The sequence below is a fragment of the Hypanus sabinus genome, chromosome 9 (genome assembly GCF_030144855.1).
Source record: "Hypanus sabinus isolate sHypSab1 chromosome 9, sHypSab1.hap1, whole genome shotgun sequence".
Classification (NCBI taxonomy): Eukaryota; Metazoa; Chordata; class Chondrichthyes; order Myliobatiformes; family Dasyatidae; genus Hypanus; species Hypanus sabinus.
The window spans coordinates 108,334,702-108,388,939 of NC_082714.1; the positions used below are offsets into that span (position 1 = coordinate 108,334,702).

The 54,238-nt window shown below is 42.2% G+C and overlaps 1 protein-coding gene across 1 annotated transcript; it reads right to left on the reverse strand.

The window, feature by feature from the left end:
- Positions 1-11,860: 11,860 nt before the first annotated feature.
- On the reverse strand, positions 11,861-47,231 carry rae1 (ribonucleic acid export 1). Its single transcript, XM_059980390.1, has 13 exons — positions 47,072-47,231; positions 45,563-45,654; positions 43,026-43,130; positions 38,025-38,117; positions 34,926-35,012; positions 33,761-33,847; positions 32,685-32,756; positions 30,504-30,611; positions 29,497-29,603; positions 29,334-29,412; positions 23,418-23,612; positions 16,753-16,838; positions 11,861-12,037 (listed from the first exon to the last, which is right to left on the reverse strand). The coding sequence occupies exons 2-13, from the start codon at positions 45,644-45,646 to the stop codon at positions 12,031-12,033; spliced, it is 1,110 nt and encodes a 369-aa protein (XP_059836373.1). The 5' UTR covers positions 45,647-45,654; positions 47,072-47,231; the 3' UTR covers positions 11,861-12,030.
- Positions 47,232-54,238: the final 7,007 nt, after the last annotated feature.

The window sequence follows — 54,238 nt, forward strand, 5'->3', positions numbered from 1 at the left end:
AATAATATTTGCCTTGGTCTACACAACCGCTCATTCATTTAGAAGAATTCAGGAGATCTCGCTGAAACCTACTGAATGTTGGAGGGTCTAGGAAAGGTTGATATGGAGAGGATGTTTCCTATGGTGGGGGTATCCAGAACTAGAGGGCAGTGAAGCCTCAAGGTTGAGGGATGACCTTTTAGAACAGAGGTAAGGAGTATTTCTTTTAGCCAAGGAGTAGTGAATCTGTGAAATGCTCTGTCACAGACTGCGGTGGAGGCCAAGTCCATGGGCATATTTAAGGCAGGAGTTGATAGTTTCCTGATCAGTCAGGGCATCAAAGGATATGACGAGGTGTATGGGGTTGAGTGGGGTCCAGGATCAGCCATGATGGAATAGCAGAGCAGGCTCAATAGGCTGAATGGCCTAATTCTGCTGGTATGTCTTATGGTCTTCATTTAATTTATGTCACAACTTTTCAGAAGCCGGGTGTATCAGGTTAACCTTTCCCACTGGGAGCCACTTTACCATGGATGATATCTACAATCTTATTTATCATGTCTCTACTTTCTGTGAAAGTCCATCTTCCCCCCCCCCCCCCATCCTCATCACATTCTACAGGGGTTGTATTGAGAGCATCCTGAGCAGCTGCATCACTGCCTGGTTTGGAAATTGTACCATCTCGGATCGCAAGACCCTGAAATCTTATTCTTAATAATAGACTCCAATAGCTTTCTGAAGTCAGGCTAACTGGTCCATAATTTCCTTTCTTCTACCTTTCTCCTTTCTTGAGAAGTGGAGTGATGTTTGCAATTTTCCAGTCCCCTGGAACCTTTCCAGAATCCAGTGATTCTTGAAAGATCATTACTAATGCCTCCACAATCTCCTCAGCCAGCTCTTTCAGAATCCTGGGGTGAAGTCCGTCTGGTCCAGGTGGCTTATCTACCTTCAGCTTTCCAAGCAGCTTCTCTTTAGTGATAGCAACAACATTCACTTCTGCCCCTTGACCCGCTCATATTTCAGGCATTCTGCTAGTGTCTTTCACAGTGAAAACTGATTCAAACTACTTGCTAACTTTGTCAGCCGTTTCTTTGTCCTCCATTACTATTTCTCTAGCATCATTGTCCAGTGGTCTGATATCCACTCGTCTCTCATTTAGCCTTTATATATTTTGTATCCTCTTTTATATTATTGGCTTCATATTTCATCTTTTCTCTCTACGGTTTTTTAGTTGTCTTCTATTGGTTTTTAAAAGCTTCTCAATCCCAATAATTTTTGCTCTATGATATGCTCTCTTTTTGTTTTTATGCTGCCTTTGACTCCCCTTGTCAGCCATGGCTGCCTCATCCTCCCTTTAGAATGCTTCTCCATCATAGGGATGAATCTGTCCTGTGTCTTCCAAATTGTTGCCAGAAATTCGGAACGTGGGCTTTGCCGGCCGAGCCACCATTTCATTGCCAATCCCTAGATAGCCAAGAAAAGGTGGTGATGACCTGCCTTCTTGAACTGTTGCACAGTGTTATTAGGAAGGAAGTTCCAGGACTTTGACCCAGTGACGGTGAAGGAATAGTACTATTTTTTCAGATTTTTTAAAATTTGGAGACACAGCATGGTAACAAGCTCTTGCAACCCAACAAACCCAACAAGGGGGTGGGGTTGAGCCAACAGAGGAAAGTCACAGTGGTCAGATCTCTGGCACGGAGTCTGCCTCTGTGACTCAGAAAGGAAGGGGGAAGAACAGGCACACTGTGGTGATAGGGGATTTGTTATGGGAATGGACAGCAGGTTCAGTGGGAGAGAATGAGATTCCCAGATGATATGTTGCATCCTGGGTGCCAGGGTCTGGGATTTCTGAGATCCAGTCCTTAGCAAGTGGGAGGGTGCACAACCAGGAGTTGTAGTCCTTGTAGGTACCAATGGCATAGGTAGGACAAGTGATGAGGTTCTGCATAGGGAGTTCAGGGAGTTAGGTGCCAAATCGAAGGGTTGGACCTTCAGGGTTGTGATCAGGATTGCAACCCGTGCCATGTGCTAGTGAGGCCAGAAATAGCAAGTTATATAGTTTAATATGTGGCTAAGGGGATGGTTAGGAGGGAAGGCATAAGATTTTTAGATCATTTGGCTCTCCTTCAGGAAAGGTGGGACCTGTACAGGCGGGGTGGTTTGAACCTGAATTGGAGGGGAAGTAATATGCTAGTGGGAAGGTTTGTTGATGCTGCACAGTGGGGGTTAAACTCGAGCTGCAGGAGAATGGGAACCAGAGTGCCAGAACAGTTAGTGGAGAGGTTGTGGAGGCAGATGTTGGTGAGGCCTCGAAGTCAGGAATCAGAACGTTGAGCATGGTGGGACCAGTGTCCTAAGCAGCAGAAGTATCGTAGTAAAGGCAGATAATGATGAGATAGCTGTGTAGTGAGGAGAGGCAAAATTGCAGTCAACAGGATGAGTTGCAATGTAAAAGGTGTATAAAATCAAAAAGGGTGAATACAGGACTGAAGGTGTTATATTTGAATGCGCACAGTATACAGAATAAGGTAGATGAACTTGTAGCACAGTTGCAGATCGGCAGGTATGATGTTGTAGGCATCAGTGAATCATGGCAAGATTACAGCTGGAAACTTAATGTCCAAGGACGCACATTGCGTCAAAAGGATAGGCTGAAGGCAGAGGGGGCGGAGTTGCTCTGTTGGTAAGAACTGAAATCAAATCATTAGAAAGTGGTGACACAGGGTCAAAAGGTGTTGAAACATTGTGGATAGAGCTAAGGAACTGCGAAGGTAAAAAGACCCTGATGGGAGTTGTATACAGACCCTCACCATCCCCCCACCCCCCACCAAACAGTAGCAAGGATGTGGTCTACAAATTACAATGGGAGATAGAAAATGCATGCCAAAAGGGGAATGTTACAAAAGTCCTGGGGGATTTCAATATGCAGGTAGATTGGGAAATTCAGGTTGGTAGTGGATTCCAGGAAGGGGAATTTCTAGAGAGTCTATGAGAAGGCTTTGTTGAGCCCATTAGGGGATCAGCTATTCTGGATTGGGTGTTGTGCAAAGAACCAGAATTGATTAGAAAGCTTAAGTAAAATAACCCTGAGGGACAAGTTATCATAATATGATCGAATTCACCCCGTAATTTAAGAAGGAGAAGCTAAAGTCAGATGTATTAGTATTACAGTGAAGTAAATGGAATTACAGAATTGATTGTGAAAGAACACTGGCAGGGATGACGGCAGAGCAGCAATGGCTGGAATTTCTGGAAACAATTCGGAAGGCATAGGATATATACATCCCAAAGAAGAAGAAGTATTCTAAAGAAAGGATGACACAACCATGACTAATAAGAGAAGGCAAGACAAGCATAAAAGCCAAAGAGAAGGAATATAATAGAGCAAAAATTAGTGGAAAATTAGAGGATTAGGAAGCTTTTAAAAACCAACAGAAGACAGCTTCTACAAGGAAATCTGCAGACGCTGGAAATTCAAGCAATACACACAAAAAGCTGATGGAACACAGCGGGCCAGGCAGCATCTATAAGGAGAAGCACTGTGGACGTTTCAGGCCGAGACCCTTCATCAGGTCTAACTGAAAGGAAAGATAGTAAGAGATTTGAAAGATGGATGGGGAGGGGGAAATGCGAAATGATAGGAGAAGACCGGAGGGGGTGGAGTGAAGCTGAGAGCCAGAAAGGTGATTGGCAAAAGGGATACAGAGCTGAAGAAGGGAAAGGATCTTGGGACAAGAGGCCTAGAGAGAAAGGAAGGGAGAGGGGAGCACCAGAGGGAGACGGAGAACAGGCAGAGAGAAAAAAAGAGGAGGGGGAAAAACTAAATATATCAGGGATGGGGTAAGAAGGGGAGGAGGGGCATTAATGGAAGTTAGAGAAGTCAATGTTCATGCCATCAGGTTGGAGGCTACCCGTTCCATATCCCGTTCCCACTCTGGTATGTCCTCCTCTACTGTCAAGATGAAGCCACACTCAGGTTGGAGGAACAACACCTTATATACCGGCTGGGTAGCCTCCAATCTGCTGGTGACTAGTGGATCTGTGTTGGGACTGATTCTTTTTACATTATACGTCAATAATTTGGATGACGGAATTGAAGGCTCTGTTGCAAAGTTTGCAGATGATGTGAAGATAGGTGGAGGAGCAGGTGGTTTTTAGGAGGCAGAGAGACTACAGAAGGATTTAGACAGATCAGGAGAATGGGCAAAGAAGTGGCAGATGAATACAGTGTCAGGAAGTGTATGGTCATGCACTGGGTAGAGGAATTGAAAGGGTTGACTGTTTTCTAAATGGAGAGAAAATACAAAAAATTGAGGTGCAAAGGGGTTTGGGAGTCCTTGCACAGGATTCCCTAAAGGGTAATTCACAGGTTGAGTTTGTGGTGAGGAAGGCAAATGCAATGTTAGTATTCACTTCAAGAGGACTAGAATATAAAAACAAGATGTCGAGATTTTATAGCACACTGGTGAGACTTCAATTGGAGTACTGTGAGCAGTTCTGGGCCCCTTATCTTAGAAAAGACTTGTTGAAACTAGAGAGGGTTCAAAGGAGATTCATGAAAATGATTCCAGGATTGAATGGCTTGTCATATGAAGAGTGTTTGATGGTTCTCGTCCTGTATTCACCAAAATTCAAAAGAATGAGGGGTGACTTCAGTGAAAGCTATCGGATCATGAAAGGCCTTGATAGAGTGGGTGCAGAGAGGATATTTCCTATGGTGGGAGAGTCTAAGACCAGAGGACGCAGTCTCAGAATAGAGGGGTGTCCTTTTGAAATGGAGATGAGGAGGAATTTCTTTAGACAGAGAGTGGTGAATCTGTGAAATTCTTTGCCATAAGCAGCTATAGAGGCAAGTCAATGTACATTTAGGGCAGAGGTTGATAGATCCTTGATTGTTTGGGGCATGAAAGGATACAGGGAGAAGGCAGGAGATTGGGGCTGAGAAGAAATTTGGAACAGCCATGATGAAATGGCTGAGCAGACTATATGACCCCTTATGGCTGAATTCTGCTCCTACATCTTATAGTCTTATGGTGCTGTCCAAGGATCCTTGGTGAGTTTTTGCAGTGCATCACGTAGGTGCATCAAATTGTGCACCAGTGGTGGAGGGAGTGAATTATTGGGGATGCGGTATCTATTCATTGAACTGCTAAAGTGCTGGGCTTCTTGAATGTTGTTGAAGCTGCACTCATCCAGGCATGTAGAGTGTTCCTTGAGCCTTGTAGATGGTGGACAGTGTTTGGGGTGTTAGGAGGTGAGTTACTCGCCACAGGACTCTGAGCCTCTGAGCCTGCACTTGTAGCCACATTGTACACACAGCCGCTCCAGGTCAGTGTCTGGTCAATGGAATCTCCATCAGCTCTGTGTTAATTATTCACATACAACCTCATCAGTCCCCATTCTTTGTAGCCCTGCAAGTTATTACAGCTCCCTTTCGAAGGTCCTGATTGACTCAGTTTCCATCACTCCTCCATACAGTGAGTCCTAGACAACTACAACTTCCTGGGGAGTTTTCCCTCACTCTGCCCTTCTAACCCCACCACCCCCCATTCAAATTTACTGGCCCAGACCTACAGAAAGATAAAACCCACCTGTCCAAACCCCTGCCACTCCAACTTCCCCTTCTCCACACGGACTTGCCCTCTTCCTGAACTTTGCCAAACTCTTTAGCTCAGATGGCTTTGGGGAAGTTGGGAAGAGAGTGTATGAGCAGGGGAGTGGGCACTGACGGGATTTCTCTGAAAAGAATTGGCATAAAGTTGATGGGAAGAAGGGTCTCCAGTGCCAGAAATGATAACTTACTTAACAACACAGAAGATTTACACATATCTGTCTTCCTGTTCAGCCTTCCCTGTACAGATGCCCTTACCTTGCCCAGACAGTCTCCTGCCATTTAGACAACTGCTCAGTAAAATCCCAGCAGGACAGACAGCCTCATAGAAGGATCAGAAGTGGAGAGTGTGAGCAGTTTCAAGTTCCTGAGTGTCAAAGTCTTTGAGGACCTAACCTAATCCCAACATATTGATACAGTTTATAAAGAAGGCAAGACTGTGACTATATTTCTTTAGGAATTTGAAGAGATTTGGTATGCCAACAAATACACTCAAAAACTTCTATAGATATACCATGCAGAGCATTCTGACAGGCTGCATCACTGTCTGGTATGGAGGGATAGAAAGGACCGAAAGAAGCTGCAGAGGGTTGTAGGTTTAGTCACCTCCATCTTGGGTACTAGCCTACAAAGTACCCAGGACATCTTCGAGGAGCAATGTCTCAGAAAGGCAGCGTCCATTATTAAGGACCTCCAGCACCCAGGGCATGCCCTTTTCTCACTGTTACCATCAGGTAGGAGGTACAGAAGCCTGAAGGCACACACTCAGCTATTCAGTAACAGCTTCTTCCCCTCTGCAATCCAATTCCTAAATAGGCATAGAACCCTTGAATACAACTTTGCTTTTTAAATATATATTATTTCTGTTTTTTGCATGATTTTTAATCTATTCAATATACATATACTGTAATTGATTTACTTATTTTTTTTCTTCTATGTTATGTATTGCATTGAACTGCTGCTGCTGACTTAACAAATTTCACGACACATGCTGGTGATAATAACCAACACACACACAAAATGCTGGTGGAACACAGCAGGCCAGGCAGCATCTATAGGAGGAGTACTGTCGACGTTTCGGGCCGAGACCCTTCGTCAGGACTAACCGAAAGGAAAGATAGTAAGAGATTTGAAAGTAGTGGGGGGAGGGGGAAATGCGAAATGATAGGAGAAGACTGGAGGGGGTGGGATGAAGCTGAGAGCTGGAAAGGTGATTGGCGAAAGTGATACAGAGCTGGAGAAGGGAAAGGATCATGGGACAGGAGGCCTCGGGAGAAAGAAAGGGGGAGGCGGTGAGCACCAGAGGGTGATGGGCAGAGAGAGAGAAAAAAACAATTAAAATGTCAGGGATGGGGTAAGAAGGGGAGGAGGGGCATTAACGGAAGTTTGAGAAGTCAATGTTCATGCCATCAGGTTGGGGGCTACCCAGCCAGTATATAAGGTGTTGTTCCTCCAACCTGAGTGTGGCTTCATCTTGACAGTAGAGGAGGCCATGGATAGACATATCAGAATGGGAATGGGACATGGAATTAAAATGTGTGGCCACTGGGAGATCCTGCTTTCTCTGGTGGATCGAGCATACGTGTTCAGCAAAACGGTCTCCCAGTCTGCATCGGGTCTCACCAATATATAAAAGGCCACACCTGGAGCACCGGACACAGTATACCACACGAGCCGGCTCACAGGTGAAGTGTCGCCTCACCTGGAAGGACTTTCTGGGGCCCTGAATGGTGGTGAGGGAGGAAGTGTAAGGGCAGGTGTAGCACTTGTTCCGCTTACAAGGATAAGTGCCAGGAGGGAGATCGGTGGGAAGGGATGGGGGGGACGAGTGGACAAGGGAGTCACGTAGGGAGCGATCCCTGCGGAAAGTGGAAAGAGTGGGGGGAGGGAAAGATGTGCTTGGTAGTGGGATCCCGTTGGAGGTGGCGGAAGTTACGGAGAATTATACGTTGGACCTGGAGGCTGGTGGGGTGGTAGGTAAGGACAAGGGGAACCCTATCCCGAGTGGGGTGGCAGGTGGATGGGGTGAGGGCAGATGTGCGGGAAATGGGAGAGATGCGTTTGAGAGCAGAGTTGATGGTGGATGAAGGGAAGCCCCTTTGTTTAAAAAAGGAAGACATTCCCTTTTTCCCTTTTCTCAGTCTCTTTGCTTCCGCCATACCTGTTCCTAGGATGTGACTTTCTGTTGCAGGACATCTGAAACGTCCTCCTTCATTAAAGAAAGGGGTTTCCCTCCTTCTACTATTAATGCTGTCCTCAGCTGCATCTGCTCCATTTCCTGTGCATCCGCACTCACCCCATCTTCCTGCCACTGTAGTGGTTCCTCTTATCCTGACCCAACACTCCATCAGCCTCCGCAACTTCTTCAAAGGGATTCTACCATTAAACATGTCTTTACCTCCCTCTCCCATTCACTTTCATCAGGGATCGCTCCCTTCGTGATTCCCTTGTCCATTCGTCCCTCCCCACTTATCTCCCTCCAGGCACTTACCCCTGCAAACTAAGTGCAACTCCTTCCTCTATTCACTACCTTTCTCTATTCCCCACTCTCGCCTTTCTCTTCTCACCATCCCCTCCTCTCCTATCAGATTCTCACTTCTCCCACCCACCAATCACTGTCCAGCTAATCTCTTTCCCCTTTCCCACTTTTTCATTCTGGCATCTTCCCCCTGATGAAGGGTCTCGGCCTGAAACGTCGACTGTTTACTCTTTTCCATTGATGCTGCCTGACCTGGTAAGTTCCTGCAGCATTTTGTGGGAGGTGCTTTGGATTTACAGCATCTGCAAACTTTTTCATGTTTGTGTTTGACCCCTTTGGACAGATTCTCTCCACCAAGGTACCTCCTGACCCATGTCTAGACAATCACTTCCCCCGCCCAGACTCTTCCTGCCCAGCCTCTGAATAAACAAAGGTCCTCCTACTCAGAGGTTGAACCAGACGTATGTACACCCTGAAGCTGTTACTACACTCATTGCTGGTAAGAATATTTTAACCATCTCCAGCACTTACAATAGCTAACTGGTGGAGCTAAGCTGTGCCCAGCAATCCCTTTGGATCTGCTTCCAAACCAGCAGTAAATTTCGGTAATCATCAGCCAGTTTCAGCAAGGTTCACAACCGTCTGCTGAGAGAGGCTTTTTGTATCTTGGCATCAGCCTATTTCATTCAGGGGGAGTAGAAGATGCTCAGGTCTACAATACTCCACCACAGACACATTCGGACCGATACAGAAATCTACATGGTGGATAACTTGAATGTCAATTTCCAGTATGATCTGATTTAGTTATTTAACTTTTGTTTAGTTTTCAACAACGTGCAGAGGGACAGGTTAGAAAATAGAACCGTACAGCACAATTCAGGCTTTTTGGCCTGCAATATTGTGTAGACCTTTTAACCTATTCCAAGATCAATCTCACACATAGCCCCCCCATTTCCCCTTCATCAATTTGCTCGCCTCTTAAATGTCCTGAATGCACCTGCCTGGACGCGTCACCCCCTTCAGTATGTTTCATCTACTTACCCCTGTCTGTAAAAAGCCTGCATCTGACACACCCCCTATACCTTCCTCTGATCACCTGAAAATTATGTCCTCTCCTATTGTCACCCTGGGGAAAAAGCACTGTCTGTGCCCACTATCAAATCACTCCTCATCCTCCTTTGCTCCAAAGAAGACGAGCCCTAGTTCATTGTCCAGAAAACCAGGATCTTAGCTGCTCTAACTGAAGGATCAGGGAATGCAGGGGTTTGGTTAGGGGGCAGGAGTGATTGTAGGAGTTTTGCTTAACCAGAAGCAGTGAAAGAGTGGTAGCAATTGGCTGACTTCTTACAGTCCTACAAAGAAATGTACTCCTAATGATCAGAGGGCTAACGATGGAAAGGGATGGAATCATATCCCTCTCCATTACATTCACGAGAAAGCTTTAGACCGAGGATTCTGGAACTATTCTGGGATGGGACACAAATGATGGTTGGTTGGCCAGAAAAGTGAGAAGAGTAAACATGCCTGGACCTCAGTAGTCTTTGCAAAGGTTGGCCTTCCTCTGAGCCGATAACCAACATCAATACTTGCACAACCTCGTCTTTGACTGATTTGCAGTCCGTTTCCAATTCAATGGTGTTACTTTGCCACCTAGTGTTTATGTCTGCAAATGGCATCACACTGTTATTGGAGTTGTCCATGATGAAAGCCACATTGGCCTATTGAGTACTTACCTAGAGAGCAATCTAATTCGTTCCCTTCAACTCTTTTTCCAATTATCATGCTTTGTATTTTTTCCAAAGTATCCACCTCAATTCCTTTTGAAGGCTGCCATTGAGTTGCATCCACCACCCAGTACGGTTGCGGATCCCAAATCCAGCATTCATTGAAAGCCAACCCCAGCCAGAGGAGGAAGCTGACACTCAGGCTCTGACAAGTGTGGCTTGGATTGGGATGCAGTGCCATTATTGGAGCAAATTCGATGCTGTTCCTTGCAAGTGGAGACAGAAATGGAAAGGGAATGAAGATGAGAGCAACTGGCAGCAAAAGGGAGACACCAGGAGGGACAATACTTCCTACAGGCTGACACATTTCTGAGCAATTACAGCTCCGAAAACCCCAAACCCAAGAACCGTACACTGGAAAGGCCCAAGTAGCACGCTGTACTCCTGAAGGTCACCTGAATCCCAATCTGAAGAGTAGACAGCAGCATCATTATTGAAACCCCATTGACTGAGCAATGCACTGGCTGAAGGCTGTAGACCATAAACACTCCAGCACCCTCCAAGGCCTTTTGGCTCATGAGTGTTTTCCCAAATTAAATTAATAATCCAATTCATTATCTCGTCTGCCACACAATGTCTACATCCTTTCATTTTATGTGCAGTCATACAACAATCTAAGTGCCTCTTGTGTTTGTCTCCATCATCCTAGGCAGCAGGTTCCAGACACCCCTCTTCATGTGAAAATAAACTTGCCCCCTCTCACCGTAGATGCTTGCCCTCTGGTATTGGTATTAGACCAAGGGTGGTGAATCTGTGGAGGCCAAGTCATTGGGTTTTATTTAAATTGGTTGATAGGTTCTCAATCAATAAGAATGTGATATGTAATGGGGAGAAGGGATTGAGAATAAATTAGCCATGATGGAATAGCAGAGCAGATAATGGGACAAATGACTTAATTTTACTCCCATGTCTTATGGTCTTCTGATCTCATGTTGAATCTAAATTCGGGACTAACAATTTCATCTAGAAATGGATCTCTAATGCACCAACGTAGATTATATGGGCGCTCCAATTTCAAGGGCACAGTGTGCACTCAAGCAACATTTAAAAGGTCAATTTGCAAAGACAAGGAGCTGGCAACTGTTGAAATTACCCACAGTGGCCGTGCGCAACAGCACAGGAGACTCTCAGTGCACACAGATCTGCCAAACACAACCACCACGGCTGGCCAGCTGTGCATGCATGTTTATTCAGACACACCTCCAAGTGGGAGCTGTAAACTAGCACACTTTGTTCAAATGCAGCGAATGTTTCAATCTGAAACAAAAAGGTACTGCAGAAACCAGTAGCCTGTAGAATACATACCTTGCTAATAGCATTTTGTTTAAATAGACTTTGCCATAGGTAAATCAGTGGTGATTAGTTAAGCTGATGGTCAATAACAACTGCAGAAAACATTTCAGCTGGTTAGTAGTTTTGCACTCTTTCTGTAAGAAAGGACGTGCTGACATTGGACAGGGTCAAAAGCAGGTTCATGAGAATGAAATGGTTAATGTATGAGGAGTGTTTGATGAATCTGGAGTACTCACTGGAGTTTAAAAGAATGAGGGTGATCTCATTGAAATAGTTTCCAATAGTGGGAGAGTCTAGGACTAGTTGGCACAACCTAACAATATAAGAATGTCACTTTAGAACAAAGATGAGGAGGAATTTCTTTAGCCAGAGGGTGGTGAATCTGCGGAGGCCAAATCATTGGGTATATTTAAATCCGAGGTTGACAGGTTCTTGATTAGTAAGGGTTCAAAGGTTACAGGGAGAAGGCAGGAGAATGGGGTTGAGAGGGCCAATAAGTCAGGCACAACAGATCAAATGGCCCAATTCTGCTCCCATGTCTAATGGACAAAATCTACAAAGAGTAGCATTGTTAATGTAGCAATGCCTGACTGCCTCTCCCAACAGAGTATCACACCCAAGAATACCAGGTAATGCATGTCATGGTACACAATCAAGTGTGCAAAGCCACTAAATTCTTTCCTTTTCCATCTTTATATTTTAAATGCAAAACAAAGAAATGAAAACTTTATTCAGGGAAAATATACGAAACATGAAAATCTAGAAGACAAGCTATGGAATCCAGTAGGAGTGACGGAAATCATATAGCAGCTGTAGCTATGGATCTGCATGTTAAAATATCCTCCTCTGATCCTTTGCCTTCAAACCACCAGAAGCTGGCCTCAGATCCTAAACAGAGAAAGAAAATTGAGCATTACATAAAGCTGCCGGCCTGATTCATTGTGGACAAATTCTTCCTGGGAAAGAAACGTTCATTATCTGAATACCAAGCTCTCCTGCATTCCTTACATATATGTTTAACTTTGGGGGAGGGAGACAAATGGGATTGGCCATACTGATTAGGCAGCAGGCTGATGCACACTGCCCACTGTCATCCTGATATGTCCATTCCCCTTTTTTGCCCATATGAACATTTGAAATTCCTTGGCATTATCACATCAGTGGATCTCTTCATCAAGAAGGTGCCACAGCACTTCTACGTTCTTAGAAGTTTGTGTAGATTCCGCACGCCACCTAAAACTTCTATAGATTCGCAGCAGAAAATATCCTAACTGGTTGCATCATGACCTAGCATGGAACATTATGCCTAAGACCAGAAAGTGGTGGATGCAGTCCCAGTCAATCACAGACAAAGCCTTCCCTACCACTGAGTACATCTACAAGGAGCACTGCCAAAAAGAAAGCAGCATCCATCATCAAGGACCCCCACCATCCAGGCCATGTTCTCCTCTTGCTGCTGCTATCAGGAAGGAGGTGCAGGAGCAGTAGGTCCCACACCACCAGGTTCAGGAACAGTTATTGTCCTTCAACCTGAACCTGTGTGGATAATGTCACTCACGTCAACACTGAACTGATTCCACAGCCCATGGACTCACTTTCGAGGACTCTGCAACTCATGTTCTCAGCATTACCTATCCACCAGTTTGTCTTCTTTTACACTTTGGTAATTTGTCAATGTTTGTGTATAGTTTTTTTTATTGACTATTGTATTTCTTTGTTCTACAGTGAATGCCTGCAAGAAAATGACTCTCAAGACGGAATATGGTGACATATACTGTAGATACATAGATACTAAATTTACTTTAAATTTATGGAGAACTAATTTCTTTCCCAGATCTGATTAACTTGAAATGTTAACCCCATTTTTCTTACGGTTTTCCTTGGCCAGCATTTTCTACTTTATATTAATAAAGATTTTTGAAATCTTGATTACTGCTAAGGTTTCTGAAAAGACAAAGATGGACTGGGTTGGGAAAAACACACTGAGTGACAGGAGGACCACCAAGGAAATAAGAAGTGAAATCCACAAGGAATAACCCAAATAAAGGGTTAAAGAGTTTGCAAATAATAAATAAACTGAGTGCAGGTGGAAAAGTGGGTTTGAATTTTAAACCTGATCCCATGACGAGTGACCGTGGACTTGGCCGCAGTAAGTGAATGTGACACGTGGATTGATTTCCAACACCATGAGAGACAGGAAGCTGAATGGACAAAACCTGCAGAAGTCCCATACTAAGATAGGTCTCAGGGCTGGGTGGGAGATTAGGTCAGGGTCTGGTGCTGCACCGGGGGACATTGTGCAGCATACTTACTGTGGATTTTTCAATTCAAGAACGGGAATCACCAACTGTACGTCTTTTGGAAAGAAAAGCATATCCGTTACAATGGCATCTGACCTTACCAGCCACGTTTTTCAGGCTTTAAGACCTCAAGCATTCTTTAGAGGATGAGAGGAATTAAATGATTCAGTAGTATAAGTGGGAGTACCTCAAGACACACATTTCTCCCTGCCTCTTCTTCCGAAGAACTTAGCTCCTGCAGAGGTAGGATACACTTCTACCCTCCTACGCAACATTCAAGCACCCACTACTCAGTATCAGCCTGTAAAGTTTTAGCCAACATCATGTTCACATATGCACTGTACAAAGGATGTCACAAGACAACAGAGAGACTGGTACCCTTATCTAATCCCAAACTCTTTTTCTGACTGGTTTCATCACAGCCTGCTAGAGTGTTGTAGACTCAGCTAGCTCCAGCACGTGCATATTGCTCATCTTCAAGAGGCAGTGCCTGCAGAAAGTGGCATTAAGGGCCCTGAGCACCTGGCTGTGCCTTCTTCTCGTTCTACCGTTGGTGAGGGAGTACAGGTGCCTTTAGGTCCATACTCAATGACTTAGGGACAGCTTCTTTCCCTCCGCCATCAGATTTCTGAATGGTCTACGAGTCCACGAACACAACTTCATTCTCTTTTTTTGCACTATTTATTCCAATATTTTTAGTAATTTTTGTGTCTTGGTACTGTACTGCTGCCATAAAAGAAAATAAATTTCACAATGTGCCAGTGCTAATAAACCGGATTCTGAACTCACAACCAACCTGCAGCCTAACAAAACTTATAGGTTCTTAAGTGTGCACAGGTCTTGTCTAAGTAGTGATGGATGGTTTATTTAGCTTCTTTATTGCAAGCTCAAATTTAACACTGAAATGCTAGCCTCCCTGACAAGGTGACAGAGGTTGCCGTTAAAATACTTTAAAATTTAAACAGAACATTACTAATTCTTCTGAATGTCTGGTTTCCTGAAGTCCTTAGAGACTTACCTTCAGTCGACAATTATTTCCACATGGGTATCCCGCAAACTCGGGCACAAGTACCAACATTTCCCACCCCCCTCAATAGTGCTGCCTGAGCCCAAGATGTTGCTTTATAGGAAGGGTGCACAATGGTTTGAAGTGAATTCCAGAGAAAAATTAAGCAGCAATGACCTCAGACTTAGGGCTGTCAATCGGTTGCAGTTGTTACCTGTGCTTTTAATAGTGAAACTTCTTTTAAAGTGGTAAAATTCCCCTAAAAGGTTAGGTACCTGCCTCACCAGAATGTCTGCAGGATTAATTTTCCGCAGAGGTACCTTGGGGTGCTTCGACCATCAGCCAATAATGGATCCCAGGGACTTGTATGGATTTCACATGCTGTGCCAGGCCAAAGCTGACCCATTCAGAGCCAAGGACCTGTCCAGCAAGACCTAACTCTGGCTGTAGCCAACAACTTCAGTGATGGTGGGAAAGTATCTGGAGAGTGGACAATGGGATTAGAGTTTGGGGAATAATTAAACATCAGTCCTTGCTCAATGCTTATGGTGAGACCCATGCACCAATTGGGCTATTAACAAGCAAAAACTGAAATATTATCTTTTCTATTATTAAATGTACACTCAAAACTGATTGATCTTGTTCCTAACTTATCCCATAGTTGTTTAAAAATCCTTCTCAGAATAATAATGAGTTCTGAATGTTCTAAGCTGTTTTACGTCTAGACTAATTCTCCTATATAGCACTCAGGGACTGATATATTTGTCGATACTATTGTCGTGTTCTTTTCTGTGAGGAGGGCCTGGGGATTTGATGTTATTGTCGCTGTTCTTTTCTGTGAGGAGGGGGCTGAGGATTTGATATTATCGTCACTGTTTTTTTTCCTGTGACGGCAGGGAATTTGATGTTACTGTTCTGTGCTTTTTCCCTGTGAGGAGGGGGCTGGGGATTTGACGTTATTGTGGATTTTATTTGTGAGGGAGGGGGTTTGCGAGTTTTGGCTCTTTTTTCCCATGTCTGGGAGGGGGTGGTGTGACGGCTTTCCTTTTCAACAACTCCCATGCTTTCTCTGTAACTCATGGCTATCTGAAGATGACGACTGTCAGAGTTGCTTGGTACATGCATACTTCGACAATAAAACAGACCTTTGAACTCTGGGCCTTTGGCTGTGATGCTGAAGGATACTGAGACACCTGAGAAGGTTCCCTTTGCACTGCTTTGAAGAGTTGCTAGGAAGTCTCCTGAGTAGGGCTGATCCCTCAAGAACTTCTTGCCACACAGCTCCGGCTATCAGAGTTTGGGTCTGCATGCAAATGCGTGTGAGTTTAGTGCTGGCAGGTTTACTGATTGCTTTGTATTGCCTCAAGAGTAGGTGCATGACAGAATTATTTGGCAAAGACAAGCATGTAAGGGAAAATATGTTACACGGAAATAATGGAAAATGGGATACTTGGTACAGGCTTGATGGGCCTTTTACATGGCAAGAAAATACCAATGTAATATTACCTGAAATCAGCAAAACATTGTTTTGAACGCTGATATCACGGTACTACTCCCAACATGACTATAGAGCTGTGGAGCATAGCGCATCTAAAGCAAAGAATACATCCAAATACATCCACCCTCTCCTAGCACTGAAAAACTCACCATTCGCAAAAAAAAAAATCTACAAAATATGCTAAACTATTTCAACCAAAAGAACAGATGGGGAACTGAAAATTCTGAGATTGTGGCCAATAACCCCCATTACAAATATTGCCTTGACATTAAGCGCAGTTATTAATGTACATCAAAAACATTTGGGAGTCAAATTTAAAGATTAAATTATCCACAATTTACATGTAATGCATGGTAGCAATTTCAACAGACCTTGGGTTACCAATGGAGTTTTAATTTCCAACGAGGTAAAACTAATATTCCTTTGCCTACTCACAGAATAAGACCACATACAATATGGGTCTAAATGGGCTGAGATCTAATGCAAATGACAATAGTACATCTGGTTTATTAGGCTTATGTGAGCCAGGTGCCTATCCTGCACCTCATCTGGTGACAAGCTACACGTGAGACCAATTTACAAAGGGAAACTATTAGCATTTTCCATCATACAAAAGTTTGTACATTCTTAGTGTATCTGTTGCACGCAGGTTAAGCTCAACAGCAAATAATTTTGGAATCTCACCCCGAGGTACAAAATTAGTAGATCCCGCCCTCACCATTAATAAAGGAAACAGTCCAGAGGGTGAGATTACTCTGGGACAGTGGGTATCTGCAGAAAGGGCATCAATGGTACTCACCCCTTCTTAATCCTGGGTTTCAGCTCCTCCGCTGCGTTACGCAGGAATATATAATTTTTCTTCTGTGGGTTAAAATATTCATGACCCTGGGAAGAGTCATTATGTAATTGATTAGTCATTTTAAATAATAACAGCAAAGCCTCTGACAGTGAATGCAACTGATGTACAGTTATTGATCTGCTGGGCCCATTATAACCAATGTCACAGCTATTGAATGCAAAGGTACTGGCGCTTCTATCAACTATCGTAACTCATTATGCCAATTTTACTTCTGACTTGAAGTTTGAGAGTTCAAGGGCTGGGTTTAAGACTTGTACCCGATACCCGAGCACCAAAGCTCCACTGTGGTATTGAAACAGAGCTCAGCTGTCAGAAGTGTTGCATTTTTCAGATGTTGTTGAATAGTTTGTTTTTGTTTTCTGTTTGTCTCTTTGAATGGATGAACAAGATCCCAAGGTGTTTTTTTAAACTCAAACAGGTAGCTAATGCTTATGTCCTGGCTAATATTTTTCTCTCAACCACCATCATTAAAGCTGATTATTTGATTACTACCAAATCGTGTTTGTGGCACCCATCACCAATAAACTCACTGTTGCCTTTTATATATTTCAATAGTGATTATGTTTCAGGCCTCATAGCATAGATTTTAAATTTGTAAAATTATAAAAGGGGATATGTGGAAGAATTCAAATCTAGAATCTACAGTTTCTAAAGGCAACAGAAACAGAATCAATCTGTGCCTTCAAAAAGAGAATCGGGAAAATACTTGAAAATGATTTGGAGGGCTAGGGATAGAACTGAGAAGTGTTACTGAGCCACCAGGCCCAGGACTCCACAAACAGTAGTTGTTACAAACCTTAAGCTCTGCTTTATTAAATGCTTGCTGTTGTTCTCCCAAAATCTTTACAATCAGATTATTAAAAACTATAGTTATTAAACAAAAAGGTGAAAATACAAAATCAAATTTAGTTTAGAAGTTGGAAGAGAAAGATTGACTGCACAAAGTCCTGGAGTCAAAAGCTTTGGACTAGAAAGGTACTTCTGAAGTTCTAAATGTCTATGTTTCCCACATCAGGATTAAAACTCCCCAGGACTACCTTGATATCTGAGACACATGGAGTGCACATAACAGACACAACTCTGGCTTCCCAGGCATCGTAAGTGTGTAAGTGTAGCAGGAAACCTGTTTTCAGTGCTCCAAAAACTGTGAATCGGGGGGTGGAGTTTTAAGATGGCGACGTAAACATCTGCCTTTTAGGCGCTCTTCATTTTTTCAACTATAATCACCCTTTAATCAAATCTTTTCGAACTTAATCATATGAGTTGCTACTTCTGATTAACTTTTTTTTTCCTAAAACAATATTTGATCTAATCTTGTCAAACTTAAAATGGCTACAAGCAAGAAATCGTCTAATGCAACCCAATATTTAAATCTGGGTGTTACATAGTTTTTTTTAAATCTTTTTATGGAGCTGCCATCTTGAAATGGGGGTAATGTTAGTGTTAGATTATGCGCCTGCCGCTTGGCTTTCTTTCGAGGGGTGGGGGGAGGGGGTAGGGATCTTTTTTCACGCTTTTGCTTTTTATTTTTTTGCTTTTAGTTTATGGGCCGTCTTTAAATTATTAATATTGTTGAGGTGTCATGTTCTCCGGTTGCTCCTGAATCAATTTTCCTTTTTCCTGAATTATGGGTTATGTGTCTCTTTAACCTTTTATGACACACACAACTAATATTGGCATGATGGATAAATCTATTAACTTTATCTCTTGGAATACTAATGGTTTAAATCATCCGATTAAACATAAAAAAATATTTAAAGTATTCCATAGATTGAACGCTAATATTATTTTTGCACAGGAGACCCATATTAGGAGGGAGGATAATCAACGTTTTTTTAGGTTCTGGAAGGGTCAACAATTTCACTCGAATTGTACCGCCAAAATTAGGGGTGTGTCTATTTTTATAGACCCCTCAATTTCGTTTACACATCATGAAATTACTTCTGATCCACAGGGCAGATTTTTGTTGATAACTGGTTCACTTTTTAATCGAAAAGTGGTTCTAGTTAATATTTATGCTCCAAACTTTGACTGCCCTGAATTTTTTAAACGTTTATTTACTTCCCTTCCTAATCTAAACGAATATATGTTGATAATGGGTGGAGATTTTAATTGTTGTTTGAATCCTTCGATGGATAGATCTAAACCTATCCGAACTCTTCCGAATAGATCAGCCTTACTTATTAATTCTTTTATGGTTGATTCGGGAATTACTGAAATATGGCGGTTTTTGAACCCTAAAGATAAAGAATTTTCATTTTTTTCACATGTATATCATAGTTATTCTAGAATTGATTATTTCCTTATTGATCATCGGTTGTTAATGGATGTTATTGATTGTAAATATAATTCTATTACTATTTCGGATCATGCACCTTTGAAGTTATCTATTAAGATTTCGGATTTTTCCAATAATACTAGATCTTGGAGACTTAACGCTACTTTGCTTCAAGACCCAGAATTTATCACCTACATAAAACAGCAAATTGACTTGTTTTTCTCAACAAACTATACTGAAGAAATTGACAGAGGAATACTTTGGGACTCTTTTAAGGCTTTTATCCGTGGACAAATTATCTCATATTCCGTTGGTAAAAGAAAACAAAGATATTTAGATATTGCTTTATTAGTGGATAAAATTAAGGAAATTGATAAGATTTATTCCGTGACTCCTACCAAAGAACTTTATAAGAAGAGAGTTGAGCTTCAAATGGAACATAGCTTATTATTATCTTCTTCAATTGAAAATCAATTAATTAGGACCAGGGCTCAATTCTATATTCATAATGATCGAACTGGTAAACTGTTAGCTAATCAATTAAAAGCTATTTCGACTAAGCGACAAATTATTAAAATTCGTAAACAAGACGGTAATCTAACTACTGATCATAAAGAAATCAATAACACTTTTCAAGATTTTTATAAATCTTTATATCAATCAGAATTTGATGGTGACCTGTCCATGATGGATAATTTTTTTAACAATTTGAATATTCCCAAACTGACAGATGAAGATCGCAGCTTGTTCGATGCTCCTATCTCTATGGCCGAAATAGGAGAGGCTATCTCATCAATGAATTCAGGGAAAGCTCCTGGCCCTGATGGTTATATTGTAGAATTTTTAAAAACTTTTTGTTCTTTGCTTTCCCCTTGGTTATGCGAAATCTTTAATGATGCATTTGCTAAGAAGAGATTACCTCAATCTTTTTATGAAGCTACTATCTCTCTAATTCTTAAAAAAGATAAAGATCCTACTTTATGTGCATCTTATCGCCCTATATCATTATTAAATGTAGATTCTAAGATTCTTACAAAAATTTTAGCCATTAGATTAGAAAAGGTACTATCACAGATTATTTCAGAAGACCAAACTGGTTTCATTAGGAATCGGTATTCCTTTTTTAATGTTAGAAAATTGATTAATATAATTTATACTTCATCACCCACAACCCCAGAATATGTTATTTCATTAGATGCTGAAAAAGCTTTTGATAGAGTTGAATGGACATACGTATTTAATGCATTGAGAAATTTTAATTTTAGCCCTAATTTTATATCATGGATTAAATTAATATATTATAAACCTGTTGCTTCTGTTCTTACAAATAATTATAGATCCTCTTTTTTTCAATTATCTCGTGGTACGAGACAAGGTTGTCCCTTAAGTCCTTTATTATTTAATATCGCATTAGAACCTTTAGCCATTGCTATTCGTGAAGCTCCTAATATTTTTGGTATTACCCATAATGAGAAGTTATACAAGTTATCACTTTATGCTGATGACTTGCTGCTATATATTTCTGATCCTGACAGGTCTATTCCCGCTATTTTATCCTTGTTGGCTCAATTTGGTAGTTTTTCTGGTTATAAATTAAACTTGGATAAGAGCGAATTATTCCCCTTAAACGCGCAAACTTTATTGAATGACAGGATACCATTTAAAGTTGTTACTGATAACTTTATCTATTTAGGTATAAAAATTACCAAGAAATATAAAGATTTATTTAGACTGAATTTTTTACCTATGCTTCATCAAATTCAACAACTTACTACAAGATGGTCTCCCTTATCCTTATCATTAGTTGGTCGGATTAATGCTATTAAAATGATGATTTTACCGAAATTTTTATATTTATTTCAAGCCTTACCAATTTTTATTCCTAAATCTTTTTTTGACAACATTGATTCAAAAATTTCCTCATTTGTGTGGCAAAATAAAAACCCCAGGTTAAGTAAAAGGCAATTACAAAAATCTAAAAAAGATGGTGGTTTAGCTTTACCTAACTTTAGATTTTACTATTGGGCGAATAATATTCATAACTTAATGTATTGGAAATTAGATTTGGATTCACCATTGTGCCCACAGTGGGTAAATTTGGAATGTGATGAGGTAAAGGGATATTCTCTATTCTCCGTTCTTGGTTCTTTTCTTCCTGCTGATTTAGTTAAATTTAATAAACAGATATTTAATCCTGTTATCAAACATACATTACGAATTTGGTTTCAATTTCGTAAGTTTTTTACTCTGAAAAACTTTGTTCTTGATAGCCCTATTTTACTTAATTTTTTTTCCAAACCTTCCTTGACAGATCAAGCTTTTAGCATATGGAAAAGGAAAGGTATAAAATGTTTTCGTGATCTTTTTTTTGAAGGTACTTTGATGTCTTTCGACCAACTTTCCAACAAATTTAAATTACCTAAATCTAATTTTTTCAGATATCTACAAATCAGAAATTTTTTACATAAAAGTTCTACCATCTTTTCCCAATTCAACTTCAATGGATTTCTCAGATTCGATTTTTACCTTAAATCCTTGTCAGAAGGGATTAGTAGCTTTTATTTATAATATGATTATGAAGATACAACCAGAAATATCAGATAGAATTAAACAAGAATGGGAAAAAGAACTTCGATATAATATATCAACAGATATATGGGAAAAAAATTTACAAATGGTTAATTCCTCTTCTATATGTGCTAAACATGCTTTAATACAATTTAAAATTGTACATAGAGCTCATATGTCTAAAGATAAGCTTGCTCGATTCTATTCTCATATTAACCCTCAATGTGACAGATGTCATTCAGAAGTGGCTTCATTGACCCATATGTTTTGGTCATGTCCCACTTTACATAACTATTGGAAGGACATATTTGCTACCATTTCCTCAATTTGGAATATCGATTTACAACTTCATTTTATTACTGCAATTTTTGGTATACCAAATGAGGATGGTAATCAGTTTTCCCCTTCAATCAGACGAATGATTGCTTTTGTAACATTAATGGCCAGAAGGTCTATATTACAAAACTGGAAAGAAGTAAATCCTCCTACCACGTTCCAGTGGTTTTCTCAAACTATTTCTTATCTGAGCTTGGAAAAAATTAGAAGCACTATTTTTGACTCATCAATTAAATTTGAAGAAACTTGGAGACCGTTCATTCGACATTTTCATATGAATTAATTTGGCCTTTTCCAGACCTTCTCTCTACTTACTCTTGTTCAGGTATGGAGTTCCGGAGTTTTTTGACACTATCATATACTTACAAACTGTTATTGTTGCCCATGTTAGTTTAGTTTAGTGTTTTTTTTTCTCAATATATATATTTTTTTTTACTTATTTTCAATTTTTTTTCTTTTGACGATTATCTTTGTTTTTTTCATATATAGTTATATAGACTTGATTGATTAATGTACTTTTTTTGTCGATGTTTAATAGGATATTGTTATCTTATTACTAATGCAATTTCAAGTCTATTGTATTCATAACCTATTCATTATTATGTTATTTTTTTTATATATATATATGAAACTCAATAAAAAGATTGAAAAAGACAAAAACTGTGAATCATGGCGTACCAAGTACGCAATGGGCATGTATCACTACTGTACTCAATGAAACTACATGATGTTTCTCTCATGGATTGGTCAGCTTACTTGAACAGAAAAGTGTTCTCTGGATTTAATCTCCTATCTGTGCTAATAGCACCCCAAGGTAGTGCAGATACAGAATATGCTCTGACAAAAGTGGCAAGACATCATGAAGTCCCACTCCTGGTTGTTATATAACATCTTGTATTTATGCACATAAAGCAAGAGATGAACATAGGAAAATCTTGGCCCAGACTGTTCCCAACCAGAAGGCAAATTTAATTTGCAGCTTGCATAGGAGAATGATCAGAGATTCTAGAGGTTAATCCACCCTCATCCTACCGGAATCTGCTTTCCTCCAGAGCTGAGCCGTGAGGCGGTATGGTAACGTAGTGCTTAGTGCAATCACTATACAGCGCTTGCTATAAGATCAGCGTTCGATTCTCACTGATGTCTGTAAGGAGTTTGTACATTCTCTCTGTAGGTTTCCTCCAGATGTTCCAGTTTCCTCCCACATTTCAAATAAGTATGTTAGTGTGAGTGAACTGTGAGCATGCTATGCGTGTGCCGAAAGTGTAGCGACAATTGCAGGCTGCTCCTTGCTGATTTGATTTGACGTTGATAAATGAAGCTAAATTTAACCATATTTTTACAGACTCGATTTACTTGGTAAAAGTGTCCACCTTACTCACCAGTTACTCTTGCCCAGTGAGGTCAGGGCCTTTATACTTACTTTTGACCAGTCATAACTTGAGGAATACGCGAAGATGTTGCCGTTGTTGTTGAAACAGCAGGCGGCGATTTGCTGATCAAGCTGCTCTGATGTTTTCAGTTTTGTGCGAGCATCTTTGTCCCAAAAACTGAACCTGCCATCAGATCCCACAGTGGCCAGAGTGCCATGCATTGGATGGAATGCAATTCCATTCACCTGAGAGAGAAAGAGGGGAATTCTATGGCAACTTAAAATACTCAGCATCAAATTAGCAGCAAGTTGTTAGTCCTGGGATTTCATAATGGAATCTGAATGGCTTCTAAATTCAATGACCTGATGGCTCCCAGGGAATGCAGTATATTAACTACTGGGAACAAGTTGCTATTAGGAACAAAAAATACCAACTGCTGGAGGAACTCAGTGGGTCAAGCAGCATCTGTGGGCGGGGAGGGGAGGAAATGTTGACTCTTGGGTCAAGAGAGTGGAGAGGGAAAATAGATGGCATAAAGAGGGTAGGGGAGGAGAGAGACCGGTGCCTCACAAATATGGTTAAGTCTCCAGATATGGTTAATTTCTGAATAGCAACTAAAAATTGGGAAATACTGCCATACGATTTGAAAATACATATGAACTTTAACACTTCAATACATTTGAAGATAAACCAGTAACAACTTGCGTTTAAACTGTATGTAATGAAATGTCTGAGGGAAATAAACATTTGTCACTGGAATTATAGAATTATACAAATGAATCTCAGGACAATATATGGTGACATATATGTACAGTCGGCCCTCCTTATCCGCGAGGAATTGGTTCCGGGACCCCTCACGGATACCAAAATTCGCAGATGCTCAAGTCTCTTATTCAACCTGTCTCAATGCGGTGGATCTTAGGACCCAGCGGAACCCCAGACCTTTTTTAACCTGTCTCAGTGTGGTAGACATCAGAACCGAGTGGCAGTGATCTGAATCTGCAGTGTTTCTGTTCGCGAAAATAATCACGATCACAATTGAAAATAAAGTGGAAATAATAAAGCGATCGGAAAGAGGTGAAATGCCATCAGTCACTGGAAAAGTGTTAGGCTACAGTCGGTCAACGATCGGAACAATTTTAAAGGATATAGTGAGAAAGGCTCTGCCCCGATGAAAGCTACAATTATTACTAAGCAACGCAGTGGTTTAATTATTGGGTTTTGGGTTTTTGATTCTCCACATAAACCCAGCACAGGGGAGAGCGCGCTAGGGAGGAATCTGTCACCAGAACGAACTCCGGAACATCCGTTCCCGAGCCCGGCACTGAAACACACGTTCTTAAGTGTTTTATATGCATAGAAAGGTAAAATATAATCTATATACTGACAAATCTTTGACTAACTGACGCTAAATAATACAGGATGTACCTGTTCCGACTTACTTAGTAAGAGAACTTCTGATTTTTTTCGATCCCGATCCACAATAACCCACGCACATCCTCCCGTATACTTTAAATCATCTCTAGACTACTTATAATACCTAATACAATGTAAATGCTATGTAAAGTAGTTGTTATGCAGCATTGTTTAGGGAATAATGACAAGAAAAAAAGTCTGTACATGTTCGAACAACAAGTGCTGGAAGAGCACTTCCGGGTTTTTGCAATTCACACATGCGGAATTTGCGGATAAGGAGGGCCGACTGTGCTAGTCAGGGTAAGAATAGGATGACATGGCAGTTAAAAGGGTGACTGAGGAATTGGCACAAGGAGAAGGGTTTCAGATTTGTGGATCAATGGGATCTCTTCTGGGGAAGTTATCACCTGTAAAAAATAGGATAGGTTACATCTAAACTTGAAGGGACCGATATCCTTACAGGCAGATTCACTTGGCTGTTGGGGAGGGTTTAAATTAGTCTGGCAGAGGAGTGATAGGTCTGAGGATGGAGCATTTGGTGTAAAGATTGAAACAGTGTGTAGTGAGATTGTGAGGAAGAATCGGGCATAATTGCAGTGGATGGGTTGAAATGTGTCTATGTTAACGTATGAAGCATCAGGAACAAGGATGATAAATTTAGAACATGGGTCAGTATGTGGAACTACTTACAAAGACCTGACTGCCACAAGGGCAGGGATGGATGATGGATATTCTGGGATTTAAATGAGAGAAAGCAGAAGGAAAAAGAAATGGGGGAGAGGTATTGCTAGACAGGGACAGAATCACAGCAGAAAGGGAGGATATTGTGGAGGACTGCCCACTGAGTCAGTGTGGTTGGAGGTCAGAAAGGGGAAGGAAGCCATCACTCTATTGAGAGTATTTGATACCAGACGACCCCCCACCACCCCACCAGATAGCAACAGAGGCATTGAGAAACAGATCAGAAGGTAGATTCTGGAAAGGTGCTAAAGTAAAAGGGTTGTTGCTATGGCTGGCTTCAACTTCTCTCAAATACTGAATGAGACCTCCTGAAGTACAAAATGTTTAGATGGGATGGAATTTGTTAGGTATCCAGGAAAGATTCCTGACATGAGAAAATCTGCAGATGCTGGAGATCCAAAGCAACAAACACAAAATGCTGGATCAACTCAGCAGGCCAGGCAGCATCTATGGAAAAGAGTAAACAGTCGACATTTTGGGTCGAGACCCTTCCTCGGGACTGGAAGTCAACAAGGAAGGTGGGGGGAGGGGAGGAAAGTTAGGTGATTAGTGAAACTGGAAGAAAAGAGCTGAGCTGATTGGTGAAATGGATGAAGGGCTGGAGAAGGGGGAATCAGATAGGAGAGGACAGAAGACCATGGAAGAAAGGGAAGGGGGAGGAACACCAGAGGGAAGTGATGGGCAGGTAAGGAGATAAAGTGAGTGAGGGAAGTGGGAATGGCGAAGGTGGTGCAATCACCAGAAGTCTGAGAAATCGATATTCATGCCATCAGATTGGAGGCTACCCAGACAGAATACAAGGTGTTGCTCCTCCAACCTGAGTGTGGTCTCATTTAGGCAGTAGAGGTGGTCATGGACTGATATGTCAGGAAGGGAATGGCAAGTAGAAGTGAAATGGGTGGGCGCTAGGAGTGCCCATCTCTTCTGGTGGATAGACTGGTGAAGCGGTCTCCCAATCTTCATCAGGTCTCACTGATATACAGGAGGCCACACCAGGAGCAGTGATGATTTCCAACAGATTTGCAGGTGAAGTTTCGCCTCAGCTGGAAGGACTGTTTGGGGCCCTACTTGGTAGTGAGGGAGGAGGTGTAGGGACAAGTGTGGCACTTATCCTTGTAAGCAGAATAAGTACCAGGAGGGAGATCAGTGAGGGAGGATGCATGGACCAGGGGTTTATCCCTGTGGAAGGCGGAAAGTGGGGTGAGGGGAAGGAAGGATGTGCCTGGTGGTGGGATCCCGTTTCAGAGAATCATGTGCTGGATAGTGGGATGGTACAATTGCAAGAAAATGTTTGAGAACTCTTTGCAATTATATGGTTTTCTGCATTAATTGCTCATAAGATGTGGTCTGATCTTCATCTAAGTCACAATAATAAAATGCATACACAATCTGCCTAAACTAATAACCCGCAAACAATTGTACTTCTCGTCAATGCTGAGTACACCACTTAAACAATCACAGTCTAGGTTCAAAAAGTATGGTGAACCTCTGGGGTAATGCCTTCTACAAGAGCTCTTTGGTGTTGGGTGTTCCAATCAATAATTGGAGGTGTGGATTGTACACGAGTATAGTCGGCCCTCCTTATCCGCGGGGATTGGTTCCTGAACCCCCCCCCCCCCCCCCGTGGATACCAAAATTCGCGGATGCTCAAGTCCCTTACTTAACATGTATCAGTACAGTGGTCTTTAGGACCCAGCGGAACCCCAGACTTTATTTAACCTGTATCCAGCGGAGCTCTGAATCCGCAGTGTTTCTGTTCACGAAAATAATCACGATCACGATTGAAAATAAGGTGGAAGTAATAAAGCGATCGGAAAGAGGTGAAACACCTTCGGTCATTGGAAAAGCGTTAGGCTACAGTCTGTCAACGATCGGAACAATTTTAATGGAGCGTGTGAAAGGCCCTGCCCCAATGAAAGCTATAATTATTACTAAGCAAAGCAGTGGTTTAATTATTGAAATACGTATGTTTCTTAAGTGTTTTATATGCATAGAAAGGTAAAATATGTACTATATACTAAGAAAAACATTTGACTAACTGACGCTAAATAATACCGGATGTACCTGTTCCGACCTCAAATCTGACTTAAAGACGGACTCAGGAACTGAACTCATTCATAACCCGGGGACTGCCTGTACTTTTACGTCATCTCTAGATTACTTATAATACCTAATACAATGTAAATGCTATGTAAATAGTTGTTATACTGTATTGTTTAGGGAATAATGACAAGAAAAAATAGTCTGTACATGCTCAAGCAACGAGTGCTGGAGAAAGAACTTGCGGGTTTTCCCAATCCGCGGTTGGTTGAATCCGCACATATGGAATCCACGGATAAGGAGGGCCGACTGTATTGCCCTATATAAAAATAACACTCAAAGTCAGGTTTCTGACAGAGCCTGCTCTAATCAAGAAAGATCCATTTATGTGCACCATGCCTCAAAATGACTTTCAGGGGATCATAGAAGAATTGTAGAGATGCACGAAGCTGGAAAAGACCTGAGCATTGATCAGTCCACAGCAAGAGAACCTGAATACAAATGGAGGAAAGTCATTACTGTTGCTACTCTCCCTAGGAGTAGGCATCCTGCAAAGATCACACCAAGAGCACAATGTGCAATGCTGAAGGACTTGAAAAAGAAGGTAATTGCAAAAGGGTTCAAACTTTTTCTTGTAACTGTATACACTACCTCACAGCACATTTTCTTCATTTATAATCCTGTTACAACTCAAGTTTAAATACTATTTGCCTTTAACAAATCAATATACTTGTCAATCTACACTTTGCCAATGCTAATTCTGTCCCTGATTATTGTTTCCAGAACCTTTCTCCAAAGTCAAACTGAGCAGCCTGTCGCTACAAGGTTTATGCCCACAACATTTTATGAACAAAAGTACAACACTGGCAGTTTTCTTGTCCTCAGGCACCTATAAATACTGGAAAGAATATAACCAGGATTATGTTAATTAGCTACTATAAAAATTACAGTAATTTACATTAAATGGCAGAAAGAATAAAGAGAATTGACATGAGAGTCCCAATTGTAGGATTGCAGCGAATAAGGAGCAGTGGGAATGAGAATGAACTATTGGGAGCTAGCAGAGGCCTGATGGGCCAAATGGGCTACCTCCTCAGTCATAAAAGTAAGCTCCTACAATTTCCTTAGCAATCCAAGGTGCATTCCACTGAGATCAGTATAGTATCTGGTACACCTTTCTAGTATTACCCTTCTATCAAATTTTAGCTCATCTATAATCTCAACCACATCGTCCTTTGGTGAGACTGCTTGCTGAAGACCTATGTAAAGCATTCATCTAGTATCTCAGCCACATACCCTGTGTCTCCATGAGCAGAGTTCTGGATCGGTTTCACCCCCCTTCCTGATCGCATGCCTGCAGAATGTTTGCTGCTGATAGTTTCTCAGGCTCATTGTGCTTCTCTTATTTCCTTCCTTACTTCTCTGACTTTTCTTATAATCAGCTAAGACGCACATTAAAGCACACCGTTTTTCACATTTACTCTTTCTTCGGGTAATTCATGGAACTCTGCTTTTAATCTCACTTCACTTCTCCCTCTTAAGTGTATCTAAAAAACAAGCTGGAATACCTCCATATTAAAGCCCCCCACTGTTTAATTATGATTTTGCCTCAATTGGTTGTAAATAAACTGAGTTAAGTAACTGGATGTACAGTGAAAGCACTGATAACCACGGTCAGATGGTCAAGTGTCCGTGTTTATGTCAGACCAAGTTGATGACTTCATCCAGCAAATTCACAAGGCAAGATGAACAAACAGTACTTTACTCACAGCATAGATATCTTGAGGCCCAGATGTGTTGGTTGTTCCATTAGAACGATGGCATTTGAAAGTGAAGTTGTCTTTTGCACTAATTTTTATGAAGAAGCAAGAGTTATTAAACAGGTAGCTCAACCGGGAGAAGAAGAAATGGTGAAAGAGCAGGGTCACTTACGGGTTGGGAGGATTTATATAATGAATGGCTACTCGTCCTTCAATGCTTCCAAGTGCAAATCCTGTTGGCTTGTTCTGTTTGTCCTTGAAGATGGCGACACACCGATGCTGAAAAAGATTGGTGTGTTGATGCAGTTTAGTGTATAGGAGGGAAGGTGCACTTCGGGATCCTGTACATAACCTTCCACCATTAATATCCTTTTACAAGCTGACTTAGGGAAAGACCCAACCACAACCAAATATGAACTCTCTGTTGGATGTATAAGACAGTGAGAATTGACAAAATATTTGACTCACAGAGTACCGCCAAGTACTTATACCCAACTATTTAGTAAATGCGAAAAAAAATTGTAATCCGAGTACACTTGGATACTTACATAAAATAGCTAGTAAAACTTCAATTGAATTTGCACAAACTTAAAGATTGTCTTATAAAAAAGACTGATATTATAGACCCAATTCCAGATTTTGGGTCTAGAAAAAGAGATAGGAGGGAAAACTTGAATTTAATTAGTATATTTCACGTGCACAGGTTGTGTCACAACACATTAAGGCCTACGAGGTACTTTTTTGAAATGTAGTGACTAATTTGACACTGGAAATGCAGCAAGGCAATTGTCTTTGAAAGGAGCAGTGTAAAAAGAAGCAGGTACTTGGCCAGGCAGCAGCCAGCACCGCTGCATCTTCTTCAACAGCATTGTGGAATTGTCCCCACTGTACTGGGAGGGCGGTCTCTGTAACTCATCTGAAATGAAGGTACCTTGAGTGATCTAACACTTCTCCTGTGTTGAAAAACCTCAGACATGGCATTCTGAGTCAGATGCAATATAATGGATAAAAGTTGTAAATTGTCAAAAAAGTCATAAATCAAACTTGTAAAGGGAAGGTAACACCTAACAATTCCACACAGCAAGTGCACAAGGTGAGTGGGCACCTGGGCATGCCTAAATTACTGACCACAAGCCCAGGATTCCTTCCATGGGCAATGTTCTCTTTCTGCTGCTGTACCTGGTGCTTCAGGGGAGAGTCTATCCTCTTGAACTCGGACGGCTGGTTCTCGAGCTGGTAAACTATTAGACCTCTTTCTGCTGTGGCAACTACAGCCATGGGGTACAACTGTCAATTAAAACACAGACAAAGAAGTAGTGAGCGATCATGCATGCCCAGCTGAGTAATGTGATTAACAAATCGAGACATCTTGCCAAAATATCATGTAATTGGAAGTGTAATTGAAAGTAGTTTATTATTGAAAACAGATCCGATAATTACACAATGTGTTGAGGTAGAACAAGGTAAAACAATGGAGTGTAACAGCTCTAGAGGGAGTGCAGAGCAGGTAAACAATAAAGTGCCAGGTCATAAAGAGGTAGAATATGAGGTCAAGAGTCCATCTTGTCATACTACAGAACCATTTAGTAAGTCTTGCAACAGTGGGGTACAAGCTGGCAGGACATGCTTTCAGGCTTTTGAATCTTCTACCTGATGAAAGGAAGCAGAAGAGAGAATGTCTAGGATAGATGAAGTCTTTCATTATTTTAGCTGCTTTCCATGCTGAGCTGTGTCCACAACTCTCTCCAGTTTCTTGCACCCAGACAGGATGCTTTTTGTAGTGCATCAATAAATATTGAGAGGGTTGATGGTGGCATTTCAAATCTCTTTAATCTCCTGAGAAAGTAGAGGTGTTGCTGAGCTTTTTGGCCACGTGGTTGGACCAGGACAGGCTATTAATGATGTTTACTCCCCGCAACATGAAACTCTCAACTTCAACATGACTGATAAAAAATGGACCAAGTGCCCCTCTTCCCTTACACATTATGACCTTGCTGTGTTATTACCCTAAATGCTGTAATATCTAAGAAAGAGCATTTTTTAACAAATATTACGCAGCAGCACCATCAAAGTTGCATTTCCTTCCTTCCCCACTATCATACTTTGTATAACGAAGATGGTTAGGGTTGCTCAAGGTTAATTACCCCAGCAGGGGCTCCTCAGGACAGTGTTCTCTGCCCATTCATTTTCAGATGCCTCCATAATCTTCACCAAGGAAAGAAACCAGACATTTGTGATAAAAGTTTTTAATTAGCATGACTGAGCTTGGTCCTGCCCCAAAACAAGTTACAGTAACTCAAAAGGGACAAGGTAAGCAAGGAGGACTCAAGTATGCCCTTTCCAATAAGATACCTGGCAGATAACTAGCTGGAAGTTTGCAGACGACAGTCAGCCATATCTGAAGGAAGGAGACAGAGCACCTAGTGGCATGGTGTTACAACAATAAACTTTCCCTCAACGACAGCAAAATAAAAGAGCTGGTCATTGACTTCAGGAAGCAGGGTGGAGCCTGGTTTTTTATCAATATTGCTGAGGTGGCGATGGTTGAGTTTCAAGTTCCTAGGTATAAGCATCACCAAGAGCTTGTCCTGTTCCAATCGTGTATACGCTATAGCCACGAAAGCCTACCTGCACCTCTACTTCCTCAGAGGCCAAAGAATTCAGCAAATCCTTGTTAACTCTCACCATCTTTTACAGATGCATCACCTGTTATGGCAAATGATCTGCATGTGATTACAAGAAATTGCAGAGTTGTGGACATCTCAGAGAACGCCTCATAAAACAGCCCCCTCTCCGCTGACCTCGTTTACAGTTCTCGCTGCCTCGGAAAAACAGCCAACATAATCAAAGATCTCACACCCCAGACGTTCTTTTCTTACCCCCTCCATTGGGAAGAAGATACAAAAGTCTGAGAGTATGCATTGCTAAGATCAAGGACGACAGTTTCTACCCCTCTGCTGTGAGATCACTGAATGGGCCTCATGTGCAAGATGGACCCTTGATCTCACAATTTACTTATTGTACCTATTGCCTGCCTATACTGCAGTTTATCTGCAATGATAACACTTTCTTCTGCGTTCTGTTCTTGCCTTTCTAGTGTACTACCTTGATGTACCCATGTAGTAAAATGATTAGTATGGATGGTTTTGCAAAACAAAGTTTTTTTTTACTGTATCTTGGTACATGTGACGATAATAACACAATCAGCAGATCATGTGCAAGAGCTCAAGATGATGATTTGCTAACATCCACTCAAGGACAACTGGAGATGGGAAATAGGTGCTGGTGTCTTCACATCACCAATTCTGTGAATAAATATTAAAGAAATAGGGCATCACTGTTTGAAGTTTATTCACCTACCACATCAGCACAGTAACATCTCTCAGGTAACTGTAACGTCAGCATAGGATTTGGAGAACGTGTGTCCCAGAACTGAAACACAAGGGAAATAATTCAGTATTTCTGCTCTAAAACAGCCTGTTCACCACCAGAATGTGTCATAAACCTTATAACATTGTGATCTTCAAACCTGGCTTTGCCTTGTTTCATTGAAAACCTTTTAAATGGATGATTATTCAAATTTAATCCCTGGAAATCAATTTTCTGACCTCGATTCAGATAAGGACCAAGGTCCTGCAAGTCCCACTCATCATAATCTAGAAACAGTCCTAAAAGTAAAAACAAGAGAAGCAAGCTTGCTATTGATGTAAGAGCAGCATAAGACCATTTCACTCCACCATTTCATCATGGCTGATTTATTATCCCTCTCAACTCCATTCTCATGCCTTCTTCCTGCAACCTCTGACACCCTTAAGATCAAGAACGTATCAACCTCCACTTAAACATACCTAATAACTTGGCTCCAAAACCATCTGTGGCAATGAATTCCTCAACTCTGTTTTAAAGGGACCCTTCTATTCTGAATCTGTGCCCTCTGGTCCTCTCCACTTCCACTCTAAGTACACCTTTCAATATTTGATAGGTTTCAATGGGATCCCACCCTCATTTTTCTAAACTCCAGTGAATACACACCCAGAGCCAACAAATGCTCCTCAAGTGTTAATCCTCAAATTTCCAAGATCACTTTTGCTAGCCTCCTTTATAACCTCTCCAACATCCTTTCTTAGCTAAAGAGCCCAAAACTGTTCACAATACTCCAAGTTGTCTGACCAGTACCTTATAAAGCCTCAGCATTACATCCTTGCTTTTATATTCTATTGCACTCATTTTGAGAGGACTAGAATCCTACTAGAAAAGATCACTATAGTTCCTTCATTGTCACTCTGTTGGAACCCCCCCCAACAATACAGCACAGTCACAGGGACTTGCCGCTGTTGAAGGCCACCACCTCCTCCAGTGTAACCACAAATGTCTGATCTTTCCAGTGAACACTGTGCCGCAGGAACTGAATATCAGCAAACTCAAGGCAGTCATACCTTTAACGTCTTGTCCCAGCTTCCTGTCATCACGCAACTGTAGTTTGGTGCTTTGATCCAGTGGACAGTTTTAATAGGAGCATCGTGCTGTGATCCAAACACATCATTACTTTTTCTGCATTGCTCAATCGGCCTCACACAATAGGATCTTGCCCATGTCATGCAACCACTTTCAATTCATGCAAACATGCTCAAAGATGAAATTGGAATGTAGGTAACACATGGCCTATGTCATAATTTCACATTTCTGCCTTTTCTCTAGATTCCTTGATATAATGACAGAACAAAGTTATTCATTGATGTTTTAATCCAGCAACCACAGTATTTTTGAGGGGAGAAGAGGCACAGGTGTTGATTTTTACTGCTATTTGTGCGAATAGTGTTTTCACTCCTGAATGGTTACCTCCCTATTTTAAGTCCAAGACAATTTGTTTTCTGGTGTTAACATTTTATACACTTAGTTTGGATTAAAACTCACCTCTCTAAACTCTATGGGGAAAAAAAACCAATGTGGCTTAATTTAACTCTATAACCCAGGTATCATTCTGCTGAATTCACTCCATCAATACTGTTGATTACAACTTGAACACTGTGAAAGTGCAGGTGTCACAAACAAGACTTCCAGGTTAAACTGACTTTTGCGCAAAGATATTGATACACTTATGCACATTATGCTATGGCACAGGATACTCTGAATGCGCCTGCTGGCAGTGTCACTCAGCATGAATCCCCTGCTTTCCAGAATGGTACATGAAAATGGCATGAAGAGATTTTCCTTAGTATTTTTCTTTATGGGATTAGACCTTTATTCTGCTCTACCATGCAGAGCTCCTTCCCCACAATATCCTACAACCCAGCATGATATTGCACTGCAGTCATACATACAGATGACAGTCTGATTCACATCTAAATAGAGTTCCAATACTGGAGACACAAGGGATTGCAGATAGCAGAGGAACACACAGAGCAGCTGGAGGATCTCAGTGAGTGAGGCAGCATTCAGGGAGGGAAATGGTTGTTTTGGGTCAAGATCCTTAAACTTTGGCATGAGAAATTTTGAAAATAAATAAATACGATCCAAACTGAGAGGTTCATTCACTTTCTATGGGCCTGGTTCTGAACATGTTTGTTTGTGGAGGTGCTGAACACCTGATTTCCTACTTACTTGTGCAATCTGTATCGCCTGGTTGCTGTTGAGGTCCCACATCTTCGCAGTTTTATCACATGATGCTGTGACCACTTTGCTGCCATCCTTAAGAAAGTACAAGTCAGGGTTAAAACAGATATGCCAGGGATGTGAGTAGCTTTTAACACACCACAGTACATACAGAACATAGAATAGTACAGCACATTACAGGCCTTTTGACCCACAATGTTGTGCCCACCCTCAAACCCTGCCTCCCATATACCCCCCCCACCTTAAATTCCTCCATATACCTGTCTAGTAGTCTCTTAAACTTCACTAGTGTATCTACCTCCACCACTGACTCAGGTAGTGAATTCCACGCACCAACCACTCTCTGAGTGAAAAACCTTCCTCTAATATCCCCCTTGAACTTCCCTCCCCTTACCTTAAAGCCACGTCCTCTTGTATTGAGCAGAGGTACCCTGGGGAAGAGGCGCTGGCTGTCCACTCTGTCTATTCCTCTTAATATCTTGTACACCTCTATCATGTCTCCTCTCATCCTCCTTCTCTCCAAAGAGTAAAGCCCTAGCTCCCTTAATCTCTGATCATAATCCATACTCTCTAAACTAGGCAGCATCTTGGTAAATCTCCTCTGTACCCTTTCCAATGCTTCCACATCCCTCCTATAGTGAGGCGACCAGAACTGGACATAGTACTCCAAGTGTGGCCTAACTACAGTTTTATAGAGCTGCATCATTACATTGCACCTCTTAAACTCTATCCCTCGACTTATGAAAGCTAACACCCCAATGAAAATACAATGAAAGTGCTTTGCAACATAGTTCACATAAAGCTGTTCCCAATGGGTGTACATTTTAGACACAAGGACAGGTACTTGATAACTACATCACCTTGATCTATTTTGACCAAAGTTTCTGGAAACAATCTTCTACCACAAACACCGAGAGCTGCACAAAAAGCCTCCACGGCAGACGGCCTGGTATGACCGTAAGAAACTGCAGAGAGTTGTGGACACAGCTCAGCCCATCACAGAAAACAGCCTCCCCTCTAGGAACTTTGTTACACCTTTTGCTGCCTCAGTAAAGCAGCCAGCATAATCAAAGACCTACCTACCTACCCTGGACTTTCTTTCTTCTCTCCTCTGCAATTGGGAAGAAGGTAACAAAAAAGCCTGAAGCTGAAGGATGGCTTCTAATCCGCTGTTTTAAGACTACTTAATAGTTTCCTGGTGCAATAAATTGCACTCTTAAACTCACAACCTACCCCGTTAGGAACTTGCAACTTGGTGTTCACCAGCACTGCATTTTCCCTGCAGCCATACACTTTATCCTGCAGTATTATTGTTTTGACTTGTACCTCAATGCACTTCGTGATAATCTGATTTGCACGAACAGGTAAGCAAGATGAATTTTTCACTGTGTTGCAATACAAGCGACGATTAAAAAAAACACCAATTCCCAAACTCTTGGGATTAGAGGGAAGGTTCTCCATTTGAATTGGAGGTAGTACATAACTTGTTGTTATGCACTCAGTGAATGAGTGGCCCTAACAGAACAGCACTGCAAATCCAAGACAAGATGGAGCAGGACAGTGCTGATAATCTTCCCTTGCACATAGTACCCTTGGCAGAGATGCTGGCTCCAGGAGGAGCTGCAGTGTAATCCAGATAGTAGCTGACAAAGAGAGTGGATGTTTAAAATAGAGGTTGGGATGCACGTTGGGGTGACCTGGGTTTAGTGTTGTGCTTCTCAATTTGTAACTGTAGTCAGCCAGAATTATCACATTACATTACACACTACTGACTTGCGTCTTGAACATTTTCAAGTTTCAGATTATCTTTGGAAAATATGACTGGTGCATGTCATTAACAAACCCCAAAATGCATCACTGTATACTTCCCACATTTAGTTTGACGATTTTTTCGACTTCAACCTCGATATCATTTTCATGTTCTGTTGCAGTAATCATGTAGATTTAAATATAATGTAATGCCTGTTTAGTGATCCCTTATCAGAACTTTCGAAGGACACGCCACCACCTCCATCCAACCTCACCATTATTTTATCAAAAAGAGTTCAACTATTATTTTTAATCAAGTGCTTTTTTTCCCTTAAGAAATCTTTGATAAACCCTGTTTTGTCCCAGATTTCTTCACCAACACTTTCCTATTAGGGGAAAGAGTGTTTAAAGAGGGTGATAAGATTTGTATCTTCCAGACCTCTGACCTGCGTCCAGTCCTATGTCCAATGAGATGGTTTCCACTCTCACTTGGCAGAGCAGAGTGAAGCAGAAAGTTCTTGTCATGCAGGGACACAGCTCATTAAAAGACAGCACTTTTAAAAACAGAAACAGCACAAGGAGCCTAGGCCACAAAACAGCTAACATGAAATTGTGCATCTACAATCCAGGACTGACATAACACGTGTGGTATGAATGCATCAAGGCCCACATAACAAATGCAAGTTAAAACTATGGTGCTAATTAGCCTCAAACGTATGTATTCTGTCACCTATCCTGTTTCAGTAACTGGAAAGAACTGTTTTCCTCACCCAAAACCTACTTTCTCCACAACCCTACAATTAGCTCTGCAGTGACTAGTTGCATTTCAACCAGGTACGGAGGTTAATGAGCAAGAGGCTGCAGAAGGCTATACACCAAGGCAGCTCCATCACAAGCCTCGTCACCATCAAGGTCTTCTTCGAGAGGCAGTGCCGCAAGAAAGCACCATCCATCGCTAAGGGTCCTCACCATCTGGGACAGGCCTCTTCTTGCTTGTACCATTGGAGGGGTACAGCAGCCTGAAGACCCACAAGTGATTCAGGAACAGCTTCATTCCTGCCATCATCAGATTTTTGAACCACTCCTGCATCATTCAGAACAGCACCTCACTATTCCTTTTGTTATTGTAATATTTTGTAATTTATAGTACTTTTATGTGTTTGCACTGTACTACTGCTGCAAGACAACAAATTCCATGTCCTATAAACAGTGATAATGAACCTGTTAGTGAGGAGGGAGAAGAGAGAGTATAGCAAATTTCCAGATTGGAACCTCCATTCAAAGATGCAGAGCAAAAGAAATTTGCAGTGAAAAAGTTAAGTTAATAAATCGACTTACATCACTCCAACAGACGTCCAACACAGGACCTGTGTGCATCTGCTGCGCCTTTGGAACAGTTTGTCCATTATCCTGAATCTCCCAGCAACGCACCTTGAAAAATATAAACAGAGTTCAATAATGGCAACAATTATGATGGTCCATCAACTTAAGCTTGTACAATAGAAAGCATTGATCCTTGAAATAACTGGCACAGGGGTTATTTCTGTATGGGATAAACAGCTCATGAAGAATTAATGAACTAGAAAGCGAATTGAAGTTGTATGAGACATCGGTGAGGCCCAACTCATGAGTGGGCCTTGACGCATTCGTATTGTGTACAATTCTGGTCACCTACCTACAGGAAAACTATCAATAAGATTGAAAGAGTATGGGAAAAATTTACAAGGATGTTGTCAGGGCCTGAGTTAGAAAGGTTGAATAAGTGAGGACTTTATTCCCTGGAGAACAGGAGAATGAGGGGAGATCTTATCGAGACGTACAAAATGAGGGGTATGGATAGGGTAAATGCAAGCAGGCTTTTTCCACTGAGGTTGGTCACACTACAACTAGAGGTAATGGGTTAAGTGTGAAAGGTGTTTGTGCTCAGCCCCCTGCTCTATTCGCTTCACAATTATGACCACGTAGTTAAGCAGAGCTCCAATGCCATATTTAAGTTTGCTGAAGACATCACTGTCACTGGCTGAATAAAAGGTGGTGAAGAATCAGAATAAACAAGGGAGACTGAAGATCTGGCTGAGTGGCGGCACAATAACCTCTTACCCTTATTTAATTTAACTATTTAATATATATATTAAAATAGGATGCAGAAGACCACGAGCCAGTCCTCATTGGGGATCAGAGATGGAGAGGGTCAGCAACTTTAAATTACTGTGTTAAAATTTCTTTGGACCTTTCCTGGGCTCACAACACAAAAGCAATTATGAAGAAAGTACAGCAGTGCCTCTAATTCCTAGGTATTTGCAAAGATTCAGCAACTTTGACTAGCTTCCATAGATGACTGGTGGAGAATATTTTGACTGGCTGTATCACAGTTTGTTATGGAAACACCAATGCCCTTGAACAGAAACTCCTATAAAAAGTAGTGGATTCAGCCCAGTCCATCTTCCCCACCACTGAGCACATCTACACAGAGTGTTATCACAGGAAAGCAGCATCCATCATCAGGAACGCCCACCACCCAAGCCATCTCTCTTCTCAATGCTGCCATTAGGAAGGTGGTACAGGACACTACCAGGTTCAGGAGCAGTTACTACCCCTCAACCATCAAGCCCTAGAGCCAGCGGGGTTTAACTTCACTTGCCCTATCACTGGACTGTTTCACAACCTATGGACTCACTTTCGAGGACCCTTCAACTCATGTTCTCAATATTTATTGCTTATTTGCTTTCTTTTTGTATTTGCACTCATTGTTGTCTTTTGCACACTGGCTGTCCACCCTGTTTGACTGGTCCTTCATTGATTCGATTATGGTCACTGGATTTACTGAGTATGCCCATAAGAAAATGAATATGCATATGTATATGGTGCCACTCGTGTACTTTGAAAACACAGAGGATTCCTCAAAAAGCCAAAATGTTAACTGAAATGAACAAATACCAACAACATCCCAGTTGATCCAAGTGACCCCAACAGTGGATATATAGAATCATGTAGATGAATTTACTGGTCAATCCTTTTCATGCTTATTATATTTAAGAATGCACAAGAGCAAAGGGAATTAACGACAAGGTATAGTGTGAGATATTTCCTTCTGGTGCTGTCTTCACAGGGCTGGATGATAGCCCTCCATGTAACAGGCCGCAGACGGCATCTGACCCTGTTGTTAGGAGAATAATTCTGCCTTAGGCAGCTCCATCTGTATTTGGCTGGAACCTGCCTGCAGTTATGCTTGCCCTTTTCTAACATTGATGAGTGCAGTGATTAATCAATCTGGCATCCACTGTTTAATACATACAAAACTTAAGACTGAAAATTGGCACAAAGTGTAAAACAGCTGATGATTAGACCTCACTTGTCACAGCCTAAGAAACAAAACATAGAAAGATAAAAAGTTCAAAGTAAAATTTATTATCAGAGTGCTTACACGTCACCACATACAACCCCGAAGTTCTTTTTCTTGTGGGCATGCTTAGCAGATCTGTAGAACTGTAACCATAAACAGGATCAATGAATATAAACTATGCAAATGCAAAAATAAATAGTAATAAATAACAAGAGCATAAAATAACAAGATAAAGTGTCTTTAAAGTCAGACCATGTGGGAACACCAGAAATAGAATGAGTATAACTATCCCCTTTTGTTCAAGAGCCTGACAGTTGAGGGGTAGTAACTGTTCTTGACCCTGGAGGTGCGAGTCCTGAGCCACCGTACCTTCTACCTGATGGCAGCAGCAAGACCATGGCCTGGGTGGTGAGAATCTTTGATAATGGATGCTACTTTTCTACAGCAACATTTCGTGTAGATGTGCCCAATGGTTGGGAGGGTTTTACCCGTGATATACTGGGTTGAATCCACTACCTTTTGTAGGATTTTCCACTCAATGGTACTGGTGTTCCCATACCAGGCCATAATGCAGCCAGTCAGTACATACCTATAGTTGTTTGCCAAGGTTTCTGATGACATGCCGAATCTCTGCAGACTCTGAGATTCTTGTGCATGATTAAGTGTAATAAGCATATACACAATTGACTGGCAAATTAATCTACATATTCCTGAGGCGATAAAATAATGACTGGAAATACACAACTGAGTTGCTAGTGTGTCGAGGAAGAAGAAACACAATGAAGTAAATTAGCCTTAGAGTCTTTCCAAACAACCATGGCCAAACTATGGTCAGGCCCATATCTCTCAGCATAACTGTACCCATTTTGGGCTTGACATGTGCATCATTACTAGTTTATCCAGATGTTAGCTTTGAATGTCCTAGTCCCATTATAATGAGTGTGTTCCTTCATTCTAGTTAAATCAGCATAAACCAGTAAACAATTGCCATTCGCGGGACCATATTTTTAAAAATCAGATGCCAGGAGCCATTGCTCCTCCTAGACATGTTCAACCCAGAAATCAATTGAGGCATAGTACTAGAATTCTTTAAGTTGCCGGGATTGATACCTATGCATCCTGTGACCAAGAACCTCAATTTGAACACGATTATATTTTCTGTAATTATAAATGTTGCAAAATCCCCAATAAATTGCCCTAATTTAGTTACGAATTATATTAGCTATGAGGAACAAGGCTTGTTTTGCAGTTGTTGCTTTGTCGGTTGTTATATTGTGTGTTCTGTGTTGTTTTGCAGGGCGTGGTGGGCATGCTATGTTGGCATCGCGACACTTGTGTGGCACCCCCAGCACACCCTTGGGTGTATTGGCTGTTAATGCAAAAGGTGCATGTTTCAATGTACATGGGATAAATAAATCCAAATCTGAAGCCATATCCTCGACACTTTTGTTAATAACTCCTTTTAGCACATGTAGAATTAGATGTATATTTTGAGTCAATGATGGAAATCTAAATTAAGACGAACAAAAAAATGCTTTGAGAAGTCTGATAAGGCAGTTTGTGCATGCAGGAAGGCGAATTTGGACATTCAGCAGCGTGAAGCAGGGACACAGCCAGGGAAAAGGAAATTGAGCTGGGATGATGTAAAGAAATAAAAGTCTGCAGGAGCTGAAATTAGCAAGTGTCCTTTTCTCACTGTTACCAACAGGTAGGAGATATAGAAGCCTGAAGGCACACACTCAGTGATTCAGGAATAGCTTCTTCCCCTCTGCCATCCGATTCCTAAATGGACATTGAAGCTTTCAACACTACCTCACTTTTTAAAAAAAATATACAGTATTTCTGTTTTCGCACATTTAAAAAAATCTATTCAATATACCCAATTGATTTACGGAGCAACCACTCCCCGCTGAACATCGACGGCTCCTTGGTAGAGATTGTTAAGGGCACCAAATTTCTTGGTGTTCACCTGGCAGAGAATCTCACCTGGTCCCTCAACACCAGCTCCATAGCAAAGAAAGCTCAGCAGTGTCTCTACTTTCTGCGAAGGCTGAGGAAAGTTCATCTCCCACCTCACCCCCCATCCTCATCACATTCTACAGGGGTTGTATTTCTGAGCATCCTGAGCATCTGCATCACTGCCTGGTTCAGAAATTGCACCATCTCGGATCGCAAGATCCTGCAGCGGATAGTGAGGTCAGCTGAGAAGATCATCGGGGTCTCTCTTCCCGCCATCACAGACATTTACACTACATGCTGCATCCGCAAAGCAAACAGCATTATGAAGGACCCCATGCACCCCTCATATGAACTCTTCTCCCTCCTGCCATCTGGCAAAAGGCACCAAAGCATTTGGGCTCTCACGACCAGACTATGTAACAGTTTCTCCCCCCAAGCCATCAGACTCCTCAATACCCAGAGTCTGGACTGACACCAACTTACTGCCTTCTACTGTACCTATTGTCTTGTCTATTATTTATTGTAATACCTGCACTGTTTTGTGCACTTTATGCAGTCCTGGGTAGGTCTATAGTCTAGTGTAGTTTTTTTTGTGTGTTGTTTCTACGTAGTTCAGTGTGGTTTTTGTACTGTTTCATGTAGCACCATGATCCTGAAAAACACTGTCTCGTTTTTACCGTGTACGGTACCAGCAGTTATGGTCGAAAAGACAATAAAAAGTGACTTGACTTACTTGTTTATTTATTATTGTTATGTTTTATTTATTATTTTTCTCTCTCTCTGCTAGATTATGTATTGCGTTGAACTGCTGCAGCTAAGTTAACAAATTTCATGTCACATGCCGACGATAATAAACCTGATTCTGCTAAGCAATAACCAGCATCTGTTTTTCCCAAAAGCTGTGATGATAGAATATAGAACGGTGTTAGAGAATAATAAGGTGGAATCTCAGTGTAGAAGATGGTGAAGAAAGAGGACACTTGTAGGAAATGCAGGATTACAAAGTAAATATATCACCAGCACAATCTGTTACTCACATCATTGGCCCAGGATCCAGCGATCAGGAAGTTTCCTGGTAATGTAGGGGGACTAAACTCCAGGCAGCTGACACTGTCATCGGGAGGAGATGTCACTTCAATATCCTGTGAAAGCAAACTGATTAAATTTGGGCATGACAATACACATACCGGCAGCAAAAACAGGCTGCTCCATTTCAGTCAATGAAAGGCTGATCGAAAACTGAAATGCATCCCCTCCCCCCCCACACACACAACAACACCTTCCTCAGAACCAGAGTGCTCTTCCTTTCCTCACTTCAACTGAATGGCATTGAAGGTAAAGGCTCCATTAACTACCCTCACACCACTCTTCCACTCCAAAAACTTGCTTTGAAATCTAAGCTTGTGATCAATAATCACTCTCCATTTAATTTTAAAGTTTTTTGCTTACCTTAATAAATAATAAGAAATCAAAAAATGAAGTCATGCACATTTATATACAACACTTTCAAACTATTTTCATGAATCAGTTGGATTAGTCCAAATGAAAAGAACTTCTAAAATTATTGATGGCATCTTCTCCCTGATGTGTGTGTTGGGTCCTTCTCATTCCGTGCTCATCTTCAGTCTTTAAAAACTTCCTGCCACATTAGAAGCTTCCCAATTTTGCACTTTCCTTGCAATAATGAGACACCCGCAACCTCACCTTCCACTTTACTGAACTATAATCAGCCATCTAGAGCAAGGCATCCTCTATGCAGTCCCCGGATGCCATTTACTGACACCGTGTAACTGCAGGAATAAAGGTGTAGACTAAGGGAACAAAGGCGTATGCAGCGAGGTAGCGTAGTGGTTAGCACAACATTTTACAGTTCCAGCGACATGGGTTCAATTCCCGTCACTGTCTGAAAGGAGTTTGTACATTCTCCCAGTGACCACGTGGGTTTCCTCCCACAGTCCACATACATACCGGTTGGTAGGTTACTCATTTAATCAGGGTTTGCTGGGCAGCACTGCTCGAAGGGCCAGAAGGTCTTGCTCTGTGCCGTATCTCAATCAACCGAGAAACAAATAAATAAGGGGCAAATTCAGAAATGAAAGGCACAAAAGGACTTGGGAGCCGTCGGGCAGAATTCCCTGCAGGTTAACTTGCAGGTTGAGGCATTAGTAAGGAAGACAAATGCAGCTTTAGCATTCACTTCAAGAAGACCAGAATTCAAAAGCAAGGAGGTAATGCTGAGGATTTATAAGGCACTGGTCAGACCTCACTTGGGGATAGTGAGCTGAAAAGATGTGCTGGTGTTGGAGAGCGTCCTGAAACCTATGAGGAGTGTTTGATGGGTCTGAGTCTGCACTCACTGGAATTCAGAAGAATGTGGGGGGGGGGGAAGAATCTCACTGAAACCCATTAAACATTGAAAGGCCTAGATGGAGTGGATGTGGGAAGGATGTTTCCTGTAGTGGGGGACACAGAGGACACAGCTTCAGAATACAAGAACATCCCTATAAAATAGAAATGAGCACAGGGACAAGGACAGGAAATTAAGCTGACATATGCACCAGTGTAAACCAACAAATGCACGGCTGGGGAGCATGGACTGCAGAGTTTTTAAAAGAGTGAAGTTTGGGGTAGATGATGGGAGGGCAGTCCATGCAATGATGGTATTCGGAGGCAAGAGTGACAAGTATAAAGTTCAGGCAGTGGCTGAACTGAGGCAAAACCAAAGCAAACCCATTGTGGAACCTGATGCTTCTAGCTGAAACATGTCACCAACAGGCAAAAAAGACATGTAGAAGCAGAGCATAAATCCTTTGGAACCTTTCAAAGTACGAGCAGGAATGACAAGAGGGAGCATTGCAGAGGCCTTGGTGAATCAGAAAGAGTCAGTCCCAGTTGGATGGTGCAAGAGAATCCTTGGAATGGAACGGTGCAGTCAACTGTGGCTGCAGCTGAGGCAGATGAGGAGGGATAGCTTACAATGGCCAGAGAGAAAGATAACATTATTTTACTTTAAAAAGGCTCACTTCAGTGCCACGAGGGTTAGAAATTTGAATGGAGGGATTCTAATATGGTCTGCTGGAAAGTTGGGCATGGATCCAAGGGTTCTGGTACAGGAAATTGAATATTATGCAAGAACAGATCGATCAAGGATATTATTTTGAAAAAAGAATCAATTTGAAAATAGGAACAAGGCACCAAAGGAATCAGTCACATCAACGAGCTCGGGGCAAGTCAGCAGTTTGATGTGGATTGGAAATTGGTGACATGTACAGATCTATTCAGAGAGGACAAGCTACAAGAGGAAGATGAAAATTCAGGGCAAAGGCAGGAAGAAAACTGAGGGGAAGGAAATCGTGTATTCCAGGAAAGAACAGCAGAAAAATCAAATGTGAATCCTGCTGCCAAGCTTTTCTTGGTATTTGCTTTCAAAGAGATGAAAGCACAAGGGCATAAAAGTACACTGGAAATACTCAACAAAAGAAGCAGCAGTGTGGGAAGAGAAACAGTTAGTCAACCACCTCTCAGCAGAAATGATGGCTTGATGTATATTTGCAGCTCCTTCGGCTGCACTTACCTTCATAGGATTGTGGTTGTCCGTCGCTGTCCCTCCAAACATGCCCCCTGTTCCAAACCCTGTACTTGTTCCAAACAGGCTCATTTTAGACTCTGTGAACAATTACATTTTGAAGTCAGATGATGATCATAGCAGCACTTTAAAATAGAAGTGCCCAGTAACCACTGTCATCTATGACAAGGTTTGCAGTAGCGTTGGATTCTTAAGCTTGTAATGTTCCCAAATGGAAGTTCCAGTTGATTTTACTCTGCAAGTATGGGACCAGCTCTTCTACCTCACCACTGCCTGGTTACATGACAGGGGGCCTCATATGGCTGCAAGGCAAGCTGTTTTTAAAATACACTTTCAATATTTTTGTGAACTTTCCAATATAACTACCACAATGTCAATTAAGCCTGTCGGTGTGCCTCACTACACCTGCACTACACCTCCATTCTCCAAGGGCATCACAGATCAAGGTTGGGAACTTCTGCTTCAGAAGGCGGGCAAAAGCTCAATGGAGTATGAACAGCCACAGAGATCTGTTGGGCTGAGAGCCCTGTGTACATGTTAGGAAAGGTCTTCTAGCATGCACATAAGGTGATAGTTCCATTTTTAAATAATTATGAACAATACTGTCTAGCTGGGAAATAAAAGTGAAAAGATGGACCATTTGTTTCTTTGTATTATTTCATAGGCCTGATATAATAGGGTGTAGATTATTACTAAACATCATGCAGTGTATTGTGACACTGCGACAGTACACTACAGGACAGGATCTAGAGCGAGAAACAATACTCTTTGAAGACATTCCAGAGAATGGAGGGAGGAGGGAGGGTCGCTGGGCGGGAGGGGGTGTCGGAAGGAGGGATGGTGGGAGTGTTGGAGGAGGGAGGGAGGGAGGGGACTGTCGGAGGGGTGTTGGAGGAGGTAGGGGGTTGGTGATGGAGGGAGACAGGGGGTGGTGGGAGGGAAGGAGGGTGGGGGGTTGGGGAGGGAGGGATGACAGGGGGGTTGGAGGGATGGGGAGAGAGGGGAGAGAGTGGGGGAGAGGGGGAGGGAAGGAGGGGAGAGGGGAGAGAGGGGGAGAGGGGGAGGGGGAGGGAGAGGGGGAGGGGGAGGGGGAAGGGGAGGGGGAAGGGGAGGGGGAGGGGGAGGGGGGGAGAGGGAGAGGGGGAGAGGGGGAGAGGGGGAGAGGGAGAGGGGGAGAGGGGGAGAGGGGGAGAGGGGGAGAGGGGGAGAGGGGGAGGAGAGGGGAGAGGGGGAGAGGGAGGGCGAGAGGGGGTGGGGAGAGGGGTGAGGGAGGAGGAGGAGGAAGAAGGGCGAGGGGCGGGGGGAGGCTCGGAGGGTTGGAATGGATTGGAAGGGGATGTTGGGCGGTTGAAAGGGCAGGGTGGGCCTGGGAAAGGAAAAGAGGGGCGGGGAGGTGCTGTGGAGGCCAGCAGGGAGAGCCTGAGGCTGGGGGGTTGATTCGAGATTTATCCCACATTTTCCTGTTCCCCATCCCCCGACCGCTGCCCATTCACCCACCTGGCTGCTCAACGCACGCAAAGTGACTCCCACCGGCTCCAGGCCGGGCTCCCCGGGTCTCGGTTCACTGGACTGCGATCACCGATAACTGGGCGCCGAGTCCCCGAGGCTGTGCCGATGATCCTCAGCGGTCGCAGGCTGACGGACGGGAGACGCAACAAACGCGAATGTACTTCCGGATTCAAAACGAAACCGCTCCACCAACAGTCACGGCGCGTGGAGGTTTTATATATGCATTTGTCTTATTCTTCTGGTTTCAAAGATAACTTTATTCATAGTAAAATGTATACAAAAGAGTTTAACAGGTTCTTGATTTTAACAGGCATGAACGGTTACTGGGAGATTGTTAGGCCGAGGAGAGGGAAAAAAGATCAGCCACGACTGAGTGGCTGGGCAGACTCGATGGGCCAAATGGCCTAATTCTGTTCCTATGTCATGCTCTAAGAAGAACACGGTGCATTTCTATTTTTCGTGTCGTTCGCTTTATTTCCCAACTTTGTTGATACTTCCCTATCTAGTAATCGAAGGAGCCTAGCCTTCCCCATAGACCCCTTTGCCTTGGCTGCACTCAGCCTCAATGCATCCCTCAGAGACTCTGGATGCTGGAAGTCTTGAGCAACACACACAGAATGCCAGAGAAACTCAGCTGTTCAGGCAGCATCTATGGAGAGAAATAAACAGGAGTGATTAAGGCAACACACACAAACTGCTGGAGGAACTCAGCAGGCCAGGCAGCATCTAACAAAAAGAGTACAACCAACGTTCCAGGCTGAGACCCTTCAAAAGGCTTGCAGAGTTCCTCCAGCATTTTGGGTGTGTTGCAGTGTATTCCCCAGCACATGCACATGAAGCCTGGACTGTGCCAGTCAGCGGCATTACCAGTGGGGTGGCCTGCAGAGAATGGGTAGAGGATTCTTCATTTCTAAGCAAGAGCTTTGCAGATCCAAAGGAGGGGAATGGACTCACCAGTTTGATCAAAGGTACCCCCTCGAAGTTACTACATACTACTCTCACACACTCATGTCTGTGAAGAATTGTAATTAGACCTCTTTCTGTTCTTACATATATAGTTGGTGGTGTTTGGCGTCCTCTGTCTCAAAGGACAATGGATGATGATCATCATCATCACAAGCCTGGGGCGGAAAGTTTGGAGGTCCTGAGGTACCCCTCTCAGCCTCACCAATGTAGTCCAGAGGAAAGCTTATGAGGCAATACATTTGGCACCAGCTTGGCTGCAGGATCTGCCAGAAGGATCTTCAATGATGTACTGCTTAGGGGCCCCACTCCGGATCTGCTGTCTGTGTTTACTCCCATAGCCTTCGTCTCTCCCGGACGAAGAGAGACAATGGGGCTATTTACCCCATAGCTGGGGATCTCGTTCATGAGCACCAGATCATGTCCACACACCAGTGGGCCTGCATGCTCCATGTGCAGGGGCCAGACCTCCTCCCTGTATACACATGTATGTTGATAATAAATTTAATTTGAACTTTGAACTATGTGGTACAAATCCCATACAACTGTTGGTACCAATTTTCCTAAAGCAAAATGCTGGATAAGCTGGAAATCTGAAATAAAACATTTTGTGTATTTTTTTCTAATTTATTGCATCTGGGATTACTGTGAGTCATAGTCACTTCTCTTTCAGAAATACTCAGCTCTTCTTTCAGTGAACTTATATTCTCATTTTACTGTGACCATCTTTTTTGTTTCTGCTTTCCACCCTGTTTTTAATAAGGTGTTTACTAAACTCCCTTCCACAACCATATCTCTTCACTTCAGGAGTGGCAATATTCTGAATCCTGCCCTCCAGATTTTGGATCCATCTGTGAAGGACCAGGGTAAGCATAAAACTGGGAGAGCAGGTAAAGGTGAAGAAACAGGGGTTTTATTTACCCAAGATATTTACAAGCTCAACAGAACTGTTCTAGAGTCCAAACTTGAATCAGCTAAACAGAACTTGGTTACAACAACATAATAAATACTCCTCAAACCAAGTGACCCAACTCACCTCCTGACTGCGGGTTTATATTCGATGCTGGCCAGTCCATAGTAAATTGCAGGGGAGAGAAAACATTCCTCGCCTTAAAAAGATACGGTATAAATGAAACAGCTCCAGTGAACACACCTGGCTGTGGCAGAATGGCACAAACCAATTACCCAGCCCCATCTACTTAGGCTGATGTAATGCAACAGCTCAGTCATTTGCCAGATTATCAGGAGATGGTTGGCTACAGGACACTTTAATATGCCCGGTTGATGCTGCGGCTTGTATTTGCAGCTGCCACACCACCCGTGATCACAGATACCTTCCATATTTTCAGTCTCACACTGAAATCTTGGCTTAACACCATATATCTGCAAACCATGCTTTCAATTTCTCTTCAGTATGTCTAACTCACTATCTCAAAGCTGTCCTCACTTTAATTCTATACTCAATGTCCACTTTAGTCCATCCACTTCAGGGTTCAATGTGTTATGTGTTCAGAGGTGCTCTTCACTGTTGTAATACGCGGTTATTTGAGTTACTGTCGCCTTCCTGTCAGCTTGACCAGTCTGGTATTCTCCTCTGACCTCTCTCATTAAGAACGTGTTTTCACCCACAGAGCTGCAACCCACTGGATGTTTTATGTACCTTTCTCTGAAGACTGCTGTGTGTGAAAATCCCAGGAGATCAACACCAGCAATCATTTCACAGTCAGAGTAACTTAGATCACATTTAATCCCCATTCTGTTCTTTAGTCTAAACAACAGCTTGACCATGACTGCATGATTTCATGCACTGGGTTGCAGCTGCTTGATTGGCTGATTAGATATTTGCATTAAAGAGCAAGTGTACAGGTGTACCTAATAAAATGGCCACTGAATGCATTTCATCCTTTCCTACATCCACTGGTTTAACATAACAGTTTTATTTCTTTGATGTTGAGGATCACAAGCTTCAACATCTCTTCCACTCTAATACTCCCCTGAATCCTCTTGCACTTCACTCTGTCCCCATCTTCCCTTGCCGTGTTTTCACTACTGATTTCCCCACCTTTCTTCTCCCTTTTATTCAGTCTTTAACTAATGCCCCATACTCCATGTGACGTTGAACACTGCTTTCCCTGCCTTCACCCTTCTGCCAATTCTTCCAGTACATCAATGACTGTATGAGTGCGACTTCCTTCATACACATGGAACTTGAAAATTTCAACACCTTTGCATCCACAACTTGTGCTGGCAGCTCATTCCACTCTCACCACCCTCTGAGTGAAGAAGTTCCCCCTCATGTTCCCCTTAAACATTTCACCTTTCATCTTTAACCCATGATCTCTAGTCATATTCTCATCCAACCTCAGTGGAAAAAGCCTGCTTGCACTTACCCTATCTATCCCCCTTATAATTTTGTATACCTCTATCAAATCTCCTCTCAATCTTCTACATTCTAGGGAATAAAGTCCTAACCTATTCAACCTTTTCCTACAACTCAGGTCCTCAAATCCCGACAACACCCTTATACATTTTCTCCGTACTCTTTCAATCTTACTTAAATATTTCCTGTAGATAGGTGACCAGAACTGGACACAATACTCCAAATGAGGCCTCACCAACGTCTTACAGAATTTCAACATAGCACCCCAACTCCTGTACATTGATTTATTAAGGCCAATATGCTGTCTTTATGACCATGTCTACCTGTGATGCAGCTTTCAATGAATTATGGACCTGTATGCCCAGATCCCTCTGTTCTACCGCACTCCTCACTGCCCTACTGCTCACTGTGTAAGGCCTATCCTAGTTGCCAAAGTGCAGCATCTCACACTTGTCGGCATTACATTCCATCTGCCATTTTTCCAGCTGGTCCAGATTCCACTGCAAGTGCTGATGGTCTTCCTTGCTGTCCACTACACCCGATCTTGGTGTCATCCACAAATTTGCTGCTCCAGTTTACCACATTATCATCCAGATCATCGCTATTGATGACGTAACAACGGACCCAACACTGATCCCTGCAGTACACTACTATACACAGATCTCCAGCCAGAGATCTACCACCACTCTCTGGTTTCTCCTGCAAAGCCAAAATCTGATCCAATTTATTACCTCACTTTCCCAACCAACCTCCCATGCGGGATCTTGCCAAAGGCCTTGTAGACAACATCTACTGCCCTGTCTTCATCAACTTTCCTGGAAACTGCCTCGAAAAATTCTGTAAGATTAGTTAGGCACAACTTACCATGCACAAAGTGATGTTGACTATCTCTAATCAACCACTGTCTATCCAAAAACCTATATATCCACTCCCTTAGAATACCATTCAATAACTTCCCCACTGCTAACATTAGGCTCACCAATCTGGCTTATTTTTAGTTTTTCTGGAGGCTGTATGATGAGGGGTGGTTGGATGTAGGGCTGGCAAGTACTGTGGATGAAGAGCAGTGAGGATGAGGGCTTGGGATCTTGCAGGTCAGTAAGTTCTCTTCAGTCGTTGGGTTTGGGGATCAAAGGTCTGGGCAGGCAGGAGGCATGAGTATCCTCCAGGTACATAAGGCAGTGAGTCTGGAGCTTGGGTCCCATCATTTGCAATTCCTGGGATGATACCGTAGCCTGAAGGTCAATCTGAAGTCCAGAAGTTTAATAGCCGAAGTCTGGGAATCTGCTGGAGGCCCAGAGGCAGCCTGTTGTGGGGTTGGAGGATTGTCCACATGTGTGTGAGTGGGTGCTGGGAGGGGGGATAGGGGCTTGATTTCCTGTTGTTCTGTTGAAAATTGTGGGCATACTATGTTGGTGTTGGAATGTGTGGCAACACTTGTTAACAGAAACAGGTACTTGTAATAAGTAAATAAATTTGATTCTGTTTTATATTAGTAAAAACAAACACATATCATAGAACATCTCTGTTCAGCACAGAAGTGTGATCCAGGGCTTCCAGTTGCCTGTCACTTTAAATCTTCATCCCCTTCCTACCGCTCTCCTCTTTTCAATTCCCAAGAATGTTTCAATGAAACACAAAGGGAACACAAGGAGTGGCGTTATGGGCAGTGTAGCACAGTGATGAAAAGAAAGGGCTGCAGGTCAGAGGTCATAATCATTGGTCCTTAAATTCAAATCCCATCATGATAGCTAGGGAATTTAAACACAGGAAACCCTGAATGTTATAGTAGACCGATAGTTAATGCTGCTATCTCACAGCCACTGGGTCTCAGTTCATCTTGATGTCATGTGCTGGGTGATGCTTGCACATTCTCTAGTGACCATCTGGGCTTTCTTCCACATCCCAGAGCTGTGCTTGGGTGATGGTTTAATTGGCCACAGTAAATTGACCCAAGCGCAGGAGGCTGGCAGAGTAGGTGGATGTGCAAGAGAAAACAGGTTGCGAGGTAATAAGTGGGGAATAAGATTGCCAGGATAGATTTGAGACCTGGTGGGCTGAGCAGCTTTCTACAGTGAGAAACAGTAATATGAAAAAGCACCTCTCTTTCTACAAGGTGCATTGCAGTCCTCGGGAACTAATGCCAAATTTATCTATTTCAGATAAGTAGCCTTTCCAGTTTCATATTCCATTTTTCTAGCATTTCTCCCCAATTTCATTCAGCACCATTTTATCCCTCCTCCAGATTCACCCTTTATTACTCACCAGCTTTTACCACTCTCTCAGCCAGCACCACCACCACTTGTGCTATTCAGTCTCTCCCCATCACAGACCCCCTTTGCTCTCTCTGCCTGTCTCCATTTCTCTAGAAATGAAAGATTGTCTTTTATCGTTATGTCTCACTTTGAGGAAAGAGCAAGAAGCGAGGTTCAGTTCTCAGACAGGAGCCAAGAATTCCAGTGAATGAGCTGGCAATGCGCAAAGACATGTTTGACACCAGAGTACCCAGGAAGCCACCCCATGCAGAATTACACTGGCAATGGAGGAGATGCCAAGAGGTCAGTATTAAGAGCAAAACTGCATTCCATCTCCTAAAAGCTGATTGACATTTAACCTTACTACCTCATTATAGCACAAGGTGAACTTTGGATCCACATTTCCATTGCTGTAACATTGTCTTACCCAGACCATCTGCTGAAGCAGCTCATTCAAGTCTTTGGCTATTCCAATATGCTTCTTGTAAACTGCCTCCTGTTGTACTCTTTGTAGGCTTAAGCCCATCCAAAAAATAACTGCTTATGTTCTAATTCAAACCAACTTTTTGTTCACTCATCGCCCTGTACTTGTTCACCCACAATGTGGCCCAATTAAACAATAATTTGGTTTGAAAACTATAACCCTCGATTTTGAATATTTGCTGTGGACTTACCTGATAGACTTTGCATACTTTTTAAAAACCACTGAGATTCATGCATTTCTCTAATTCTTCCCTCATGTACATACCTAATTTTAAATACTCGAGTCATCTATGGCTTTAGATGCCAAGGTCTTAAGCTCTGAAAATCATTTACTAAACATCTATGCTAAATATTCACTCCAACCTTATTTCATCAATCTTTCTCATTTTCTCTTATGTGATCCTGAGTGAGTTTTGTTTTTAACAGGCTTTTGAAGAACCTTGGAAAGTTTTGCTATGAAAAGGGCAATGTATAGATAGTCTTGTTATGTTATTTCTATCCCATTTATAAAATTGTTGATAGAAAATAGAATTGGACCATGCATAAACCTGGCTGCTGATTTACAACGTCAGCTTACCTTTTTAATTGGCAAGCTTGTTGATGAAAGATCCAAGTATCTAAGGAATAATGGAACTCTGGAATTAGTTTTTCCAGTTGGGCATCACATAACAAGGTAAAGGAGCATTATTAATGCATATTGAATCAAGTCTTAATTCACATTTGCTGTGAATTAGGAACTTAAGAGCTAAAGTATAGAATTGCTTCAAACACATATGAATTATAAAGTTTATTAAAGGAGAAATTGAACATTACTATAATATTTGATCATATCAACCATTAATTCTAATGTAACAAGACCGACCACATGTCACATCAGCTCAATTATAAATCCATTGGGAACATCACTAAGATAATCAAGTCAGTCAATAACTAGAGTACTAACTTGGTTACAATTGTTAACCTCCAACACAACAAGCCACATTCCCATTCCAATAAACATGTCCAGCTGAAGTACCAGTGCAACCAAAAAAACCCAGATATTGGCAAATAAATCCAATAAGAACCAATAACAAG

Excerpts from the sequence above, each read along its gene's own strand:
- rae1 (XM_059980390.1), bottom strand. The coding sequence starts at position 45,646 with ATGAGCCTGTTTGGAACAAGTACAGGGTTTGGAACAGGGGGCATGTTT. Across the intron at positions 32,757-33,760 it reads GCTGGGACAAGACGTTAAAG|TTCTGGGACACACGTTCTCC; the intron begins GTATGACTGCCT and ends CTTGTGTTTCAG. Across the intron at positions 29,413-29,496 it reads TATATAAATCCTCCCAACCC|TGCAAAAGACAACTTCACTT; the intron begins GTAAGTGACCCT and ends CATAAAAATTAG.